This window comes from Cibotium barometz, chromosome 29, assembly GCF_041138505.1.
Source record: "Cibotium barometz isolate CiBa-2024 chromosome 29, ASM4113850v1, whole genome shotgun sequence".
NCBI classification, from domain to species: domain Eukaryota; kingdom Viridiplantae; phylum Streptophyta; class Polypodiopsida; order Cyatheales; family Cibotiaceae; genus Cibotium; species Cibotium barometz.
In genome coordinates this window covers 49,373,262-49,445,350 of record NC_141074.1, presented here as the reverse complement: position 1 = coordinate 49,445,350, position 72,089 = coordinate 49,373,262, and the positions used below count along the sequence as shown (strand labels likewise).

Below are 72,089 nucleotides of genomic sequence, written 5' to 3'. Positions count from 1 at the left end.
ACCGCCGTAGCGTACTTGCTGCAAGTACAGCCGCCCTTGCAGCCACCCCTCTCACACCCCCTCATTTGGCTCTTTTCAGATAAGCCAATTTTCCTCCATCCTCCTCTTGCCATGGACCAGTGTCCTTAACTCTTCTCCCCCCCGTGTGAATAGACTTACAGAGAGGCTTGCAGCAACCCCTCCCAGCCCTCTCCACGTTTTTGCCTTTGGCCTTAAGGACATCTCTCAATCCCCCCCCCATTTGCGTAGACTTTAGTAAGGGATTTTTGGCTCAAGCGAGGGTTCGTGCGCCATATTCTTTTGCTCATACGATGAGCAAACGAGCTCGGAATTCAGATCCGACTGAAGCGTTTCGATCGCAGCAGCGAGCTCTACAAGACGACGCCTAAGATGACCTCATCCCGGAGACGGCAAAATATTGCCTCAAGAGGCGCACGTAACAACGAGATGGAGGGAGATGCGCCCAATGCGGCTCCAGTCCTCCCTTTTCAAGTCCCTCAAGGAAACGGTGGCCAGGTTAGCTTGGTTAATTTTCAAAAGAAGAGAATTTTCCTTAAATTAGTATTAATGAATGGTGTCTTTTTCTTTTAAAACGAGGACATAAAAGTTATATGAAATTACAAATTATGTGATGTTGTTTTCGATAAATTGCGTTGAAATTGCTATCTTCATGAATTGTGAATGCTATACTTAGAAAATTGCATTGAAGTTGTTATCTTTGGAATTCAAGATTTCTTTTGGCTTCAACGCTAACTCCGTTCCGTGCTTGTGTAGCCGGGCGGCGTCATTAGCAAAGCCCGGGAATGGCCCAAGGTATCCCTCATACCTTTGGGAGAATAAGGATCGCCGATTGAGGCGAGAGATTATGAGGCTGCCTAGTTCTGAGGGCCCAAGCTAGTGCGGTAAATAAGCCCACCCTAGTGCGCAGACATCCCTCTGAGGGGCGGGAGGATCGAGCGATGGAGCCTGAGAGGGCGACAGGCCGGCTTGAGTCCTCGCCAGCGGCCGACGATGAGTTGTATGGTCCCGTAGGGTTTTGCCCAGCATGTAGAGGCTGGAAGGCCGAATTCTAGATCATCGGCAGAATAAGAATAAGAGAGCCGGATTGGCTTGTATGGAAATGGATTCATGTATAAACTTTTTATATAATTGCATCTTGTCTTTGGTATGATTGTATTGTGTAAGAAGGCTGTTATAACGAACCTTGTGAAGAAGGACCCTAATTAAGGAATATGCTTATTTATGTCAAACAGTGTGGTAGTATTAATTAGAAAACAAATTGATGCGTGAGTAGGGTGGAAAGTGGGAGGATGGAAGGCCCTGACGGCATCATCCTACGGATGGGTGGACCCGATTAGTCGGGTAGCTTTCCAACAAATTAAGTGAAAGCCCTACGTTAGATAGTTAGGTTCTTGGGCAACTCTATTCAAGAAGACTAGGCCAGCGGCTGTGCCTTGCATAAGATGAGGAAAAAAGCGTTGTCCCTAGAAATCAAGTCTAGTAGTTGCCCAATTTTTGATCAATTGCCCTATGGGTGATTTGATGTTTAGGAAATCACGCTCCCCCTGCGGGATAGAGCTAGGTCATACCTATAAATCGTATCCTTGAATCTCTACAGGGTCAAGGTGTCGATGAATAGGAAATTTTTCCCAAGATAAGACTTAGCGGACTATCTTAAGTGTTTCTCCCATTTTTAAAGGGAGGAACCTTACAATTGGTATCATAGCAAGTTTGGCTCCTAGAAATTGCAGTTTAAGGACTGTTTTGTAATAAATGTTTTACCTAACATAATTAGTAAAGACATCCTACTAAAACAAATAAATTAAATTGATGTTTGAATGATTGTAGGAAGAGGAAGATGCCTACTCCAAATTTCTAGTTTTCCAATGCATCTTCGAGACTGCTAGTCACTCCTCGAATTTCGAGTTCCGCGACACCATGGTGCAGATATTAGAGAAGATATCCCTCCCTCATTTCTCTCGTATTCAGAGAGGATGGGGTAGAGATTTCTGGAGTCGTGGGCCGAGATACTTCATCATCCGAGCAGATCAGATTGGGAACCTCACCACCGACCTTAAGCGGATTCGTTGGATTGAGAAGCTGAAGATGGTCCGCTTATTTTGGTTCGTCGGTACCCCCAGGGACGACACCTCGGTGACTATAGATAGGGTTCGCATACCTCAGGATCGTTGGGTGTATGACAAAGTGATGCAGGTCTTACCTGCTGATAGAGTAGCAGTGTTGGGACCCACCCCAATCCAGAGTTTACCACCCTTACCATCAGTTTTTAGAGTCTTAGAAACTACAGCGGAACCCCCATATTTCACATATGTGGACCGCTCTACCCTTATGTCACAGTGAAGCCTAGGGATTTCCCTTGATGTCAAATAAGACTAATTATATTAGTCTCAGATCTTTGTAATAAAACTTGTCCTTGTAAATATTTGGAAATAAAATAATTTCAATGGTTTTGCTCTCCAAAAATTAAGCGTTGTGCAAATATGAATCTTGTAATCTTAAAAATTGTTTTTACGATGATGGCCAGGATGACCACCCTCCACTTCCCAATGCGCTTTATACCAATACCCAGGAGAAGAAGCTCCTGCTCAAGCAAATGCAACCTCTCTAAGGTTCAAAGGTTGAGAAGGATGCTGAAGTCTGGATTGAGGCGATAGACGATTATTTCTCTGCTGTCGGTACTGGAGTAGCAAATCAGTCTATGCTCGCACGGTTTCGCCTCACTGGAGATGCTAAACTCTGGTGGAAACAGTGGTGCCGTGACAAGGAAGTCACCGAGCATTCTCAAACGTGGGAAGACATCAAGCAGGCAGTGAAGGAAAGATATCTTCCTCCATCCCATGAATCCATAAAGATGAATGAGTTCTTTAGTCTTAGACAGTGCAGCTTAACTCTTGAGGACTACTATTCCAAATTCATTACCCTTCGGAAGTATGCCCCAGCTATGACTACTTCCCAGCAAGTGGCTCGTTTCTGCCAAGGGATAAATGAACCCCTAGATTCCCGCCTTGAAGCAATGAGGCCAACCACTTTACAGGATGCTCTCATACGAGCAAAGCCCCTTGTGAAAGAAATGAAGGCTAACAAACCGAAGAATCAAAAGAGATCTTACCCTGAGGCAAACCTTAGAGATCAACCCTACAAGAAACCTCAACAGAATTTCACCTACTACAACAGAGGGCGACAAGGCAACTCTTTTGCCCCCCGCTCGTATGCTGCCTCTTCCAGAGAAGGCCCTCTGTGTTTTGAGTGCAATGAGCCGGGACACTTTAGAGCCAACTGTCCCAAGATGGCAACATCATTCCCCCAAGGTAACAGAGGAAATCAAGGCCGTGGAACCCCTACCCACCAAGGTGCAAGAGGCAGTGGTCGTGGCAGAGGCCGCGGAGGAACAGTTGCTAGAACTGCTTGTGTTATAAGTGAAGAACCAACCTTGGAAGAGGCTGAAGAACCAACCTTGGAAGAGGCTGAAGAAGAGCGCGCCACCGTCCATGCGGTAGTAGAACACCAAGGTCCGAATAAACAATTTGGTGTAATCCAAGCATCACGGTAAGCCATTTCAGCTTTTGATTGATTGTGGCAGTACCCATTCATTCCTTTCTCCTAGGTGCTTGCAAAAATTAAACTTGAGTCAAAAATCAGCTAGAAAAATGATTGTAGAGTTAGCCAGTGGGAAAGAAGTAGTATCTCGCCACTCTATAGGAAACCTTGATTTTGAGCTGGGTAATGAGCAAACTCATGGTCACTTTAGAGTCTTGCCACTAGGAATTTATGATGGAATCCTTGGGATGGATTGGTTAATTGCGAACAAAGCTAGCATTCATTGTAACCAGGGGAGTATCACTTTTGAAAATGAGCATGGCCAAGTAATATCTGTTCAGGGGATCACAGGAAAACCTAAGTCTAGGGTAGTCAAGGCAAAACATCTTCTCAAGGGAACACGTAAGGGTCAGCAAGTTTTCTTAGTCAAACTCAACAAAGTCTTTGAACCTAGTATGGAGACAAAACCCTCTTGGCTCCAAGAATTCTCTGACATCTTCCCTGACGAGCTTACAGGGTTACCGCCTCCTCGAGAAGTCGACCATGAAATCGAGGTGATCCCTGGAGCTCAACCCGTCTCAAAAACTCCCTATAAAATGTCCCTTCCTGAAGCCATTGAACTTAAGGAGCAACTTTCCCAACTCATTGAACAAGGATTTGTACGCCCCAGTAGCTCTCCGTGGGGAGCACCTGTTCTTTTCCAAAAAAAGAAGGACGGGACTCTCCGCCTCTGCATAGATTATCGAGGGCTAAATCAAGTCACTGTCAAGAATAAGTATCCTATCCCTCGCATCGATGAACTTCTTGACAGGCTTCATGGGGCCAAAGTCTTCTCAAAAATAGATTTGAGGTCTGGTTACTATCAGATCAAAGTCAAGGAAGCAGATATACCCAAAACAGCCTTTAATACCCGTTATGGCCACTATGAGTTTACTGTAATGTCATTCGGGTTAACCAATGCTCCTGCAACCTTCAACCGCCTAATGCAAGATATATTCCGCCCGTACTTGGATGAGTTTGTGCTTGTTTTCTTTGCTGACATCCTAATCTACTCCAAATCAATGGAAGAGCATGAGGAGCATGTGCGTAGAGTTCTGCAATTGCTGCGCAGACACAAACTCTATGCCAAGAAGAGCAAATGTACCTTCTTTACTCATCAAATTGAATATCTTGGATTCATCGTCTCCAAAGATGGCATCTCAGTAGACCCTGCCAAAGTCAAGGATATTCTAGAATGGCCACCCCCTAAATCAGTTTGTGAAGTTCGTGGGTTCTTGGGAATCACGGGTTGGTATAGGATTTTTATCAAAGATTATGCCTTGGTAGCTGCACCCTTGACAGATCTTCTTAAGAAGGATTGCAAAATAGTGTGGCTGCCAATCCATCAAAACAGCTTTGATCAGCTGAAAGTCATTATTACTTCTGCCCCAGTCTTAAAGCTTCCTGATTTCTCCAAGGAATTTGAAGTGATTACCGATGCTAGTAGTCTAGCACTTGGTGGTGTCTTAGGCCAAGAAGGAAGACCAGTCGCTTATACTTCCCGCAAGCTGAAGCAATATGAAGCAAACTATGCCACCCATGATTTGGAACTCTTAGCAGTTGTTCATTGCCTCAAATTATGGAGACATTATCTCTTGGGAGGCAAATTCCAGCTTGTAACTGACCACAAAAGTCTAAAGTGGATCTTCACCCAGCCTAACCTCAACATGCGGCAAAGGAGATGGATTGAAATTCTACAAGAATATGATTTCGACATCAAATTCCGCCCTGGGAAAGATAATGTGGTAGCTGATGCACTTAGCCGCAAATCTTTCTTGAATGCAATTTCAATGCCAAATAATCCCATACTGGTCAAGGTGGAAGAAGTCTCATCTCATGACCCAGATTATCAAAGGATGATAAAGTTAGTAGAAGAAGGGGGACATTCAGAGAAAGAGAAGAATCTAATCAAGGGATACTCCACTCATGAAGGAAGCCTCTACTTCAATCACAGGCTATGTATCCCTAAGGATCCTGCTTTAAAGAAACTAATCCTCCATGAAGCTCATGATAGCCCTGTTGCAGGACACCCAGGTTATGCAAAAACATTAAATGCGGTAAGAAGGAGCTTTCATTGGGCAGGCTTGAAAAATGATGTGCTTCGGTACTTGAAACAATGTCTCTCATGCCAAAGGATCAAGGCTGAAAGGGTCAAGATGCCTGGAAAGCTTCAACCCTTAGATATTCCCCAAATGAAGTGGGAGTGCATTAGTATGGATTTTGTCACAAGTCTCCCCACTGTTCAAGGAGGATATGACTCCATTCTAGTAGTAGTGGACTTACTTACCAAAGTAGCTCACCTTATACCAGCAAAAAAGACCTTCAAAGCTTCTGATGTTGCTCGAATATTCATCAAGGAAGTCCTCAAACTTCATGGTCTCCCAAAAAGGATAGTAAGTGATCGGGATTCTGACTTCACTTCAAAATTCTGGCAGTCTTTATTTCAAGCTCTGGGGACTCAACTTTGCTTTAGCACAGCTTATCACCCAGAGACCGATGGCCAGACTGAAAGAGTCAATCAAGTAATTGAAGACATTCTCAGAGCATACTGTGGACGGGAACCCAGAAGGTGGATTCAATACCTTCCTCTGGTAGAATTTGCCTACAATGCGTCTTATCATCAAAGCATAGGAATGTCACCATTCAAAGCACTCTATGGGCAAGAATGCTTGTCTCCTCTAAATTTCTCTGATCCGACCATAAGAGTTGAGGCATCCAGGAAAATGCTCGAAGAGATGGAGGAACAAACCAAAGCTATCCAAAGGGATATTAAAGCTGCCCAAGATCGACAAAAGCATTATGCTGACAACAAGAGGTCTGAAAGGATCTTCAAGGAAGGAGACAGTTCTTCTACGAGTGCGCCCCAAACGAAGTTCTCTATCACTTGGGAAATATAAGAAGCTCAGCCCTAGGTATTGTGGTCCTTATACAGTTATCAAGTGTCTAGGTAAAAGTGCCTATAAACTCCAACTTCCAGCCCATATCAAAGTCCATAATGTATTTCATGTAAGTTTGTTAAAGCCATATGTCCCCAGTCTCGATCATATTCTTGATGATGAACAAGTTGAAATCCCTACTCAAGGAGTCCTTGAATTACAGCCCAATAGGATGCATCATAGATTCTAGGGAAAGGCAACTCCGAAATAGAACTCTTGTAGAACATCTAGTTCAGTGGAAATATTACCCTGAAGAGGATGCAACTTGGGAAGATGAAGCTACACTCTTAAAGGATTATCCCCAATTCATGACGAGATGAGGACATCTCGATTTCTTTAAGGGGGGAAGGATGTAACGTACCCATCTTCACTAATAAAGAAATGTCCATGTAATTATGAGTTTTTATGGTATAAATATCAATAATTTTATTATTTGAGTCATTTCCACTTAGAATCTTCAAATTCTGAGCCCAAATTTGGAATCTGCGCGCGATTTTACCCTAATATAGGATTTTACAGCATCCAAACGGACACCGGATCAAGCCTATACGCTAATTTCAATTATTTTAGTTAGAAAACGGCGACCTTTAAACCTTAATAAATGCACAACCACACGTCCGATTGACGAACGGTCTGAACCCCTGCGACCAAGAGAACCTCCTGGACAAAAAAAAAAATTTGCCCCCCGAGGCGGTCCGGCACGCAAATCGAGGCGGGCGCCCCAAATTTGGGTACCTCGCCCCAAAAATTTGGTCCGTACACACTTACTAGGGCGCCCATACAATGGCCGCCCAAGAACCAAAGGACGGTCGCCCACTGTTTGGTCCACGTGTACCCTTGGGCGGACACCCAGTCCGGATAAGGTACATGCGTACCACTCCTTTCCCAGACAACCGTACCTTTCCGGTAGACCCATGCAGGCCACTGATCCATAGCCTTTGAAGGTACACCGTCCTTTCGTCCCTGCTTTGCGCAGCGCCCGCACCCTCACCCCTCAGCTATATAAACCCCCGGGGTGCTCCTCAGTCGGCACGCACTTCTGTGTAGCGTATGCCCTGTTGTGCCGCCGTCCGTAGCGCCGTAGCGTACTTGCTGCAAGTACAGCCGCCCTTGCAGCCACCCCTCTCACACCCCCTCATTTGGCTCTTTTCAGATAAGCCAATTTTCCTCCATCCTCCTCTTGCCATGGACCAGTGTCCTTAACTCTTCTCCTCCCCCCCCCCCCGTGTGAATAGACTTACAGAGAGGCTTGCAACAACCCCTCCCAGCCCTCTCCACGTTTTTGCCTTTGGCCTTAAGGACATCTCACAATCCCCCCCCCATTTGCGTAGACTTTAGTAAGGGATTTTTGGCTCAAGCGAGGGTTCGTGCGCCATATTCTTTTGCTCATACGGTGAGCAAACGAGCTCGGAATTCAGATCCGACTGAAGCGTTTCGATCGCAGCAGCGAGCTCTACAAGGCGACGCCTAAGATGGCCTCATCCCGGAGATGCAAAATATTACCTCAAGAGCCGCACGTAACAACGAGATGGAGGGAGATGCGCCCAATGCGGCTCCAGTCCTCCCTTTTCAAGTCCCTCAAGGAAACGGTGGCCAGGTTAGCTTGGTTAATTTTCAAAAGAAGAGAATTTTCCTTAAATTAGTATTAATGAATGGTGTCTTTTTCTTTTAAAACGAGGACATAAAAGTTATATGAAATTACAAATTATGTGATGTTGTTTTCGATAAATTGCGTTGAAATTGCTATCTTCATGAATTGTGAATGCTATACTTAGAAAATTGCATTGAAGTTGTTATCTTTGGAATTCAAGATTTCTTTTGGCTTCAACGCTAACTCCGTTCCGTGCTTGTGTAGCCGGGCGGCCTCATTAGCAAAGCCCGGGAATGGCCCAAGGTATCCCTCATACCTTTGGGAGAATAAGGATCGCCGATTGAGGCGAGAGATTATGAGGCTGCCTAGTTCTGAGGGCCCAGGCTAGTGCGGTAAATAAGCCCACCCTAGTGCACAGACATCCCTCTGAGGGGCGGGAGGATCGAGCGATGGAGCCTGAGAGGGCGACAGGCCGGCTTGAGTCCTCGCCAGCGGTCGATGATGAGGTGTATGGTCCCGTAGGATTTTGCCCAGCATGTAGAGGCTGGAAGGCCGAATTCTAGATCATCGGCAGAATAAGAATAAGAGAGCCGGATTGGCTTGTATGGAAATGGATTCATGTATAAACTTTTTATATAATTGCATCTTGTCTTTGGTATGATTGTATTGTGTAAGAAGGCTGTTATAACGAACCTTGTGAAGAAGGGCCCTAATTAAGGAATATGCTTATTTATGTCAAACAGTGTGGTAGTATTAATTAGAAAACAAATTGATGCGTGAGTAGGGTGGAAAGTGGGAGGATGGAATGCCCTGACGGCACCATCCTACGGATGGGTGGACCCGATTAGTCGGGTAGCTTTCCAATAAATTAAGTGAAAGCCCTACGTTAGATAGTTAGGTTCTTGGGCAACTCTATTCAAGAAGACTAGGCCAGCGGCTGTGCCTTGCATAAGATGAGGAAAAAAGCGTTGTCCCTAGAAATCAAGTCTAGTAGTTGCCCAATTTTTGATCAATTGCCCTATGGGTGATTTGATGTTTAGGAAATCACGCTCCCCCTGCGGGATAGAGCTAGGTCATACCTATAAATCGTATCCTTGAATCTCTACAGGGTCAAGGTGTCGATGAATAGGAAATTTTTCCCAAGATAAGACTTAGCGGACTATCTTAAGTGTTTCTCCCATTTTTAAAGGGAGGAACCTTACAGCAAGAACACATCAGAACATGCCTTCTACTCTAGTTCAGGTGTAGAGGTCGTGGTCGAGGCCAAGGTGGTGGCCGACAAGGAAATCAGAATTCTGGACAACAGTCCAATGATTCGAGCAGCAGCAGCAACAGCATCAATCATACATAGGTGGAAGAGGTTAGTTTAGAGGTAGGGGGAGCCAAAGAGGCCAAGGTGGTTGGTAAAGAAATCAAAATGCAAAGAGCATAGAGTGCTATTATTATGGCAAACTAGGGCACATGGCAAAGGACATCTATAAAAACCAGAATGACATTAAAAGTGGAAAGTTGCACCAAGGCAACTATGCATCATCTAGTAAACAGGGAGGTGATGACAGAAGTGAGCAAATCTTTGTGATGCAGCATATGCTTAGTTCCATAATAGGAGATGTGTCAGGATCTCAAGATACATGGTATGTGGATTCTCGCGCCTCTAACCACATGGCCAGTCATGCTGAGTGGTTTAGAGACATGCAAAAAATGCAAGACTGGGTGGCCGAAGGCTATGCGCAGACTTATGGCATTGACTATGAAGAGACATTCAACCCGATTGCAAGAATGGCAACCGTGAGAGCTATCATTACTATGGCTGCAGAGCAAAGGGTTGGTCTTTACATTAGATGGATGTAAATAATGCCTTCTTGCATGGTGATTTGTAAGAAGAAGTTTACATGCTGCAGCCACCAAGTTATGAGAGCGATGCACACCCAAATTTTGTGTGGAGGTTACGCAAAGCCTTGTATGGCTTGAAGCAGGCACCCAGAGCATGGATGACTTTTAGCTACGAGAGAAGGGGAACCCCCTTATAGCCTCCTGTCAGATATCAAGAATAAGAAGGCAGACATAACCTATGGCCAGCTGCTCCACCTCTGATAAGAAGACAATGACATAAGTTGGCCAATATCAGGAGAGTTAAAGCTAATGTAGTGTAACTGAGAAGATCATTAGTTTAAGAGGAAGGGGAAGGGGAAGAAGAATTTAAAGAGTACAAATGCATGTGATAGAGCTAGATTGATGGAGAGAAGGAGTCTTTGCAGTCACTCAAAGAAAGGAATGGAGGGAATTATTTGGGGGAGAAAGGTAGGCGTCGGCGGCGCCACAAGTTTGAAAACTTAATTTTCCCAGTGTCACTACTATAAGCGTCGTAAAAACAATGCCTAGTATCACTTATAGCATCTCTTATAGCGACACTAGGAAAATTCTAGAGAGAAAACCTATGCATATATCATTGACAGTAGTAGATTTAGTGCATGTATTCATATTCAGTTTTTTAATTACACACTTTTTGTGCCATGTACAGATGTCTTCTACTAGTTCGGATGGGTCACCATTAATTGGAGGTCTAGAGTGGTTACGAAGGAGAATCCCTTCATGTACAAGATGCAAGAATGTTTGTGTACATGAACGTCGAGTGACATTGGAGCATATTAGAAAATGGGGATCGTTTGAACCAATGCCAGCCAACATGATGATGCAAGCCAATTCCTTGGTTAGTATATAAACTTATGAGATGATATGTATACTCATGGTTTGCCATAGGTAATGTTGAGTGTCATTTTTTAATATGGTTCATTAGGATGACGAGGGCATGGACATTCGTGCAGAAGTACTACACAATATGCCTCATTATTCAGTCATTGGGGAGTAACTTGAGAAAGGAGTACAAGCGTCGTAAGGAGCACTTGGAAAGTGGAGCATGTTCAGTACATTGAAGACCCAGGATTTCCTTTGCATGAGATAAAGGAAGAGGATGTCATGGAGGAGATGATCACTCACTTTTTTCAAAGCGAGGGTGAGGAAGAGACACCTAACTTTGAAACACATGAAAGAGAGGATGTGTTACACAAGGAGGCTAACACACCATTATATGAGGGTGCAAAGTACTCAACTTTGCGGGCATGCTTGGAAATCCTCAACTTGCAAACAACATATGGATGGAGCGATAATAGTGTGAATAGCCTACTTTTCTACGATTATTAAAGAAAATGCTCCCAACAAACAATTTGATGCCCACCATAAGAAGAAGTGATGCTCGGAAAATACTTTCCAAGCTTGGTATGGATTACACTCAAATTATGCATGTCGTAATGAGATCCTAATTGGTGGTATATAATACAAATCGCTCCTCAATCTAAACGTATATTTCAAGATCAAGATGTTGAAGAAGAAATGCATGGTGGAGAATTAGTGGAAGATGCAACTAACAATCATTATGATAACTAATGAGGACCATGATGATAATACCTTTACATGATGGCATATGACAACCATGATAATAATACCTCTACATCTTCTTCAAGTAGTGAAATAGGACTTTGTATTGATATAGGAGCCATCAAAATGATGGATTTAGGGATAGATCAATTGGCATGCATGGATTTATTGCAAGATGGATTTGATGATGGTATTAATTAAATATATATCATTATAACATATGTACACATTGATCGGTTTGTAACGATTTGGTGATTTTGTTGTTTTATTTCAAAAATATTTAGATGCTTTCAAGATTTGTATATTTTAATTTATTTTAAGATTTTAATTCCACTCCATTCCACCATTCTGATTTTTTTCCAGCGTCGTTGTGTGAGTGGCGTTTTTACAATGCCGCTTAGTGACGTTTATCTACTAGTGCTGCTCAATGACGTTAGTAACGATGCTTATAGCAGGGTAACGTAAAACACCGCTAATGATTCCTTCACTTGTAGTACTTAAGAGCGCACGAGTGGGCAACACCATCACATTGTATCTATCTTAAAAATTTAAATTCTCTCCATTCTCTATTTAGCTATCTATCTTTTCGCTATGCTATGTTCTTTACCTCCTTGTTTGATAATTTCTAGTCCATCACCATCAAGAGCCAACTTTCTCTTCTCTAAGGCCCTTTCCCATATTGATCTCATGGACAAAGTGATAATGAATCTCATATGCTCCTTCTACACCACTCCCATATCCTATAGAATCCACCTTAGCCACAATGCCTCACATCATGCAAAGCATGTAGCTTTGTGCTCAACCTCTATTAACCTCTATCGATGAGAGTGCAACATTGGGCCATTTCTTATTTACTGATCTAAGAAATGCATCCCAAACTAAGAAAAAAATAAGTGCTTGGTGTTTGAATCACTTGCCCAATCTGAGTCACAAAAGCCACTGAGGGTCTTATCTGTAGCGTAGGTGATGGCATACTCCTGAGTATGGTAGCGCTTGGTGTTTGAATATTACCTACCCAATCTGAGTCACAAAAGCCATTAAGGGTCTTACCTATAGCACAGTTCCAATGATTCTCTCGTGGCTTGTTGGACAACTTGTTGAAAACACACAACAAAATTGATGTATGTGTGGTCTAGTATTACACAAGACGATAAGACTACCACAGCAACTAGTTTCTTGTATAAGGTCTCATCCACAAGGTCAAAGATGTCTTTATGATGGCAAACAACTTACTACCTTTATTGAAGGTAAGGGGATCTGAAGTGGATGGAAGCCATGAAAATAGAATACGACTCCATCCTAAAAAACCACACCTAGGACCTTATAGACCATCCTCAAAGGCACAAGGTTTACAAACCAAAATGCAAATCTAATGATACTTTGGAAAGGTGCAAGGTACAACTGGTTGCCAAAGGTTTTGCACAAGTGAAGGTTTTTACTTTCAATGAACTTTTGGTCTTACAACCAAGTTAACCATAATTCGCATTGTTCCTGCATTGGTAGTGCAAGGGGGATGGCATGTTCTCCAACTAAATGTAAAATCTACTTTCCTTAACGAGGACCTCAAGGAGGAGGTTATGGAACATCGACCTAGTTTCGTAGTTCCCAAAACTCTATGGGCTTATGAGCATGGTACTAGAGGATTGATGCTTGCTTGTGAGTATTGGTCTCTTATGCAGCCCTTCATGAGTACGAAAAGTATATGGTCATGTTCTCTATGTAGATAGCCTCATCTTAACAAGGGATCACTAGAAAAAGATCTCACAAAAATAACATATGCTTAATGTAGAGTTTGAGACCAAAAGTTGCTTGTACCACCTAGGGAATGGCTTACCTTTTTGTGGCACACCATGCTCTTGTTCTTCGTCTTCAAAATCCATGTCCATAGGAAATGGGGCGGTTGCCCTCCATCAAAATGCAAGGAAGCTCGTGCTGCATGTGGAGATTGTGTTGCTTGGTGTTATCCTTGTTTGCATGAAGAAGAAGAAGGAAGCTCCTTCTCCATCTGACATGGTTGTTGTTGGAATACCACACTACCACGACTCATTATGATCTTCTTTGCCTGAGGGTCATAGAGCTGATATCCCTTTGACTCCCTGGGTGTAATCCAAGAAGATGTATTTTTGGCTTTGACCATCCGATTTGGTTCTTTGAGCATCTAGAACATATACATAACATTCATACCTAAAAACTTTTAAGTGTGTGCCCCGAGTGAGAGACTCTGCCCTGCGCAAGAAGTGCTACTGCATGTAATGGAGTTGTCATCCATTTGATGACTTTTGTTGCATTGTTAATAATGTACATAGTCGTGTTAACTGCCTCAGCCCAAAAAGGATTCAAGTAGATTCTACCATTAAGCATACTCCTTGCCATCTCAACAATACCATGCCTCAGCCCAAAAAGGATTCAAGTAGATCCTAGTAGATTTTACCATTAAGCATACTCCTTGCCATCTCAACAATAGCATGATTCTTACACTCTATAACACCATTTTACTATGAAGTGTGAGGGGTAGTGAGTTGTCACTTTATGCCTCTTTCCTTACAGAAGCCCAAGAATTCATTAGACATGATTTCTCCTCCTTGGTCTGTTTAGAATTGATTCAATTTTATTCTTATCTCAATTTCAACCAATGCAAGCCATTCCTCAAACTTTCCAAAAACCTGAGACTAAATCTTGCTAATGTAATCATTTATCCAAAAAAAAAAGGAAAAACCTCCAAGTGGAATTATACTTATCTTTCCACGGAGATCATGTATGAACCAAAGAGGAGTATTAGACCTCTTGTGGAAAGGGTTTTCGGTGCTACTTACACATCATGCAAGCTTCACATACATCTTTGTTGTGAGACGCTGAGGTTTCCTGCGATGGAGGATATGGAAGACTTTTACGCGATTCTTGGTCTGCAGGCTGGGCTGGAAGGAGGGGCCGAAGCTTCTGCAGAGGCTATTCGCAAAGCCTATCGCGCCAAAGCACTCGTCTGCCATCCGGACAAGAGGCCCGACGATCCCCTTGCAGGTAAGCAGCTTTCTCTGCTTTTTCCGCTCCTCCTTTTCTCTGTCATTTCACCTTTCCAGGTTTTTATGGTAAGACCAACATCTCCATCTCTACAGCGGCCGAGTTTCACAGACTTCAGAAGGCTTACGATGTCCTGTCTGATGAAAAGGCTCGCAAAGCCTACGATGATTTGCTCAGCGTCAGAAAGGCTAGGCTGGAGAAGGAAAATAGGGCGGATTCTAAGAGAAGGAGGATGATGGAGGATTTAAAGAAGCGCGAGAATGCCTTTGAAGCTCAGCGCAAAGAAAAAGACGAAGAAGAAAGGGCCTTTAAGCGCCTGCAGGCAGAAATTGCACGGATCCGTGCTACCCGAGGCCAGAAGGGCATGTACCCTGACCCTCCCAAACCTGAAAATTCTAAAAAACCAGCCAAAGGTATGGATGCCTCGGATAAGGAGAAAATATTGAAGGTTTCATGGCTCTCTGTAGAAAGTGGTGGCAGTGACTACTCTGCAGTCAGGCTTAAGGACATCTTTGGGCAGTTTGGGCGGGTCGAAGACATCGTCATCCGACCAAAGAATGCCACAAAACAAAGCTCTGCTCTGGTGGTGATGAGCTCCAGAGCTGAAGTGGTAAGTGTGCAAGATGTCCTCCTTACTTTCGATCAAACTTTAGTGGTTTTCAGCATTTGTTTACACATGGTGTGGCATCCAACAGATTGCTGCCACGGAGCATCGATGTGGCGACCTTACAAACCCTTTGCTTGTCGTGCCTTTGGTGACTCATAGTGCTTCTTCTCCTGCTAACACCTTCGTGCTGCCTCCAACTGCCTCAGCAGCCACTACAGAGAGTGCAGCTCCTGGAGAGAGAAATTTGGGGAACATAGTTGGCACTGCATATCATGACTATGAAGATTCCATCCTCAAGAAGATGCGGAAGGTAAGTTTGCTTCAATTCAGTCGTCTTTTAATACCTTTTTCTCATGTTTAAGTAGAGGCCATCTTGCAACTTTAGCATGACAGTGCGTTGCTTGCCTGCATTCATGTTGCTTTTATTTTAGCATGAACTTTGGGCTAATAACATAGGCATTGCTATTTCTTTCCTAAAATGTAAGGCATCTGAGTGTTCTCGATATGCATAATTTACCCAACAGCTACCTTGTGTGTGTGTGTGTTCGTTCTCTCTTTAGCGAGTCTACCCTTTAGCTTTGGAGAACTGATAGAAACCTAACTTGATGCTTTGTTTATGAAGAATTTGTACGCTATCTTTTGGCATGACCTGAACGTACTCTTTGGATACAGCATCATAGTGTTAGAAGTCATCTCCTGTCTAGTTTTATACACCAGGGCCTTTGTTGTGGGTGTGCCCGCCCTTATGAGGTGTTTTCTCATTTTTCTCCACTCTCCGCATTTTTTCCCTATTTTTTCTGTGGCTTGGGAGGCAGCCCATGTGCTGGCCGACTGCTGCTGGAACTGGTCCACGACTCCATGTATGAGTTGGCCGACTGCTGACAAGCTGGTCGGCTGGCTATGGATGCTGGTCATGGAGTTTCAGGGCCAGTCGGCTGCCCTACAGTAGGCCGACTGCTGTTGGGGGGGGCCATATAAATAGGCCCCCAGTCCCCTTGCCAGATTTGTATCATACTCCGGGATCTTCTTGGGTATATAGAGCAGAGTTACACGCCTCTATCTCTCTCTCTCTCTTGTGCTGTATTTTTTTTGCATGCGTTTTTGCTCGTGTTACCAGATTTGGTCATCATCTCTGCTGCGTATTCTGACATGGTATCAGAGCCTAGGCTCTAGATAGTTCTTGGGATTTGTGTGAGCAAGAGGGGGACTGCTGTGTTGCTGATTGGTGGACTGTTTGGGACTGTTTGGGAAGAGGAGAAGCAAGAGGACGGCGGGCTGATTTGTTGGACAGCCACTTGCAGGTATTAGTTCTTCTTTGTTCCCACCCAGCCACCCTTTTCAGAGTACATCCCCGCAATGGCAGATCTGTTTGAGATGGCCGAGAGGCATGTGAAGATCCCGACACTCCCCACGTTCCCAGTGGACCGTCAGTTGGACGAGAACAACTACGGTATATGGAAGGTTATGATGGAATCTGTACTGGAGTCTTACGACCTCTCTGATTTCGTCGTTGTTGGGGTTCCATGGCCGGAAGTAGAAGAAGGGGAGTTACCGTCGATCCGAAAGGACTGGGAGGCTCAGACACAGATGTGGGATCGTGTCAACGCCAGGGTCCGTTCGTTTATCTTTCTCAACTGCACACCGCAGGTAATCAATCATGTAAAGCATATGACGCTGGCCAGAGGTATATGGCAGCATTTGGCCTCTCTTTACAACAGGGTATCGCCCATGAAGAGGATTTCCTTGGAAGTACAGATGCGGGTTATGAACCCTGCAAAGTCATTGACGATGCGGGAGCATATTAACAAGCTGCAAGCTCTTCAGCAGGAAGTTCTTCAGGCTGGGAAGGAGATATCGGCAGAGGACATGGCCATAACGTTGCTGTCACATTTGTCCTCTTCGTACTCAACATTTTACTCGTCTTTGATTACCAGTGGCAGGCTCAGCACCATCACGTGGGAGGAGCTTGTGCCCATGGTCATGGACTAGGAGAAACGATTCACGAACCCTCCTCAGGGTGGAGGTTCGGAGGCCTTAACTGGCCAATGGTCGAAAGGTCGTAACACGGGCAAAGGGAAGGCTTCGTCAGAGAAGTCGTCTGAGAAGAAGTCAGTTACTGACCGCGAGAAACTAAAGGCAGAGAGGACCTGTAATGATTGTGGCGAGAAAGGCCACTATTGGAGGCAGTGTCCCAAGCGGAAGACCGAGAATGGTGAAGATTCCTTAGCAGCCAATCATGAAGACTCTGGCTTTTGTGCACCTGGAGGTAGTGGACACCGATGTTTCATTTTCTTCAGGCAGGGAGGAGATTGGAGGATTCTCCGCACCGGATACTCGGGAGTGGATTCTAGATAGCGGTGCTTGCAGGCACATGACTCCTTCCCGTTCCGGTTTACAGGATCTCTGTAGGCTTTCTGGTCATATTCTTACGGGGGATACATCCACTATCCCAGTTCACAGTGAGGGCATGATGGAGATAGTTCTCGATGGCAGAGGGGGGAAGCATTCCTCCCAGGTGTTGTATGTTCCGTCCCTTGGTTTTCATTTGTTGTTAGTGCATCAGGTTTTCAAGACTGGCGTACGGGTGGAGTTTGATGAGCACTTTGTTGCTCTCCGGGACAAAGCAACAGGCCAAGTGGTTTGGGAAGGCGGAGTGGAGAATGGAGTTTACAAGCTTTCAGCACTCTCTCTCCCAGGTCCTCAGGTTTGTGATGAGTGGCAGTCTGGTAATGGCCACTTAAGGGTGGATACACTGCAGGTGCAGGCTTTCCGGGACCAGATGGTGGATAGCTTGCCAGTAGATGGCAGCAGTTGGTAGGAACTCTCCAGTACTGATGTTGGTAGTTCTTGTGTTCGTCAGTCAGAGAAAACTGAACGGGTAACTGATGCTCTGATGTCTCGTAGTATTCGGGACAAAGAACCTCCAGTAGATGAGGATGTTCTTTCCATGGGGACCTTTCGGAAAGCCAGGTAGGTGGCAGGTGATTACTTGCAGAAGAAGGTGGTTTCTCCAGGCTTTGTGGTTCTGGATTCAGAGAGGGTGGTTGATAGGTTTCAGAAGGCCTTGCGTGGTCTTCATCAGGTTTCCAGGACTTGTTTTTGGCATTTGCACTGTAACAGGTGTTGATCCTTGTGAGCAGTGTGATGCCTCTTTGACTCGGAAGCAGAATGGTTCATTGATCTGGTTGATGGACACCAGATTGGACGGGAGCTTCCTGATGAGGCAGTTGAGCTCATGGTTGCGGATGACTCTCTGGGAGGCAGGATTGCGTTTCCTGTGGTTTCTGCGGCATGCAAAGGATCATGGACTCTTTTACACAGGAGGGGGATTGTTGGATGGAGTCCGACGCCACGGTTGGAGTGACTCAGTTTGGGGAGGAGATCCGGACACGAGGAGATCTACTTCAGGCCCAGGAGCAGTTTTACGAAGTAGTAAGATATAGTCATCTTTTGCCTTGTCGCAGACAGAGGCAGAGTACCGGGTTGCTTGTGATGCTGCTTGTGAGGTGGTGAGGATGCAGAGGTTGCATTGCAGGTTTGGGCTTCCACTGGAGGAACCCATGGTCATCCAGAGGCACTTTGTTCGTGAACAGATCGTTGCTGATGACATCTTGCTAGAGTTCTGTTCGACGGAGGACAGTACGGTGGACCTCTTCACGAAGTCGCTATCTCAGGATTTGCTCAGGCGGCACCCCAGCTCCTTGTGGTTGGTTTCACAGTCAGGAGCTGAGAGGGGGTGTTAGAAGTCATCTCCTGTCTAGTTTTATACACCAGGGCCTTTGTTGTGGGTGTGCTCGCCCTTATGAGGTGTTTTCTCATTTTTGCCCACTCTCCGTATTTTTCCCCTATTTTTCCTATTTTTTCTGTGGCTTGGGAGGCAGCCCATGTGCTGGCCGACTGCTGGAACTGGTCCACGACTCCATGTATGAGTTGGCCGACTGCTGACAAGCTCGCCGACTGGCTATGTATGCTGGTCGTGGAGTTTCAGGGCTAGTCGGCTGCCCTACAGCAGGCCGACTGCTGTTGGGGGGCCATATAAATAGGCCCCCAGTCCCCTTGCCAGATTTGTATCATACTCCGGGATCTTCTTGTGTATATAGAGCAGAGTTACACGCCTCTCTCTCTCTCTCTCTCTTGTGCTGTATTTTTTCTGCATGCGTTTTTGCTCGTGTTCCCAGATCTGGTCATCATCTCCGCTGCGTATTCTGACACATAGTTACTCTTCTTTTACTGGGATATATTATGTAATGGTGTTTTTCTTTGTCTGTGAGATCAAGTTCTAGGCCAAGATATGGAAATCAATGCTGATGGTGATAATGCTGACAATGCACATTGATAAAGGCAGGTTGAGGAAAGTGTTTTGCCAAGTTGCAGGAGGACGATAAGATTGTTTGGCTAACATGCAATAGTAGACTCAGCCTGAAGTCCTCTAGTAGATCATGCAACTTTTAATCAAGATGCTTTGGCCAGAATGCAAAAGCAGGCTTAAGGCACAAGTTACGGTTAATCATCATACCATTCTGATTTTAAACAATCCTCAACCTCATTTTTGAAAACCTGCCTGAACTTGACGAGCAGAATTTACTCACAAGTATAACTGCTGTCAACGGCAAGATGCAATTGAAGAAAGTCAAGGTGACGATGGTCGGTATTCTTTTACAGACCAGTTTCAATGCTATGAGATAGCCCAAAGGTGGGTTTTTTTTTTGGGTTCTGGTCGCTTCCAGTTTCCGTATCCAAAAGGGTGCGTTTCCACTGTTTTACCCCTTGCCCTTTTGGTGGTTCCCCAACAACACTTGCCCTTTTCCCTACCCACTTACCTTTTTCCCTGCCAAACCCCATATTTCAAACCGATATTAGCTTTTGTTCTTTCTCCTCACCCATCTCTTCTCTCCTAGTTTCCCTTCATCTACCCTTCTTTTTTACATCTCAATGTGTTTTTTCCTCTTCTCCTTCCTCTGGTCACTGATGTGGCATTCCTTCTTTTTAGTGTGCTGTTTTGATTTTGGTTTCTATATTTGTTTCCCATGATTATGGTATTTATGTGAACTGCCATGGTATTTTTCCCATGACCAACCTTTTCTTGCCTCCCAACAGCGTTGCCCGACTTCAACGACGACTTCTCACAACTACTGCCACATCACAACTTATCAGCATAGTGAACTGCCTGTATCCACCACTGTTGAAACTTGAGTACTGCTCGCCTGGCCCGACTTCAACGCACTGCTATTGCCCACTTTGATAAGTACTGCCTTGCTACTGCGTGCCGCCCAGCTACCCTACCTGCCAACGCTGTCGCTTTTGTACTGCTGCCTGCCAAGTCGCCATCCGTGCTCTTTCATATCAACAAGAGAGAAAGAGAGTTGCAGCAACTTGATACCTGCAAAAAAGAATAAATAAATCAAAAGTTAGCTCTCCACATCAAATATCAAGCTAGCAACAGCAATAGCAGAGGCATAATAAAGATGTATGTATTTCATTGAAGAAATTAATCATCAGTCATATCCTTGAGTTGTTGGAATTAGGGTTAGGGTTGCAACAATACACACACACAAGATAGAGAAGCTTGAGAGCACATAAACTCACTAGTTAGAATAAACAAATGTGTGCTAGATACAAAAGATAAGTATACACCCCAAAATGAGTAGATAAGAGGGTGTACATACGCACGGGGAAAAAACCTCCTAGTGAGGGAAAAAGTACCCTGGTGGTCCTAAGTGTGTTCACACATATCACTATTGTTCACACATATCACTACCATATAATGCTACAAATCTCCCTTGGAGTGATGATGTGAACATGTATAGGGTATGGCCGATCAATCCTGAAAAGGCAGTAAGCTCAAAGCTTTACGAAAAGCTTCAAACTTTTCACGAGGAAGAGCTTTCGTGAATAAATATGCCATGTTGTCATGTGTAGGCACATAGACCAAGCTGATCTCTGCTTTAGAGAGTCTTTCCCTGACATAGTGGTAAAGCACCTCAACGTGCTTACTGCGAGAGTGAAACATGGGTTCCTCGCAACCGCTAATGTGCTCTGGCTGTTAATGAAAATCGTAGCGCTAGACGACTGTTTAATATCCAAATCAACCATAAGACGTCTGAGCCACACACACACTCAACTGGAGCTGTAAAAGCTGCCTTGTACTCAGCTTCACAGTTGGAAGTGGTCACTGTAGGCTGCTTCTTGCTGACCCATGATATACATGAATCACCAAGGCGAAAGAAAAACCCACTAGTGGACACTTGTGTGTCATAACATCCAGCCCAATTTGGATAAAACAGCCTGTAAATAGTGGAAAACTTGCTTAACAGCTTGCCAATGCTTCGTACTTGGGCTATGCATAAATCTGCTCAACTGTGAGACCGCATATTGTATATCTGGTCTCGTGTTGCATACATAAAGAAGGGACAGAAAACAACTCTTATTCCTTGTTCCAATATCTTCCACGATGCACGTGTGCCTCTTTGCCAGGCCTCTTTGTAAGTCTTGCTTTCTCAAATTTCAGCAATAGCCAATCATTCTCTTTAACATCCAATTGCCTTCTATGCTTGTCGGCAGCCTTTTTATGCTTGTCTTGTGACCTTGCAATGGCTGTCCGCACCTGAGCAAAAGCAATATCCAAGTCTCTTACATACTCATCAGCTGCAAATATCTCATCCTTTGTGCGAAGGATGGGTGGCAAAACCACCTTACCATAAACAATCTCAAACGGGGCCTTTCCCGTAGATGCATGCACCGTGTTGTTGTATGCAAATTCCACAAGCGGCAAGTACTTCTCCCAAGAAGACTTCTGATCCACCACATAACATTTCAAGAGATCCAACACGGCTGAATTTGCAGCCTCACTTTGCCCATCCGTTTGAGGGTGATAAGCTGATGAGAAGTCCAATTTGGTACCCATATTATCAAATAAGGCCCGCCAAAAGAGACTTGTAGTCCTGGGATCTCTATCCCCCACAATGGACTTCGGCATTCCATGATGTTTGAACACTTGTGCAAGATATATTTTAACCATATGCTCAGCTTTGATGGTCTTTTTGACCGGCAAGAAATGAGCTTGCTTGCTAAACCTGTCCACAATTGTCCAAATTGCATCATTACCCTGTTGGGTACGTGGCAAGTCCATAATGAAATCCATTGTAATACTTTCCCATGGCTGCGTGGGAATAGGCAATGGCTGAAGCAAACCTGGTGCCTTTTGCCTATCAAATTTGACCTTTTGACAGGTGATACATGCACGTACATGTGCCTCTATGTCCTTCCGCATACCTGGCCAAAAGAAATACCGCTCAATCATGTGCGTAGTAGACATTATGCCTCTATGACCAGCATATGGAGGAGCATGGCACTCATCCAAAACCTTTTGCCTCATGTCAGACACCACACATAGGCAATTATGTTTCATGAGATAACCCTCTTTGATCACAGATGAGGCATGTGTATGACCAGCCATCAAATCAGCCCAAATAGTGGCAAAATCAGCATCCGTATGATACAAATCACGCATGGTAGACAAGTCCCCATGAGAGGCAACCGAGATAGTTGCTACATACGGCTTTCGTGACAATGCATCGGCCACTACATTCTTCTTTCCCGGGGTGTGCAAGATCTGAAAATGAAACATAGAGAGGAAATTGGCCATCCTCATATGCTTCTCTGACAATTTAGTTTGAGTAAGAAAATATCTCAAACTCTGGTGATCTGTCTTCACATTGAAATCAGCCCCAAGAAGGTAATGTTTCCATATAGTAAGTGCATGAATTACAGCCAAGAGCTCTTTCTCATAAATGCCAAGAGATAGCTCTGCATCATGCAATCTACGACTCTCATAAGCCACGGCATGTCCCTCTTGATTAAGGACAGCCCCTATGCAATTTCCAGATGCATCACATTCCACACAAAAAGGCTTTTGCAAATCCGGAACGATCAACACTGGACCATGAGTAGTTGCATCTTTCAATGCGAGGAATGCATCTCTCTCTACATTAGTCCATTTGAACACGGCCTTCTTCTTTGTCAAATCATGCAAAGGAGAAGCAATCCATGCAAAGTGCCGAATGAACCTGCGGTAGTAAGAGCATAATCCAAGAAAACTACGGATCTCATGCACTGAACTCAATTCGGGCCAATTCCGAATTGCATCAATCTTTGCAGGATCCATCCGCACTCCATCTTTGGACACAATATGCCCAAGATAATGTATCTCTGACAAGAAGAACTCACTCTTCTTTGCATTTATGAAGAGTTTATGCTTATGGAGCTCTTCAAAAACAATAGCCAAATGAGCTTTATGCTCTTCTTCGGTCTTCGAGAAGACTAGTATGTCATCAAAGAAGACACCTGTAAATTTCCTGTGCCCACGGAATATGCGATCCTGTTGGGTTTTATGCTGTGTATGCACCCAGAGGAGTGCTAGTGATCATCAGTAGGTTACTGGGGCACTTTTTACTTCAGTTAGTGGAGGTTTTTTCCCCCAGTTTAGTTCAGTTTCACTTATATGCAGTTTATAAGTGTTTTGGTCCACCCGGCACATTTATGGCCGGACATGTGAACACTTATTCTTTAGGGGTCACTATCATGTGGCTTGTACTTTACTTTTCTATCATTGAGATATACAGCAGTCGTGTTCACTCCCTCTCTTTGGTTTCCACGCCTGATTGCTTTCTGTAAACCCTAACCCTAACCCTAACCCTGTTTGTCCTCAATTGGTATCAGAGCAGTTGAAGCTCTGCTTAGCACTGCCCGTACACTGCCAAGTCTATGCTGCATCTGCCCGTACAGCATATGTACATTCAATCTGTGCTGCCTGCATCGCCTTCAGAAGCTGTACCAGCCCGTACGGTCAAGCGAAGTCACCTTCATCTGTGCGCCGTCAGATAACCACTGCGCCTGCTGCCCGTATCTGGTCGCCTTCAGCCGGGTACTACAGTACGCCGCCTACAGTCACGACACGTAGCCTTCACGTCGCCTTCAGCCCGGTACCTGTGCGCCACCTGCAAGCGCCGCCTGCAGCCCCAGTCAGCGCTAATCAACCCGTGTACCTGTGCGCCACCTATAAGACGTCGCCTACAACTTCAGCGTACGTGTACCAGCCACCGACAGCGCCGAAAGTCACCTGCGCAGTCATACGCCTTCAGCGCTGACTGTACCTGCACAGTAAAGTGGTCGCCTTCAGACGGGTACTGCATCAGTCAAGCGCCGCCTGCGACTTGCTTCTGTACATTCAGCGCTATTTGTCACCTGCACAGAGAAACGTGCACTGTGTACTTTCAGTGCAGCATTCAGTGCTGTGTATTTGGGGACTGTACCTGCAGAAATAACACAACCTACACAGTCATTCGGTGGTAAGCATTAAAATTCAAATTTTGGGCATTTTTAATTTTCTCTGTGAAAATATACAGGCACAACAGGCAGTTTTTCTAGCAAGAAAATATACAGGTTTTTTGCACAGTTTGGGTGCAGCAAATTTGGACATTTTTGGGGCATTTTGGCATTGTGTACGCCATTTGCTGCTCTACTCAGTCATTGGTGCATTGAGCTGCACATTCAGAGGATTGAGAGTGCAGGCAGATTTGGGTGAACTGTATTCAGTGGAGTACAGTTGTTATCAGGGTTTTTGCTATTGGGTTTTTTGGTAAACAGGTACAACATTGTGCGTAAAGCATAATGGCAAATCAACAGCAAAGTGATGTATTCACATATTTATCTAAGGAAGACAAATTGGATGGCACGAACTACTCCTTGTGGAGTTTTATGTTGAAAAATGTGCTTGTGGCAAAAGGTCTTTGGGATTTTGTTAGTGGTGATGAACCACGTCCAGGTCCATTGGCTCCAGAGACTCCTCCCCAAGGAGGTGCTCGTGGACGAGGACAACAGGTACAGGCTCCAGGACAGCCATTGCCTGTTCAGAGAACTAATGCTCAAAAGACATGGGATGCCAGGGATGCACAAGCTTTGTCACTCATTGCATTGTCAGTTCAGAGGTCCATTATACCTCATATTCGTTCAGCTGGCACTTCACAGAATGCATGGGTGACTTTGGAGCAGATGTATGCTGCTCGTAATGAGGCTAGGATCTCATTTTTGAAAAGAGAACTTGAAAATCAGAAAATGAATGAAGGAGATGATATGTCTAGCCACTTAAACAAGCTGCAGGATTTGAGAGAGCAACTCATCAATGTGGATGAGATTATTCCTGAGACACAGCTTGTGTCCACCATCTTGCACTCTTTGCCAAGATCTTACTTGGCTTTCCATACCTCTTTGAACCTCAGCATGAGGAATGCTGTTGAACCCCTCAAGTATCAGGAACTTGTTGCTCTCTTACTACAAGAGGAGCAAATGAGGAAGAATATGAATATGAACACAAATGCTGAACAAGCATTTACTACAGGTCAAAAGGGGAAAGGGAAATCTCAGCCAAAGAGTGCAAATCAAAATTCAGGTGATGGTGGTTCTTCACAGGATACCAAGAAAGGTGATGGACAACCCAAGAAGAAGGGCAAATGTCATTACTGTAAGAAGCCAGGTCACTACATCACGGAATGTAGAAAGAGGATTGCCAAAGAGAAGGCAAAGGAAGCTGGGATGTCTGTTAATGATGCTCCTAAAGCTCCTCCAGAGACTGCTTCTTTTGTTGAGGACAGGGATTACTGTTTTTTTACATGCAGCTATGATGCCTCTTGGTCTTCACAGGCACTCAGCTTGACAGAGCATGCATGTACTTGGTATTTTGATAGTGGTGCCTCAAAGCATATCACATCTCGCAGGGATTTGTTTAGTCATGTTGGCCCTGCCCCTGTTGGCAAAACTGTTCAGTGTGCCAACAATGCTTCATATCCAGTGTGTGGCATTGGGGAGATTCAGCTTACAGCCATTGATGGCTCCATTCTCCGCCTTACAGATGCCTTATATGTACCAGGGATAAAGAAGAATTTGTTGTCCATTTCTTCTTTAGCACATTGTGGAATGCAAGTCCACTTTGATGATGATAAATGCATGGTCAGAGACAAAGCAAATGCCTTGACCTTGATGCTTACTGGTACATTATGTCATGGACTTTATGAATTGGAAGCATTTCAGCCAGTGGATCAGTCTGCTTATCATGCATTCACTCTTACTCCAGCTATGGTTGATGTGGAGTTATGGCATGCTCGCATGGGGCATGTAAATTTTGGTAGTCTTATGCTTATGCAGCGACATAATATGTTTACAGATCTACCTCTCATGGAGAAGCCTCCAGATCACATTTGTGAAGGATGTATTTTGGGAAAAATGCACAGGTTTTCCTTCCCACGTGATCAGGCTCTAAGAGCAACTGCAAAGTTGCAACTTATACACAGTGATCTTTGTGGTCCCATGCAGACGAAGTCATTAGGTGGTTGCTTTTATTTTGCAACATTTATTGATGACTTCTCTCGTATATGCTGGGTCTATCCTTGACACAGAAATCACAGGTATATGATGCATTTTTGGCCTTTGTAGCACTTGCTGAGACAGAGTCAGGATGCAAGGTGAAGACTCTCCGTTCTGACCGAGGGGGGGAATATATGTCACATGTGCTGAATTCCTTTCTTGGGAGTAGAGGTATAAAACATTAGTATACTACTCCTTACACTCCACAGCAGAATGGGGTTGCAGAAAGGAAGAATCGGTCACTCATGGAGATGGCCAGATGTATGCTAAAGGCAAAAAGACTACCACATATCTTTTGGGTGGAAGCAGTAATGTGTGCTTGTCATATTTTGAATCGATGTCCCACAAAGGCATTGGTTTCTATTACTCCTTTTGAGGTTTGGCATGGCCGCAAGCCTTCTGTATCGCATTTTCGTATCTTTGGGTGTCTTGCATATGCACACATACCCAAAGAGTTGAGGAGGAAGCTTGATGATAAAGCCACAAAATGCATTTTTGTTGGGTATAGTCGTGAGAGCAAGGGCTACAGGTTATATGACCCACTATCCAGGAAGATATTCATCAGTCGGGATGTGATTTTTGATGAAAAATCAGAAATATCCATGGCTGGTTATGAGGCAAATCAGGCTGAAAATGATGTGTTTGAAGGTCTACTACCCATGGAGTTTCATTCTACAGTTGGTGATCCAACTCATGAGGGTACTGGACAGCCAGCAAATGATGTAGGTGGTGCAGAAATTCAGCAGCCAAATGAGCCAAAAGCTGAACCAAATATGGGACAGCAGGCACCACAGGTCAGACATATACCTAGATGGTATTTGAGGACATTACAGGATAGCCATTTAGAGGGTCCTCTTGCTGGTCGTACTCGTAGGGAGACAAGGACCAATGAGCATGCACACATCATCGATTTGAATCTGGTTATGGCAGCCAGTTTACAAGATTATGATGAGCCTGATTCATTTGTGGATGCACGAGATAATGTGCATTGGAACAAAGCCATGCAGGATGAGATTGATTCTATTAAAAAGAATCAAACATGGGATTTGGTTGATCTGCCCAAAGGCAAGAAAGCCATTGGTACTAAATGGGTCTATAAGTTGAAAAGACATGCAGATGGATCCATTGACAGGTACAAAGCCCGTCTAGTTGCAAAGGGCTATGCACAGAAGAAGGGCATTGATTATGAGGAGACATTTGCTCCTACATCCCGTATGTCGACACTTAGGTGTGTCATTGCATTGGCTGCACATCGTGGTTGGGTTGTTCACCAGTTGGACATAAAGACTGCATTCCTACATGGGGACCTCGAGGAGGAAGTTTATGTATTTCAGCCCATGGGATTTGCAGAACATGGTCATGAGGGGAAAGTATGCAGGCTGAAAAAGGCCTTGTATGGTTTGAAACAAGCTCCACGAGCTTGGTATGCAAAAATAGATGCTTTTCTACTCACTCAGGGATTTGTGAACAGTCCATCAGAGGCCACTTTGTATGTGAAGAAAGAAGAGACAGATCTGCTGGTCATCAGTCTTTATGTGGATGATCTCTTGCTCATGGGATCAAATGATGACAAAATTGCAGCTTTTAAGGAGATACTGCAACAGACATTTGACATGTCTGACTTGGGCCTTGTACATTACTATTTGGGCATACAGTTTGTGCAGGATAACAGAGGCATTGGGTTGTTGCAATCACGTTATGTTGCTAAACTTCTGGAGAAGTTTAAATTTCAGGATTGCAAGCCTATTAGTACTCCTATGGAGCCTGGGATGAAACTGTCACTACAAGATGACAGTGTTTCCTTTGATGCCACTACATATGCTCAGGCTGTTGGGTGCCTCATATACTTGTGTAATACAAGGCCAGATATTCAGTATGCAGTCTCTCAGTTGAGTAGATTCATGCACAGCCCACGGTTGTCACATTGGCAAGCTGTGAAGCGTGTATTCCGTTATTTGCAGGGTACCTCGTCTCTTGGTTTGCTTTATCCTGAGGGGGGTGACATGCAGTTACACGCTTACAGTGATTCAGATTGGGCTGGTGATTTTGATACCAGACATTCCACTAGTGGGAATTGTTTCTTCCTTGGCGCTTCATGCATTTCTTGGCTAAGCAAGAAACAGACCACAGTGGCCACTTCATCTTGTGAGGCAGAATACAGAGTAGCCTACACTACTACTGTTGAGTGTGTTTGGCTGCGTCGTCTTATGACTGATATGGATATTTCAGTGGAGGAGCCTACACCTATCTATACTGATAGTCAGAGTGCCATTGCTGTGGCCAGGAATCCTGTGTTTCATGCTCGCACGAAACACATTGAGATTCACTATCATTTTGTTCGGGAGAGACTCCAGGCAGGAGATATCAGTCTGATCTACTGTCCTACAGATCAGAATGTGGCAGACATCTTCACCAAGGCATTACCACGTCCGAAATTTGAAGCATTCCGCAATGCTTTGAATTTGTTTCCTTTTGGTGGATGATGTACAGTGATCACATATCACTCCAGGGGGGTTTGTTGGGTTTTATGCTGTGTATGCACCCAGAGGAGTGCTAGTGATCATCAGTAGGTTACTGGGGCACTTTTTACTTCAGTTAGTGGAGGTTTTTTCCCCCAGTTTAGTTCAGTTTCACTTATATGCAGTTTATAAGTATTTTGGTCCACCCGGCACATTTATGGCCGGACATGTGAACACTTATCCTTTAGGGGTCACTATCATGTGGCTTGTACTTTACTTTTCTATCATTGAGATATACAGCAGTCGTGTTCACTCCCTCTCTTTGGTTTCCACGCCTGATTGCTTTCTGTAAACCCTAACCCTAACCCTGTTTGTCTTCAGATCCATCATTCTATTGAATGTAGCCAGGGCATTTGTAAGACCAAAAGGCATAACAAGATACACATAAAGCCCAAATGCTGTCCTGAAAGCAGTTTTGTGTACATCCTGAGGCACTACACGCACTTGATGATATCCACTCTTGAGATCAATTCGGCTAAAGGATGCCGATCCATCCAACTTGTCAAGGATGTCGTCTATGCGTGGAATCGGAAACCGATTCTTGATGGTAAGCTTATTCAAAGCTCTATAATCCACACACATACGAAAGGATCCATCCTTCTTTTGAACCAAGAGGACGGGTGAACAATATGGAGAAGAGCTTGGTTGAACCAAACCCTTCTCAAGAAGCTCATTCACTTGCTTCATGATCTCCTCTTTTTGGGATGCACTTACACGATAGGCTGGCCTATTAGGTGGTGAGCTACCCGGCACAAGATCAATGCGATGATCTTCCGGTCGTACAGGTGGTAACTCATTTGGTAACTCATCAGCAAAACAATCATTGTGCTCTTGCAAAAATTTCAGCCTATCATTACTAAGAGTGTTTACATGTACATTATTTTTCTCAACATGATCTCGTACAAAAATCAAGTACGCAAAAACACTCTTTTTCATTGCTTTCTTAATTTGTACATGAGATACAAGGGGAATGGTATCACCCTCTTCACCAGCATCAATTACATGTTCTCGGCCTTTATGCATGATCCTGTTAGTCTTGTAAGCCTTGCACGGATCAATACGTGTATGCCAAGGCTTTCCAAGCAATACATCACAGCCATTCAAAGGCGCCACAAGAAAATCCTCATGATCCACATAGCCTTGAATGTGTATGCGCAACTTGCCAAAAATAGGCATGACCTGCACTTCTCTACCAACAAAGGCAGCCCCTGCTTCAATTTGAGGATCCATGTCCTCCACTTCAATACCCAAAGCAGCTGCCATCTGAGTGGATATGAAATTCTCCGATGCACAATCATCAAACATGAACAAAGCAGGTTGATCTTTGAGCTGTCCCCAAGCTTTACATACAACCCTATCTTTGCTATCATGTGAAGTGTTGCCCTGCACATCCGGAACCATATGCACATTAGGCTTCGGTACATTAGCATTTTCAGGTTTGTTCTTCTTATTTGGGCATGCTCTTGCCATGTGCTCAGTGCTGCCACAAGTAAAGCATTTGCCTTCACGCATATATTGCTCCTTCTTCTCAACACTAAGACCAAAGTTTGATGGCTTATAAGGGCGCTTGTTAGCAAACTTATTTTCAGCTTTTGGACCTGATTTGGCTTGGTTTTGGTCCCTTTTAGGTGGCTGTCCATCATTTTGCAGGTTTTGGACAGCCCTCTCTTTGCCTTGAAATGAGGGTTTAGCCTTATTGGATCGACTCAATTTGAGTTCCAATTGCTCGGTGGCGGTGGCGGCTGCGATTAATTGGTGTAAGGTATGACCAGGATACATTTGTAATCCCGCTTTGTACACGGGTTGCAATCCCGATTGAAACCTTCTCTTCCTTTCCGCCTCGGTGACATGCATAAATGGAGACACCTCCAAGAGCACTTTCCAAAACTTTTGTACATATGCATTTACCGATTCCCCCTCATTTTGCTTTACCCAATCCCACTTCATTGTTATCTCATTCAATGCATTGGGAGGCAAGAATTGAGCATAGAACCTCTCCTTGAACTCTTCCCATGATCTAACAGGATTCGGTGAGAGCTTCTCCGTGAGCCACCAATGGGCAGCAGTGCCTTTCATGAACATGCTTACATGCCGGATCATGGATTTCTCATCACTGAAAGCAATATCAAACTGGGCAATAAAAGCAAGTGCCTTTGATGCATCATATTCTCCATGATATGTGTCAAACTTCACAGATTTGTCTCCGGCTTTGAAGTCACGAGACTTTGATGCATGTGTGTGCATCTCAACATGTTTTCCCCCATGTTTGTCCATTGGGACAGTCCCTGTAATTGGCATCATTTTTGGACCAAAAGGTGATGCATAAGGCATAGATACATGTGCCCTGTAAGCATGAGGCATGGCTGGCCCCTCAACATGCATTGATACATTTTCAGCCATAGCTTCTCCCTCACGAGCACACTCGAAGGCATGAGTGGCATGAGAGATACGCGGAATACCTGCACCAACAGAAAATTGCAGCCCATGTTGCATGTGTTGTGCATGTACATTTTCAGCCGGCAATGGCATTTGACATACATTTTGACCACTGCCATAAACATTGTATCCTTCACGGGCTACATGAGATATTCCTGCATGGCGTGAAGTCACTGATTGTTCCTCTCCTATAGCATGGAGATTCATCCTCTTAGACATAACTTCTTGTTCGGGCACTTGTGGGGATTCCAAGACATGTGGGATGGTTGCCTTTTCTGCATAGGCATCCTCGGTATGAGCCAAGTATGCACGTGCTGCATCCCTCGGTTGCATGTGTAACTCTTGAGCAATCATTGCCATTGCATGATCCATATAAGATTCAGCTTTCATGTGGAGTCGTAGACCATAGTAAGTGCCCTACAGTTCATGATCCTATATAATAAACCGAGTTGCCGCCAGCATCAAATGGAAAACCACGAATGTCGATGCACAAATAACAGCAACATCAAAAGGTCCTCATAGCCTTCTGGATCAAATGGAAAACTCCATGGACCAACTCCCAAGCTATAAAACATGATGCCGCTTGGGTCGAAAAGATGATGTAGCCATGTATCCTTAATCATTACACAATCTCCTGGGTTGGAAGTCCCAACTACCAGTGATCCATATACACACATGCATAACCACATGTACTGAAGGAAAGCTCCATCCAACAAATTACCAAAATGATGATCCACATGACCTCCTGGATCAAATGGAACTCCATGAAAGTCACCATCCAATGTCGATGTCTCATAGTCATGGAAATCACAATGGCATCTGCAATGAACAATAAAGTGGCCACCAATCTTACTAGGTTCCAAGGGAAAGCTTAAACGCCCATTCTTGGTCACCAAGTAACCATAAATGCAAAAGTGCCCTGTCCCATGATAAAAAAACATGTATCTCAAATGACATGTGACGCATCCGAAAGTGAATGCCTCGGCTTTATAAACCATAGGATCATGATGACATCCTGTCATGTGCACAGTGTGTATCTACCGCGTGCTACACGCACACAAGACTAGCTTCGAGGTTTGGGGAAGCTTGAAGCTAGGCAGGCTGATTGGCGAGCTAAGTTAGGGATAGACTAACGGGCGGGCACCCAAGTATGGACGGGCGGGCGCCCAAGTGTGGACGCTCGATGACCGGCCAAGAGCCTATAAAAGGGTGGCCAAGGTTAGTCATTAGTCACATAGAGTCTCGCGTGTCTTTGTGAGAGCTCTATGGTCAGGAGCCTGGATCTAATGCAGCTTTGTGGCGGTATGGGACGTCATGAGGTAGAGATTGGTCAATACGTCCAACTAGTTAGCTCAGCTCGTGGCTCGGTGGGGACAGCCAAGACTTGTGGGCTTGCCCACGGCTGTCAAGGTTGGGAGGTGAGTTAGGCCTGCACCCCCGTCATGTTTGTTTGGTTTGTTTGTAGGTTTCGAGTCTTGTACCAGGAGCGTTCTACGAGGAGATCTTATGGGGATTTGACAGTGGTATTAGAGCAAGCCTCGTGAATGAGCAAGTCGGTAGGTAGAGAAAAAGAGGTCGAAGAAAAGGTATGAGCTCGAGACGCTTGTTGTTTTTCTGAGAATACTGTTGTTTTTTCAATTTCAGCATGTTGCTTTTGCATCATAGGAACCCGTGGTGAAGGGTTGGTCTTGTATGGGTTGTTTGCTTTGCAAAGAAGAAGGCTAGATATGCTTCAACTGTATGAACAGTTTGAAGAGAGAGAAAAGTAGAAAAAGCCTGTCGATTGTTGTTCGTAAAAGAGAGAGAGAGAGAGAGGGAGAAGTGACGTCAGGGTGTTGTAGCGCAGCCCTGAAGCTTTTGTACGCAACCAAGGCGGATGGCCATCTGTACGCCCCCAGGTATGTGTGCAGGCGCAAGCAGGCGACTGCTTTTGTACGGATGCAAAAGATTGCTTTTGTGCAGGCCGGTTGGATACATAGGTGGCAACACCAAGCACAAGCAGGCACAGGCACCCAGGTGGATGTGCAGGCGGCCATGTACGCCAAGCATGTGGTTACAGCCAGGCACATACGCGCAGGTGCCAGCCGAGTACAGGAGGCCTAGATTCGTGCGCAGGTGGCAGTTATGCAGGCGCACGTAAGCAGGCGGGTACACACGCACGGGCGGCAGCTCATCGTTGTCATGTAGGCGTACGTGTGGCAGATAAGCGGGCGCAGCAGAAAACGCGAAAAGCAGGCGCAAGTTTTTATATATATAGATATATATTTTTTAAAGGATAAAAAAAACCTACGCTACCTTGCTTTCGTTTTTTTTGCTGAACCTTAGAAAGGGTTTTTAAAAACCCATACTTTGCTTTATAAGTGTTTTTTTAAAAGAAAACAGAATATATATATATATATATATATATGTATGTATGTATGTATGTATGTATGTATGTATGTGCGTGTGTGTGTGTGTATGTATAAAATTTAAAAAAAAACCACAAAATCAAAAGCTAAGTTAGCTTTTGGGGACGCCTATAAATTTCCCTTAAGCGGGCTTCTTGCCACATATCTCTCAAGCTCTCAAGCTGTAACGCTCTCTAGCACTCTTCTTGTGCAAGATAAATATTTCCTCTCACCTTATCCTCTTCAAGATGTCGACCCAAGAATCCGAGTTGGAGTCCATTCTCGAACGTGAAGACCTGTCGGCTACGGAAGCCATCGATGTCGATCTTTTCGACGATTATGTTTCAAAATCAGATTTCCAAGAGTTTAAAGTTGCTCTCAAAGCTTCTTCCTCGGAACATCAAGCACAAATCGCCGTGCAGATGTAGGCTTTACAGTACTCCATCTCTTTGTTGATCACTACTCTATCTACTCTTTCGGGTATGGATACCTTGGCATCTGCTTTAGGCTCCAATACTACTCCGGAACAGTTTGGGGGCAAGCAAAAGCAGCGTACCAAGGAGATAGTGGACACTTGGCTACATAAGTGGCAAGTCCATTTTCAGTTTCATCCATATGACGATGGAAAAAAGATCCAATTAGTAGCATGTTTGCTCTCAAGTAAAGCTTTGCTTTGGTAGAAAGAACTCAACCCTAAATCAACGACTTGGACACAGTTCGAAGACGTCTTCAAGAAAGAATTCCTCAAGAAAGAGGATGACTATGATGTTGTTGCCCAGTTTACTACTTTGACCATGACCTCGCAGAACCTCACTTATGAGGTCTATCTCCAGAAATTTAGGGACTTGCAGATGAAAGCTACGAAGATGAATTCCACAACTCTTTTGGGTTTCTTCGTAGCCGGTTTACCCGACTCATACCGTTTACAGGTTAAAAACAACAAATGCAAAACTTCGGACGAAGCCATTCATTCCGCTAATATCTACGATGATACAATGGTCTCTTCCAAGTCTAAACCCATTACCGAGCAGGGCAACAAGCACAAAAGGAAGTTCTGCGCACCGATGATTGGCACGACAGAAGGAAAGTCTTCGGACCAACCTTCGAAGAATTCAACTTCGACCCCAGCAAAGAAGAAACGTCTCCTTAAGGCTTTGAAGCTCAAGAAGGAGGGTCGTTGCTTCATCTGCGAAGAAAAAGGATATATGCGTAACGAGTGTCCGAAGCAAAAGGGTGCAAAGACCAACGTAGGACCCAAGCCAAAGGCAGCTAACCAGTTGTCTTTGACAAGTACGTCAGTTACTTTTCTGCATCTGTCCAGCATCAAACTACCTGCGTTTCTGTCCAGCAACATCAGATCCTCTGCGTTTCTGTCCAGCAGCCTCAGAACACCTGCGTTTTCAGTTCAGCAGCTTCCCTACAGGTCTGCGTTTCTGTCCACAGCAGTTTCCAGCCCTGAATCAACAGTTTGCAGCAGTTTCCAGCCCTGAATCAACAGTTTGCATCAGTGTCCAGCCTTCTGTGCATCATCCATACATGCAGCAGTCATCTGGTGAAGGTAACACAGCATTCATAAGTGTTTTCAGCATTCTAACATCGTGTAGAACAGTCCACCTTCTTCTTCTCTCAGCCTCAGGTGTGCAGCCCTTCCTCATGCCCTTGGGAAGAGTGCATAGGCTCGAGATCAGGTCATCGAGGTGTTTCTACAGCAGTGTACAAATCAGCCACTCTGCGATCCTCCGAGATCTTGCATTTGGCTTATCTACAGTCCACAGTCATTCTCTCTAAAGAAATAAAGCAAATACTATCTCGTTATCGGGATAGGGGGCCCTTCAGTGGGTAATTCGGGACCCAATCTGGTGTACAATTATCATATCTCTCTCTCTCATCTTTTTAAAGTTTGAAGTATTGAAATGGATTGCGAAACTCACGAAACTCAGGATACAGAAGACGGTGTGAGCATTTGTGTGACAGGATCTTCCAATACAAAGACTTCCGCTGCATATCACACCAAAGAGGTGCGTGATTATTGTATCAAGACTCGAGTAACGAACATGTCACAGATGATAGAGAATGCTATGACAGCTAATGCGTTACTCACTGGAGGTTCATCTGGGTTTAAAGGAAGTAAGAACTTGAGCAAGAAAGCTGAAAAATCTGAGCATACTTCTCGTGATGCTAAAGGGTCTTCAGAGACGCGGTATAAGAAGTTGCCAATGCCCAAGAGAACTTCTGAGGAAAGACAGGCTTTGAGAGATGCTCGAAAATGTTTTTACATATGTCATTTAATTGTCCCAAGAGAAAGTCCCAAAAGGACTCTGACAATAAAGGAGAGCCCAAGTCAAAGAAACCAAAACCTTCTGGAGGGTTAGTTCCTGATCTTGTTGGGGAACAGCCAGGTGGTGAAGAGACAGAGTTGTGCAGGGCATGGGGCAAAGTGAGAGATCAAAATGCCTTGATATTCTTTGACAGAGGTGCTAGAGCCAACTTTATTTCACCGGATTTGGCTGGCCGATTGGGATTCGTGCAGAGAAGATGGGGCCGTTATATGAGGCTAACATGGCTTGTCCAGGGTATGCAGAACCCGTCACTCCTGTCATTGGGAAGCTTCGGTTGCATTTGCAGGGTTATGTGGACAGCGAAGAGTTTTTCATCATGCCTCTGGATGGCTGTGATGTTTTGTTGGGTATGCCATGGTGCCACAGAGTACATGCGATGGTGGACACATACAATAGGAAGATCACTCTGACTCATAGAGGGAAAGAACATGTTTTGGATGTAAAACTTAAAGGGGAATTTGTTCCTATTGTATCAGCTTCGGCAATTTCATCAGTAATGAAAAAGCACCTTTCTGTGTACTTGATTTATGTAAAGGATGCACAAGATGATGAGTCTAAGTCTAATTTGTCTATGTTAGATAAGGACAGGACTGATTTCTTATGTGGGTTCCAAGATTGTTTTTCCGAGTCATTGCCAGAGGAACTTCCTCCTCAGAGGCCAGAAGATCATGCCATTGATCTAATTCCTGGTAGTACTCCACCAAATAGATCGCCGTACCGTGTTAGTGCAGCCCAACAGGAAGAAATTATGAGTCAGGTGCAGGAACTTTTGAATAAAGGGTTGATACAGCCTAGCTCATCACCCTTTTGCTCACATGTACTCTTAGTGCAAAAGAAGGATGGTTCTTGGCGCATGTGTACACACACACACACACACACACATACACGCATACATGTACACATGTTACATGCATACATGCACACATGCTTGCACACGTCATGATCAGCTATTTGCCTTAGATCCATCGGCACCCATGGTTATGCTCACCTCCCAGCTCTCACATGTACTGCACTCCGCAGTCGCGAGGAGTTTCCCATACCACATACAGACAGGACGGCCACCTACATCTGGGAGCATGCCCCAGAACCGATGGTATGATGATGAGTGCAGAAACCTTTACCGCAGTCTCCGAGTGCAGAGGGCTCGCGGGGAGATCACCCAGAGGCAGGCAGGCAAGAGGATGCATACTCTCACCCGCCGTAAGCGGCGAGCTTATGAGGAAGCTCAGTACTGGGACACATATCACATGCTCATGGGCAGAGATGATGCTGCTGCTGCTTGGAGGAGACTCAGAGAGCCCCGTCATCCCACACCTATTGTCGATCCTCAGACCTGCCAGACATATGCAGAGAGACTTTATGATGTGCCTGCACAGCCCCCTATACCACAGCCCACAGAGCCATGCTCCACAGTCTCCACCTTCTTCACCCCACCTATGGTTAGGAGGGCCATATGCCGACTCCAACATGGACGGGCGACAAATCATACAGGATTACAGGGAGAGCATCTCATCTATGCTATTGATACATTAACACCATTTCTTGCTCATCTCTTCAACAGAGCTCTGTCAGAGGGGTTTCCGGCTGAGTGGACGATGCACACTATTGTGCCGATCCATAAAGCGGGAGATGTACTAGACCCCGGGAACTACAGGACCATCATGATTGGCCATATATTGGCCAAATTATACGGGGCAGTTTTGGAGGCAGAGCTGAGCACTCATGCAGAGGTTGGGGGATTGAGAGCAGCAGGCCAGGCAGGCTTCCGTCGAGCCTTCTCGACCATCGACCACATTTTTACATTGAGGTGCCTGATTGATCAGGCCAAGGCACGGAGGCAACGGCCCTATTGGTGCTTTGTGGATTTCCGCAAGGCATTTGATATTGTGCCCAAAGAGCGCCTCTTTCGGCGACTACAGACACTAGGCATACCTTCAGACATGATGTGGGGCATATACAGGCTATATGAGCAGGTCTTTGGGAGAGTCCGATCCCCAGGAGGCTTGTGCGACACAGTTGCTAGCACCATTGGTGTGAAGCAGGGGTGCCCGCTCTCCCCCACGCTCTTTGGGCTCTATATTGATGAGGTGGTCGATTACATCACACAGGGAGGAGGCTCTGGGGTTGAGCTATCAGGTATTACTGTCCATGTTATGCTTTATGCTGATGACATCGTCTTGGTATCCGACACGCAGGTTGGGCTTCAAAGACACCTTGTGGCTCTTGATGACTTTTGCGCACAGCAGGGGCTCACAGTGAACCTTGGGAAAACCAAGGTTATGATCTTCCACACTTCCCTGCAGTCAGGAGCCACACTACTCTCACATTAGCAGGAGGGCGGGTCGAGGTGGTGAGCTCTTATGTTTACCTTGGCATCACATTTACTAGCTCAGCTGGACGCTTCTCCATGGCTCAGGCAGTCCGAGACAGAGTGACCCGGGGGTATGCAGCTCTTGCTGGCCTTGAGGGTCAGTGTCATCAGGCACATTTTCAGGAACCCCGCACGAAGGGGTGGCTCTTTGATACATTAGTGACACCAGCCTTGATGTATGCAGCAGCGGTTTGGGCACCAGGGCTTGCAGCCTCCACATGGGTACAGCTGGAGAGACCACAGATCTTGATGCTCTCGAGGATGATACGCAGCAAACCATCCGTCCCGCACGACATTGTTCGAGCTGAGTTTGCTGCACCACCTATGGTAGTGGAGGCATTGTTCCAGACGATATCCTTTATATACAGGTTGAGGGAGATGCCCACGGAGAGATTATCCGGCTGAGCTTTTGAGGCATCGAGACAGCTGGCCGAGGCTGGACACACTGGATCTTGGTATGCACAGATGCTACAGTGGTTCTCACATCATGGGATAGACATTGAGCGGTTGCCACCTTTTCAGTATGATCAGTCTGCTCCACGGGGTTACCTCTCTCTCAATGAGAGGAACAGAGTGATGAGACAGGACATATAGCAGCACTACATACAGGAGACATGGACAGCACCAGAGAGCCCACTTCCACCGAAGATGCTGTATTACAGAGACCACTTTATGAGCATCTCAGGGGATGGGTTTATACATCGACCGCGGTACATGGATGTATACATGCCACACAGCTCTCGCGTTGCTATTGGACAGCTACGAGTCTCATCACATCAGCTAGAGATAGAGGCTGGGAGAGCGGCACGGGTTCCCAAAGCTGAGCGGATATGCAAATTGTGCCGCGAGGAGGTGGAGACTGAGGATCATTTTGTATGTAGATGTAGAGCCCACCAGGGGGTCAGAGATAGATATGCAGGATTGTTTGAGGAGCACTCTTTACTACATCAGTTGATGGAGGCCTCGGACCAGCGACAGCTTGGCAAACTACTACTAGAGCTTCATAGTTCTCGAGAGAGACTCCTCCAGACACCCGCTCCCACTAGGGGTGGGAGACAGTGCCAGCTCACAGATTTCTTCCAGAGAGCTATGCCAGTGCCAGCTGATGTACCACGTGGGGTGACCGCACAGAGAGCAGAGGAATTGAGAGCCAGGAGGAGACCTAGACAGACTGGACATAGAGCACCCCGACTCCGTCACCGAGAGATAGCAATAAGACACCAAATGGAGACACAGGAAAGGCTAGCTCGCTTTCATTCAGACTCAGGGTACATGTTCATGCCATTCACAGCCTCAGCATCGGCGATGTATGATATCTTATATCCCTCTTATGGCACTGGATGGAGTTAGACATAGATCTGCATAGCATGCTTGTACTACCCCTTCAGCATATAGAGATGCATCTTGCCTTAGCACTCCATCCACATCCCCACCCCCCTTATATTGTTTGTATATGGGCTCCACCGATTCATGATGATTCACAGTTGTATCCAGACACATGCACACTTTTTCTTTTGTTTCTTTTCTTCCGATGACCGGAAGAACACAGTTGTATTATTTTTTGTCTCATAGGCCGACTTTGGCCTCTCGTAGATGTTAATATATCTTTCTTTCTTTCTTTCTTTCTTTCTCTCTCTCTCTCCCCCCTCCTTTCGATGCAAGCACAGGAGGAGCCCCCTTGCCTTTGCTTAAACTGTGCACCCCAACCTCCTTGCATTTGCTTTAACTGTGCGCCAAGAAGGATCATTTTCGAGCCTTGCAAATGTCCCCTTGATCCTAAATACCACCTTACTCTCGCAGATGCTATTCGCCATAGAGCCTTAAAATGCAAATGCATGAATTTAGTTTCTGTCCCTGAGTGGCTTTGTTCGAAACAGCTTCAATCGGAGCAAAACCACAGGCTTAGAAGGAGAAGAGCCCCTCTTTTTCGCTAACTTCTAATTTCAACCATGTTCTCTTCTTCTTCTTCTGTGGTCCCCCTTATCACGCCCTTCAAGCCTAAAGCACCTCATGCTCCCGAGCCATTGTGGAAGTAGATTGAGAATGCAACATTCGAAAAGGGAGGCAGCAAGAAATGGGAATGTTCTTTTTGCAAAACAAATTTTGCAGGCTCCTATCCTCGAGTACGGGCCCATTTACTCGGCATCAAGAACCAAGGCATCCAAGTGTGCTGCAAGGTGTCGACTGAAAATCGAGCAAACATGACTCGAGAAGACCATGAGAGCGCTATCAAGAAGCAAAAGACTGGCAACAATCTAGTCAACAAGAAGCCTACAATGCAACCGTCCGTGGAAGGTATGTTCAAGAATGCATCTTGAGAGGAAGTAGATGAGGCCGTTGCTCGATGCTTTTATGCATGTGGTATGCCGTTTGTTTATGCACGGTCTCCTTATTTTCATGACATGGTGGGTGCAATAGCGTCTTTTGGTAAGGGTTACAAAGCCCCAAACTATGAGAAGCTTCGCACCACACTCTTGGACAAGGAAAAAGACAGGGTTTGCAGTCGTCTCTCGGGGGTAGAGTCTACATGGCCACACTTTGGGTGCTCCATTGTGTCTGATGGATGGACAGACACAGCAAAGAGGGCCTTGATTAATTTTATTGTCTCCAGTGCTCGAGGTGTGGTATTCAAGAGATCCATCGATACATCCGGGAGCCAAAAAACAGGGGAGTTTATTGCAGAAGCTCTTTTGGACATCATTAGGGAGGTCGGTGTGGACAATGTGGTGCAAGTAATTACGAATAGTGCTGCCAATTGCAAGCTTGCAGGTCACTTGGTGGAGCAAGCATATCCCCATATTTTTTGGACACCATCTGCAACTCATTGCTTGAATCTTCTACTGAAGGACTTGGTCCTAATCGAGTGGATGGATCGAGCTATCACCCAAGGCAAAGAAGTCCAGCAGTTCATTTCGAATCATGATGCAACAAGGGCCATGTTCAGCAAACACTCCAAGCTCAAGCTTATTAGGCCAGGTGATACTCGATTTGCTTCAAACTTCATGATGTTGCAGAGATTGGTGAAGGTGAAGAGTCCCTTGGAAGCAGCTAGTCACAAGGGAGGAGTGGGATGCATGGAAGAGAAACAACGAGTATGCTTTGCACATAGAGATGCAACTCTTGTCTACTCCTTTTTGGGAGGACATAGAGAAGTATGTCAAGGTCTTGTGGCCGGTCATGGCAATGCTTCGTATGGTGGATAGAGATGAACCGGTCATGGGTACAGTTTATGAGGGCATTGATCAGATGCTAGAGAAAATCAAGGAGATATTGAAAGAATACATAGACGGCAACGACGAGTACGAGGAGATTCGGGTACTTGCACAAGAGCGTTGGGAAATGCTTCATTCTCCTCTTCATGCAACAGCTTATGTCCTCAACCCAATGTGGTTTATGAAGCGACCATACAAGGACAAGGATGTGATGAAAGGGTGGAGAAAGACGTTGGATAGGGTGGGCAAAGATGAAGATGAGAAGACAGAGTACAAAGCACAATTGTCACAGTACATTGGACTACAGGGGGGATTTTGCAGAGTCTTCAGCTTTAGCGGACATGCAAAAGCTTTCTCCTATTGCATGGTGGGAGAACTATGGTAGAGAGATTGGCTATTCGTGTCTTATCTCAAGTATCTAGCGCTTCAGCATGTGAGAGAAATTGGTCCACCTATGGCTTCATACATTCCATGAAGCGGAACCGGCTAGGTATACGAAGGCAGATGACTTGGTCTATGTGCACAGTAATCTTAGGCTCATATCACGGAAAGAGCCCTCTTATTCTTCAGGTCCATGCCAGGCATGGGATGTATTAGAGGAGGATTCTATATATGAGTGTTTTGAGGATCAGTTTGAAGATGAAGGTGTACTTCCCATGTAAACAATTTCTATCTTGTAGAATGATTGATTAATGAAATTCAGCCATGATGGTCTTCCATTGTTCTGCTTTGTTTTTCATCTTTTAATAGTGCTTACCGGTCAATAATTGAATTTGTACATGTACTTTAATTTTTTTGTAAAAAGATATATTTGTACTTCTGTTTTTTTAACCTTAAACTTGAGCCTACCCCCGACGTTTCCTAGTAATTGAAGTTGGCATTTCCAAACGTTTCCCGGGTCTTGTCGTTTCCTACCAGGAAACGTTTCTTGCAACCCAGGGGACGTGTGATCGCCTATGAGAGTAGAATATTGCAAGATGCCGAGAAGCATTTACAGGTTTATGAGAAAGAGATGTTGGCTGTAATTCACGCTCTTTCTACATGGAAACACTACTTGCTTGGGACTGATTTCACTGTGCAGAGAGATCATCATGACCTTGCGTTATTTCCTCACGCAAACTAAGCTTTCAGAGAAGCATATGCGTCGGGCAAACTTTTTGTCTATGTTTCACTTTCAGATTGTGCATGTGGAAGGCAAAAAGAATGTAGTGGCAGATGCTTTGTCACGCAAGCCACAGGTCTCCGCAGTTTCACTTGCTTATCATCATGAGCTTGATGAAATGAAAGAGCAGTATGCCCATGATGAGGACTTTGAAAGGTTGTATGATCATATGTCTGAGGGTCAGCGGCATGAGCACTATACTCTCAGAGATGGGTTTTTATTGATGCATGGCAGATTGTGTGTTACCTGTTCATTCCGACTCAAGGTTATGATTGAAAGTCATGCTCCACCGTATGCAGGTCATAGAGGTATTGACGCCACGGTAAAAGCAGTGGAGACTTTCTTTTATTGGCCAACCTTGAGAAGAGATGTTGATGCCTTTGTTAGGCAATGCATCGTATGTCAAAAGGTAAAGTTTGACCGTCAAAAGACACCTGGGTTATTACAACCTTTACCTATTCTAGATAGACCTTGGGAGAGCATTGCCATGGATTTTATATTTGATCTTCCACGGACACAAACGGGCAATGATGGCATTTGGACTATCATATGCAGGTTCAGTAAGCAGGCTCATTTCATTCCCGTGCGTAAGACGATCAAAGTGGATCATATGGTGAAGTTGTTCATGGCAAACATCTTCAAGTATCATGGCTTTCCTACGTCTATCATTAGTGACCGTGATCCACGGATGACGAGTTTGTTCTGGAGAGGGTTGTTTGGCAACATGGGTACAACTCTCAAGTTTTCATCGTCATTTTTTTTTCCGAGAAAAGATCCTTTCATTAGTTATATAATAAAAAACGCCCGTAGGGCTACAACAGATCTCTCCTGCTCATAAGAGAAACAGAGCAGTGAATACAGCATGGCAGCCCGGGAGACTCTCCCTATGTGCTGCAAAATACAAGCATCAGTACAAAGGACTGAGAGGCTAAATCATACAATAGGGGGAGGGAAGAGCCAAACAGGTGGCCTGTAGTGCCAACGGGGGGATCCCGTGTGTAAGGTGTAGAAGGGGCCACAACGCCAAGTGGTGTGAAAGGCCTGGCGCCGCAAGATCGCCTCATCCGAGTCTCCCCGGATGCGGTCGTACTGTCCTCGCAGGGTGTGGATCAACTCCTGCCAAATCCCCCGTACAGTCTCTGCTGGTGGCTCCAATCTCCCCTCAAAGGCCGTAAAGCACCGGGCCCTCCAGGTGAACCAGATGGTGAGGCTGCTGAGGAGCTCCCATCGTAAATCCCGCTCCTGTGTCCAGCTGGCGGACGAGAAATCCGGTGCCGGAACCAGGCGAGGCTGGCCCCTAATAAATCTGATGGCCTGACTGCCTTGCTCCGTCTCATAGCCCATAGCAGGCCCTGACGAAGTCGACCAAGCAGCGGCACCCCACGTAAACATACCCTCTGGAGAGAGGGGAGCCAGAATACGCAGCATCCGCAGCCAGATCTGCTGCGCCTGAGGGCAATCCCAAAGGCAGTGTCTCTGTGTCTCCATAGGGTGGCCGCATCGGACGCAGGCTGCCGGAAGACCGCTGTAAACAAGCCAAGTGCCAACTGCTGAGCCCCTGTGGGCGACCAGCCACTGAAAAGTCGAGATCCTGCGGGCCTGTCGACTAGCCCGGAGCCGAGCCCAAAAATCCTCCAGGAACTCTTGTGAGAGCCCCTGTAGCCGCCAATGCCCCGCTGCCGCTGGAGAGACCGTCCTCCTCGCCGTCAAAATATGCCGCCCCAGCTGAACAATATACTGGAAAAAGGTAATCTCTGTGGCCTCGAGGGATGCATAAGGATCGTGCCACTCGTACTCCCCGAGGTCCCACTGTAGCCGGGCCAAGGGGCGCGCTGCATATGCCCATATGCGCCAATCCGGGAGCACATCAACAGGATCGGGGTCTATATGCCACTTCCGAGAAGCGGCAGCCACTACCCGAATCCTCTGAAAGGTGCACTCTGCAACCAAAGGCGACTCCACCTCCACTCGCTGGAGTCTGCCCTCATCCTGAATCTCATAGTAGAGGCAACTGCCATCCTCAGTGCAAGCTCTGACAGCAATCAGGATCTCCAACTGTGTAAAGGCTCCCATCCACCGTGGGGTCACTGGCTCGAGAGGCGTGAACCACTCCTCTGTGAGTGCCTCCTGAATATCATCTCTCATAATCAACCCCCCTCTGAAGTGACTCAGCCTCTCCACCTGGATCTCCTCTGGGAGACTGCAGAAGGCCTACCAGTCTCCAAAACTATGAGCTGGGCTTGCCGCTAGAGGCCCCCAGGCTAAACGAGGCCGAGAACCCAGCATATGACCCTGCTCTGTGCGAACCGCTGGGTTCCAGATGAGCGGCTGTCTGGCCCGCTCCTCAACACAAGAAGGAGGTCGCTGAGAGAGCCCCGGTCTCAGCAGCTCCCAAGCTCTCAGGATACTCAAAGCAAATCTGTCCTCCCATCCTCTACTGAGGCCTGTCCTCCTCATCTCTATGAAGATCCAGCGAATCTCTGGTGCCCAAGTGCCCCCTGCTGGGGGCGCCCAAGCCTGCAGCCGCTGCAAGAGGAACTCTTTCCAAGGCTCTGCGCCTGGAAGCAGCCCCCGAACAATAAGCTTCCCCAATAAGGCTCTGCTCTGATCGACTGGATCTATAATGCCCAAACCTCCCTGAGCCAGCGGAAGTGTAATAACTGCCCATGCAACCTTTGCCCGAGCTGGCTGACCATCCCGCCCAGACCACAGAAAGTTCCTGATCAGCCTCTGTACCTGGCTGATGCAAGAGCTCGAGAAGATCCAGCAAGACAAAATGTACCACATGGTCGCTAACAGCACCTGATTTGCCACCACCACCCTCCCAGCCAAGGATAGTCGAGCTGTACTCCAATACAAAAGCTTCTTCCGAATGCTCAGAAGAAGCGGGGCAATCTGCTGCTCAGGTGACAAATCTAGGCCAATCTGGCATCCCAAATACCGCACTGCTGTGCCTGGAGGAATCCATCTAAAACCGGGGTCCGGGCTCCATGCCGGAGTGGGAGCACTACTGATCCAAAAGGCCACTGTCTTGCGCCAATTGATCAATGCTCCCGAAGCTGCACTAAAAACCTGGAGCGACTGCTCTGCCCGAAGGAGATTGGCCTCTTGGCCATGCAAAAATAAGCTCGTGTCGTCTGCAAACTCAGCATCAAGCAAGTCCTCCCCCCGGATTGGGAGCTGAAGTCCTCTCAAACCAACCTCCTCTGCCGTCAAATACATGCTCATAGCCTCCGCAAAGAAGAGAAAAAGAAAGGGGGCGAGGGGACACCCCTGACGGACTGATCTGGTCAGCTCAAAACTCGACCCCCGTCCTCCTGCAATCAACACCTGGCTGCGAGCTGTGGAATACAGAGCCGCCACCCCTCTGATCCATCCTGGCTCAAAGCCCAGGCGAAGCATAGTGCCCTCTAAGAAACCCCAATCAACTCTATCGTATGCCTTCTCAAAATCGAGAAGCATCACGACCAAGTCCTCGCCAAGAAATCTAGCTCTGGCCGTCGCCTCCCAGAAAGTAAAGATGTTGTCAAGGATACTGCGCTCCTTGACAAATCCTGTCTGAGTAGCATGAATCAACTCCCCCAGGAAGGGCTGGATCCTCAAACTCTAGGCCTTTGCTAAGACCTTGTAGATAGTATTGAGGATCGTAATAGGCCTCCAATGCCGAATATCATCTGATACTCCCTCCCCCTTGGGGATAAGATAAATCAAGCCCTCTGAAAAGCTCTGCGGCATCACCCCAGTGTCCAAAACATGCTGAAAGCCCCTGCGGAGGCTTGGCCCCAAAAGGTCCCAATAGCGCATAAAAAAGGCCGGCGTCAGTCCGTCCTCCCCTGGGCAACTATGTCGCGGCAGGACCCTCAAAGGCCTCGGCAAGCTCAATCTCTGAAAGAGGCGCACCAAGAACTGAACGCATACGATCTGTGACCCTCCTCTGCACATGGGCCCACACAGTCTGTCTGCAAGCATCTCTGCCCTCAGTGGCTGGCTCCGCTGAAAGCAGGTCTCTATAAAATGCAGTGGCAATGGCTCTGATCTCCCCGGGCTCAGTAGCTACCGAACCATCCGGTCTACCAAGCTGGTGGACTCCTGCCCGAGCATGGCGGGGTCCAGTGATCTCAAAAAACTCACCAGTCACTCTATCACCAAGCTGCGTCCACTGAGAGGCCTGACGACGATAGTAAAACTCATGTCTCTGCTCCTCTGCCTCTCTAACCTCCTGGCGTGCCTGGCTCAGCTGGGACGCCAACCACTCACATGCCGGCTGCTGCTCCTGGAGGCGCTGTAAAGAGGCAAGGCTGCGTCTCAGCCAATGCTCCCTCTCGCGAATCTCTCCCAGCCGTGTCAAAGCTACAGCGTGCAGAAAAGAGCTAAGCTCGATGAGTCCCTGGGCACACTGGCCTGCTGCATCCTGGTCAGAGCACTGACTATCATGCCAGATCCTCTCAATGTCCTCAGCGAGACTAGGATCTGTAAGTACCCTCTCTGGGATCCTCAACTGCAAGCTGGGCTCCCGTGTCCTCTCCTCCCATGTCAGGATAACTGGCGCATGATCTGAAAATGAGGTGCCAGCGAGAATGCCGACGGAGCCCCCTCGCTCCCCTGACCAGTCGCCCACATAAAAGCGATCAATCCGTGATAGATTAGTCCCTCCCTCGGCGATCCGACCGAGAGAAACTAAGACTGTCCTGAGAACAGGAGAAGGTCCCATGCTGCCATGCATCAGTGATCCTCAGTGTCATGCAAAACCGGTCCCAAGCTGCAAGCTCCGTGCCGTGCACTGTAACATGACTCCTCCCACCCTATTGGCCGGGTCCTCAAGCATGTTGAAGTCTCCCCCGACACACCAATGTGCGGCCTCTGGCAATGCATCCGTAACCTGGGTCCAGAACTCTGCTCTGGCACTAGCATGATTAGGCGCATAGACGTTGAGCACGCCCAATAGCTCATCATGCATCCTCAGAATGACATACTGTGCTCTACCAGGCACAATGATCCCTCGATCCACAATGGCCTGCCGCCATACATCTGCAATGACCATGCAAACGCCGCCCTGTCCACCCAAAGGACCAAACCCTGCAGACCAAAAGGTATCCCATCTACCAGGCATCACCGAACCATATCTCCGGATCCTACTCTCACCCAAGTGGTGCTCCTGCATCATCAAAATATCAATGCTGCCACCAACCAGGCATCTCTGAAGCTCCTGCCTCAAGCAACCTCGATAGCGTATAAAATGTGCTCCGCCCAGGCCCTGTACATTCCATGAGATGATCCTCATGGATGACCTGCTGAGGTAGATGCTGTCTCAGCCGTGCGGCGGGCCTTCGCAAGCGGCTTGGATGGAGAGTAGTCCCCATCCGAGCGGCTGCGAATCTGCCCACCCGGTGTACTGCAAGAATCCCGGATCAGGCGCCAGTGGCTGTGGCCCATGGCTACTGCCTCTCGCTCTGACAGAGCAACCTCGTGTATACATACATATCCAGGGTCGCGTGCTAAGTCTGCCACTATACGCACGACCAAATGACGAATCCCTGAGGCATCCACACTCCCGGGATCCAAGAAAAAATGAGCCAACTCCCAGAGCCGGCCTATCACATCTGTCACCTCCAGGTCGCTCACATGATGAGAAAACTCAACTGCCTGAGTCTTCAAAGTGCTAATAGCGAGCTCTAGAGTCCACTCCCGGTCGCAAGGGCCACAGAGAGGGAACGAGAAGGCCACTGCTGAATCAAGTGCCTCCTCCCCGCGGGCCGGAGGTATCACTACATGAACTCGGATGGGAGCTGGCTCATGGGGGCCCTCTGCTCCAAAAAGCCGAGTGAAGGTGTAACCGAAAGCCTCCGATCGCTGTCTAACATCGAGGCGACTTAGCCGACTGCGGATAGATGATATCCGTGAAGCCCGGATCGGCATGGTGGGTCTCCTCTGTGGTGCTCGAGCGAGGTCGGTGCTCAGTGCCCTCCGGTTGCGGGCGAGCGCCAGGGGACTGCCAGGGTCTCCCGGGAAGGCGAGGCGGGTGGGGGAGGAGGGGGGGGGCGAGGGGGGCGGAGAGGGAGCCGCTGCCGAGACCGGAGTGGGCGGAGGCGAAGGTGGAAGCGAGGCAGTGGGAGGGGATGGGGGTGGGGGTGGGGGGGGTGAAGGAGGGGGTGCTGGCATCTCCTGGTCCTCAGTCGCTGCAGGGGTCTCCTCCTGGAGGGGAGCAAAGCTGTTCCTCACGGGAACCCAGTGAGGCTGAGACTGTGGCTGCTGCTGCAACGGTCTCTGTGCGTGCTGCTGTGACTGTCTCCCTCGGTGGCGCCCTTGTCCAGGCTGCCACTCCGAGGTCTCTGTGGCCTGGGCAGGTGTCCCGGAGGCAGCCTGCCGTGCCGCATCTGTGGGCGGGCCATCAGGGGCCTGCTGCTGTGGTGAGGGTTGAGGTCTCCTGCGAGGGCAAGCCTTGGCCAGATGGCCGACCTGCCTGCATATGAAGCACTGGTTCGGGAGCCCCGAGAACTCCACTCTCTGATCAATCCATCCCCCCCCATATCCTAGGTAGCTGAATGACCTTAGGAAGGGAGGAGATGTCAGACACCAAAACTCTGACGGAGGGTAGCCCAGCTGCTCTGGCCACCACTGAAGCTGCTGTGGGGCCAGTCTCGAGTACCGAGCCCACCAATGCTCCTAGCCGAGAGAGAAGCGGAAGATACTCCCGGCGGAGTCCAGGGAAGCAAACTGTAACATGAAAAAGGCGCTCTCCCTGCTCAGCCGCTGCTGGATCAAAGCCATGCTGCCAAGGCCCGAGCATCCCTGATGTCAAGGGGACTCATGGCAAGGACCTTGGCCACACTCTGGGCGGTCTCGAACTCGATCTGATAATGTCCCTGGCCCAGAAGCTGTACGTCCAGGATCTTGCCCACATCTGCAAGAAGGCGGGCCTGGAGAAGATCCCGGATCTCCCCTCTGTTGGGGCGAGTGCCGACTATACGGCAGATGGTGGAATGGGCCTGAAGGCGTTCCACCTCTGCGGTGAGGCTCGCTTCCTCTTCCGGCGAAAGAGAAAGCCTGATGGGGGTGTCCTCGGGGGCGGGCGAGGGGGCTGCGGATGAGTCACTCTGAGGCGAGGCGGGAGGAGTCTCCATCAGAGAGGCGGAAGACCGGAGGAAAAAAGAAAAGCAAAACCCCATGGGGGGCGGAAAACAGCACGAGAGGGAGGGGGGGGGTTATTTAAAAAAAAACCGGGGGGGGGGGGGGGGGGGGGCAGCTGCGCGAATGAGGCGGGGAGGAGAAAGCGAGGCGGGGAGGAGATAGCTGCGCGAATGAGGCGGGGAGGAGAATGCTGGCGGAGGGGGGTCAGGGCGAAGCAGAGGAGAGATGGGCGCGAAGCAGGGGATGGGGCGAGAAGACGAGGAGGCGAGGTGGGAGGGGGCGAGAAGGCGAGGAGGGAGCGTAGCAGCGAGGGATGGGGCGCAGCAGCGAAGAAGGCGAAGGGGGGGAGGAGAGACGGGCGGCGGGCAGAGCAACAAGGGGGAGGGGTGCAGGAACTACACCAGAGGGGGGGGGGGGGGGGGGGCAAGAGCAAGCGCAATGGCGGGGGGGGGGGGGGGGGGGGCGCTGGTGTGCAGGTCGCGCAGGCAGGGATGGGGCGTAGCTTCAGCGAGCAGCGTCAGTCCACCCCATGACTCTCACTTATATCAGTCTATGAGAAATCAACCCCACCTGGACTTAAACGAGTTTTCATCGTCATTTCATCCACAAACAGATGGTCAGTCGGAAGAGGCTAACTCTACAGTGTTAGATCTTCTTAAATGTTATGTGTCAGAGCACAAGCAACAATTGGAAAAGTATCTTCCTTTGGTGGAGTTTGCATATAACAACACTGTTCATACCTCGACAGGCTAGGCGCCTTTTGAGATTGTGGAAGGAGGGAAGAAGGTACCACCCATTTTGTATACAAAGGATAAGATTTTTGAGGCTGATCTGTATGTGGAGAGTATGGATGAAGCTTATCGGAGAGTTAAGTTGACACTCCAGAAAACTCAGCAGAAGCAAAAGAAAGCCGCAGACTGTCACAGACGTGCTTTAGTTTGCATTGGGTGATTGGGTTCTTTTGCGCTTTGAAAAGGCTAGACTCAAGAAGATGAAGGGTAAAGAGCGCTTATTCCCTAAGTTGAGCATGCGTTATTATGGGCCTTTTCAGGTATTGGAAAAGATTGGTGAGGTAGCCTATCGTTTGAAGCTACCAGATCACTGGAAGATTCACAATGCTTTTCACGTGAGTCTCCTTAGACCTTTCCGTGGGGATGTGCCTGAGGATGTTTCAGATGAGGCTCAGCCGGAAGTTGAGGAACTTGATGAGGTTCTTATTCCAGAGCAGATACTGGCACATAAGGAAAGAAAGGTACGAGGTAAAGTTTCCCGTCGCTATCTTGTGAAGTTCAAGAACTATTCACCGATGGATGCAAAGTGGATGGAGGAAGGTGACTTAACAGATTCACCTCAGGTTTTGCAGCTTTATCTCGATGCCTTTGAGTTAGAGCCGACTCTTGTTGTGGCTCATTCAGGTTCAGCAGAGCATGGGTCTGGAGCATTACCTGATGCTCAAGAGGGGGGTAGCACCTCCACTCCCTTGAAAGTTGATACAGACAGGCTCAGATGACATCTAGAGGTCGCTTGGTGCAGTTTTTATCTCACCCGAAGGTACTGATGGCTGACAGTACATCTGTTTATGGGACTTCTATAATATACGTGTACTAGTCACATGGAATGTTGTGGTTGTGTATGGTTCACAGTGGTATACAACTTGGACTACTACTACGCCATTGGTTTACAGTGAATGTTGATACATGTGCATGGCTTAGAGAGATTGGTACGCTGATCTTGCCATATTGTATATTTCACTTTGGATATTTTGGTGTATCACCAAAATGCAATCGAGGACGCTTGCCATTTTTCAAGAGGGGGGTATGTCATGACCCTGTGAAAATGGAACAGCACAAGTGTGGGCATGGTGGTTGCTAAGCAAAAATATTAAAAGATTCACATTTGGGGTGCCCGGACAAATGAGAATGATGTGTGGACACTTCAGATGTGAAGGGGGACAAAAACATTAATGTTTTTAATGTTTTTTGGAGAGAGGCCACTCCACTTTTGGAGTTGCATGCTTCTCTCACTTCTCTCTCTCTCTCTAGCTTTTGGGGAGTCGTGCAAGAAAGAAGCGTGTAGGGGAGAGGAAGCAAGGTCGACTGCTGTTTTGCTGTGTTTGTTGGAGTTTTCTGTGCAAAACAGGCTGTACAGTCCAGCCGTACAGCTTTGTACGGACAGCAGGTACTGTGTACGGCTGTTGTTTGCAGGTCAGGCGGCTGTTTTCTCTGCTGCTGCAGGTTCTTCTACTGGTACAGGCGGCGCTGACAGGCTGAGTAGGTACAGGTCGTGGATTCTGACAGAGGCTGTGCTGCAAGTACAGTTGTACGGACAGCAAGTACAGGCAGCTGTACGACTGCTGACAGGCGACTGGCTGCAGGTACAGAACTGTACCAGGTGGTACAGTCGGGTACAGACGCCGGTTTCAGGCAGTGCAGGCAGGTACAGTTGCCACGTGGACTGCTGGTATAGGCTGTACGGACCAGTACAGTGCTGAATTTCTGGTTTGTACAGACAGGTGCAGCACTTCCTTGCAGGGTGTAAACCGGCCTTCAGAAAGCAAAGGGCGGTGAAACAAACACTCGCACATAAAACACTTCAACGCCATTGAGGACCTAGAAAAGGAAAACAAACAGGGGGAGCTAGAGTGCTCTTGCAAATAGTACACGGACACCGATTGGCCCCAAATCGCAGTGGCGCCCCTTGCGGTATTTCTTTAATTGAATATAAGAGCTTTGATTACAATATAAGGCTGGTAATTCAGTCGTCCCAGTAGAACTCCTGAAGCCTGCAAAGAACGTGCATCTGGCTTCTTGTCCACACGGCATCCACAAATAAATCCAGCCATTGTTCACATCGAAAGACTCTTCTCACATTGAGTCTGCATACAGAAGCTTTCTCCCATGATCAAGGCTGCCACAACCATCCATAGCCTCTCACACTATGAACAGCATCACACCCTGACACATCCAGTGCTCCTGCATCACAACACAGACTCGCAAACTGTCTCTCAAAAGAGTATCACAGCACATCATACCATACAGTCGACACACATGTACAAACCCTCTCTACCATCCAAGGGTACTATCCATCTCTGTCATGGAATCCCTGTCCCCTGTCTTATCAGTAGCAAGGCTGTACCAAACATGTGTCCACTCCTGTACCTTCTGCCTGCATGTGACCTATCTCCTGGAGAAACCCAAATAACATGTTTCCTCGAGAAAACCTACGACCTGTTTCCACATGAAACCCTTAGGCCTGTTTCCCTTTGAAACTTCTGTCCTGTTTCCACACATCTAGTCACCTGTTCCCTCATGAAACATCTGGCAACATAGAGATGCCCATAACTGTAGGTCCCACTGTTCCTTTCTAGCAAGAGAAAACAATGTGCTCCATGAGCACGCAGCCATGCGAGCTTGCATCACTCCCATGCCAAGAAACATAACCAAAAGACCTGTGCCTGCAGCCAAAGACCCAAGCACATAGCTGAATTTGCAGCCAAGCAAAAACAGCCCATAAACTGTCCCAAAACAGTCCTGAACCCAAAGCAAAGAGAAGCTGAAAGTTCCATCAGATGAACGCCATCGACATGATGTCTATGTTCATGGAAAACTAATCCTTGCCTTCTGTAAGAACACGGCGTTCTCCAAAAAGCACACACATGGCCTAGCTTTTTATGCGCTGCCTGCATCCTGGTGATGCGCCGCCTGCAACAGTACTCAACCTGCAGCCACCTGTACGAAAAAGTGTGCAGCTGCCACCTGAATTCAGCTGTCGTACAGCCTCCGTACTGGACTGTACCTGCTGTCCGTACAGGCTTGCAGTTACTGTTCCAGCCGCCAGCCCAAGACCTGCACAGTAGGCGCCAGAATCTGCACAACCAAAATCTGCAACATGGACTGTACCTGCAGACAGCCGCCTGACCTGCCACGTGGACTGTACCTGCACAGCAGCCGTACACTGTACCTGCAGTCCAGCCCTTCCATGCGCAGCCAACATGCATCTTCAGGCGACCAGCCCTCCTCAGCGAAAAAGCACATGCGCCTGCTGTAGGGATAGGCGCCTCTTTTGCCTGCTAGCCCTCCTTTTACCCAAAAAGCACACGTGGCCCCAAATATAGCATAAGGGCCACGTTTCTTTAATGAAGGGCTTAATAAATGATTTTTAAAGGTTTTTGAACCTTTTAAGCTAAAATCTCTTTGCCCCCTTTCACACATGGGGTTATCCACACATGGGCTTCCATCTTCACTCCCACCTGATGCCATTCACACTGTCCACCATGTCCCCGTGCACATCTGCATCTTGTCCAGAGAAAAACACAGGGTCATGACATACCCCCCTCTTGAAAAATGGCAAGCGTCCTCGATTGCACTCAATGGCACAGTAAAGCATCTCGTGAGCAAAGATACCCCATATGGCAAAAACAATGGCCTTCCAATGCATCTGGATGATAGAACAATCATCCTGCACAATAAGCCACACTGTCCTCTTGCTTGTTCCTTCAGAACCTACAGCAAAAGTCTAAAACCAAATGGAAACACGTTACCTGTGCTAGCCAAAAACAAAACCATGCATCATTCTACATATGACACACATATGCATGACACACATGCATTCGCAAACAATATGCTCCTCAAAATGCTCTACCTACTCCAAAGTAACAGTCGAAGGGCTGCTCGCAAGCCTTACGCCCATGGGCATCCCGCAGGACCCACGACTGAAGGTAAAACATGAGCATATGCAAGCACTCAATGCATCCAAACACTACATCCACTAAGCACTTTCCCACATATGTCTCATGGCCATCCCGCAGAGCATAAGGGCCACGTTTCTTTAATGAAGGGCTTAATAAATGATTTTTAAAGGTTTTTGAACCTTTTAAGCTAAAATCTCTTTGCCCCCTTTCACACATGGGGTTATCCACACATGGGCTTCCATCTTCACTCCCACCTGATGCCATTCACACTGTCCACCATGTCCCCGTGCACATCTGCATCTTGTCCAGAGAAAAACACAGGGTCATGACACAGGGAGAGCTTTTCCAAAGCTTGGTTGGTGCAATAGTCAAGTGGTTGCAGGGGAAAGAGTACAGACAGTCGTTGTCAAGTGCAGACTGGTACGAATTGTTCCACAGGTGCAGAACCACGTGCTGACTTGGTAAGCTCTGAACTTGTTCATCTGTCTTTCTTTCCATTGGCTTATGTCTACTGCAGAGTTATGCTATCTGGCCCCTTGTGAGAGGAGGGGTATGGCAAATTGAAAAGGGTGGAAACAGAGATTGGACAGTGAATGTATGTTTGTGCTGAGTTGTTGAATCATGTGCATGAGATATGCCATATATATGCTCAAGGCTGTCCTGCTGAATGGTCTTCGCTGATCAGAGGGGAGCACAGAGTGTTGCTTTGAGACACAGATCTGTGTGTGTGAATTCTCTGTGCTAAGAGGTATTGTGGGCTACCAGAAATACCGCAAGGGGCGCCAAGCTTTGGGGCCAACAGGTGTCGTTCTATTTTCAGTTTTGTTGCACTCTAGCTCTAATCACATTTGTTTTTTTATCTGGACTACAAGTGGAAGGGTGACTGCTAGTCTACCGCACTTTGGTTTCTACCAGAGACCGGTTTCAGTTGTTGGTAGCAGCCTCACATGCAAGATTTGCGTAGGGAACCTCATGATTCTATGCTTGAAATGTAGCTTTTGCTCTCCTCTTCCATAGTTCTAAGTTATGGCAAGCTCAAAGCTCATGATGGAAGCTCCATAGCTCTCAAAGATCAAGCACAAAGAGGGAGAAGATCAAAAACGTTTTGATTAGCAAAAGTATCAAGATTAATGACTTTCCTATATTTGGTGCTATAGATTAAAAAATTTGGTGCGGTACTCCCAAATTTTACTCAATAGTAAGTCCAAAGCCCAAAAGCTTTAGGAATTAACCATAGAAATGGGATTTTTACCACTCAAGATCACCATAGCCATCTTCTTGATCAAGAAAACAAGAAAATCAAGAAAATGCAAATAATGATGACAAATGGTGGGAAATAGAAAAAAAAACAATGGATCAAACAAGAGCTATGATACCACTACAAGATAGTGGCCCACTCAATACTTGGAGACCGGGCCGGGCTTTCCGAGAAAAGGGTTGCCAGGGATGGATGGATGACAGAGGGACTCCGGGAATAGAGTGGGTCATCCAAGAACAGGTTGGAATCCTGTCATCAAGTTTAGCAGAGGGGGATGTCATGTGCATGGATATGCCATGGACATTCTCAGAGATTACCTAGAAGAGGGCAGCCAGAAAAAGACTGTAAGAACCAGGATGATGGAGCACAGAGCACTTTTGGCAATATGGACTTGGAGATAGGTGGAAGGAGGTCCTGTCAGATACACAAGAGGACAGTCGGCTGAACCTGATCAGGAGGCGGCGGCTGCACTTCAGGAGACTAGGCGCATGAAGAGGCCCTGTCGGGCAGTATATTGGGTATTTAATGAACTGTCAACTGGCCGACCAGCAATCGGCCAGTTTGCCAAGTCCTGTTGAAGACCTATAAATAGGCATAAAGGCTCATCATCTTATTCATTCAGTCCTTTAGGGATTGGATCCTTAGGGCCCAGATTTAGGACCAGATTTTGGGTGTTTATCACCTTTTGTTTGAGGCAGCCTAGGGCTGTAGAAGAGTACCCTTTTTGTACTATATGAATATACTGAATTTTCAGCATCTCTCTCTCTACTCTCTCTCCATATTTGCGTTTTGCATCAGCATGTTTCCAAGAGTGTTTAGGGCTGAAAGAAGACTCCCAGAGCTTCTGCGTGTTACAGGAGTAGACAACAAGGGGGTAGGTCACCATCCTAGCATCTCAAGAAGGAGAAGCTACCATGAAAGCTTACGCTAGGCAAGAAGATGAGATATCAAAAGTGTACAATATCCTAGGGCTGGTGTCTTTTATAGTCTCAAGCATAAGGCTTATGCAGTAAACATAAGGATTTTGCATCTATGCATTATGGCTTCATATACATGAAGCCTTTATGTATAAGGGCTTATTGCATGAAGCCTTATGCATAGAGGCTTTATGTATAAGGGCTCTATGCCCTTATCCTCAAAGCGTTATGCATAAGGGCTTATTGTATGAAGCCTTATGCATAGAGGCTTTATGCATAAAGCCTCTATACATAAAGCTTTGAGGCTTAAGCATTAAGCCTCTATGCATAAGGCTTAAGCATCTTTTATATTTGATATATTCAAATATTCTAGATTTTCTAGTGATCTTGACATTTATTAAGATGGCCCGATTGTTTAAAAATATTCGATTTCTTTGCGTTCTTTATTCATAGTAATTATTTAAAGTACTTAAGAATTCAGTATACCAAAAATGATTTAAAGGCCCCCATATGCCGTACACAACATATGTGCAAATGCCCCTAAGTTCCAAGTGCCTAGGCCCATTCCCCATATGTATGTGCTCACTAAAATCTCTTCATTACAAAAGTCTTCATCCGAGTTGTGATTAGTTGGTTTGTGTGTGTGTGTGTGGGGATGTGCGTGCGGTCTTTAGTGCTGGCTTTCATCATGGGCGAGTCTTCCCTTCACTTGAGGAGAAGTGATAGAAAGTCAGTTTGATGATTTGTCTATGAATATTTGCTACTACGGGAACATATCTTTACACATGAACTTGCACTACTCGTGGGCGTCAAATGATGTGAGTGGTGCATGCAGTCTTAAGCTATGCATGATGGAGATGATGATTTGAAGTTTTGTGAGTAGATTTTCATGGAGTCAAGATTGCACTTTGGACTTTGTTTAATTTTGTGAACTTTCCATTGGTATATATTCTCTGGAGTTGGCCCATCAAATTTATAACTCTGCTTTGAAGGGGGCATATATGGATTCTGCCTGAAGTTTATTCATACACTACACTTTTTTTCCCCTAATTGATTGAGACTAAGTAGTCTGACATGGAAAAGAGGGAATAAATTGCTTTTCATTTTATTACATGTAGCCCAAGTCATTTGGTGATCTTTTGTGGTAAGTCTGAAAATTGTTGTGTTTTGAAAATGATTTTGGCAATGCTTTACTTTGGCAGAAAGCTGAACAGTTGAAATCGAGTGTATGAGGAATACTGATAGTGAATTCAATTCCCAAGTCAGAGCTGAGCACATATTTTTTAGCAACAAGAGGGTGAGAGTTTCCTCTCTATCCCTGTAGTGCTGTTGAAGCTCAAAAATGTTTTACTATCTAGAAAGGAGCTTGCTTCGTTATGAGAAATACAACCTGATGCAATATGTGCCAATGGCTTTCAGGCAATGTTAACTCCAACTTCTGCTTAATATGATAAGCGTTCTTGAATTTGTATCACCTCGTGTGCATTTGCTTCAGAACGTGGATCAAACTGGTGCTCCAAAGAAAGCAAGAAGGGTTGTAGTTTCTATTTTGGAGGCGATGCTACAGGAGCTGCTTTGTCTATCCCAGTACGGTTGATCTAGTATATGCTTTTCAATAAGCATCATGGACTAATTTGGATGTTGCAGAGAATCCAGTACTTGTGGAGAAAGTGCAACTACTTACATACTTGGTCTTGCTTTCAAACAATTCTATTGACAACCCTTATGCAGCAGGCTATATGCTTTGTGCATGCACATGGCATTGAATACCTAGATTGCATACTGTGGTGACTATGCCATGTCCCCTATGTTGTTTGTTACTATAATCAATTTTTAATGTCTTGTAATCGAAGCTTTCACAGGTAGGTGCTCTCACAATATCTTCTCAAGGACTCGTGGCTTTGCATGGACTGGAAAATCTCAAGTTTTGAACTTTGCTATTGAATGATGAGAGTGTTGGATGTTTGATTTCCTCAAGTCACCCATGAAGCGTTCTCACGCCAATATGGCGTTTTTAGGTCCCAAGAGATTGCAAACATTTCTCATAGCATGGTAAAGTTTGTCAAGGTCAATTGCGTGAGTTTTTAAACAATACTTTCAGAAATTTGTTTACCAGGGTGGTTGTAGTGCAAGCTATTATGCTGGAGTTATTAAAGCATAACCTTTGAAACAAGAATTTTCCTTGGTCCCGCAACTATGGGGGTTATGGTGGAAGCTATCATGTCTGAGTCATTAAAGCAATCTTTGAGACATATTATTGTTGTTGTACCCCCAAGCTTTGTCCAAAGTTAGACGTCTTCAAACCTAGAAAATGTACACGCAGACACGTTTGTGCACATGTATAATGTCTTGCCATTGCGAGTGCTCTATTTGTAACGCCTAGCAAGCTCTCTTTTGGATGGATGTGTGTATTATAGTCATACTGTTTCCAAGTTGTCACTCATTAAGCTCTACTCACAAGGTGGCTTCACCCAAGGTCTCTTCACGAATTACTACTGAATTCATAGGTCTAGTTGGCCTCCATAGCTCTTTTTTGATTGAGCTCACAGGTTGACCCAAAGCTGTCTTTGTGAATTAGTGCTTATGAAATCAGAGGTCTGGTTGATCTCCATAACTCACAGCGGCTTTTTGATGTATATTAACTATGTCCACGTTAAACCTCAATTGCTGGGATGGTTTTTACGCCATTAAGTGATATAAACATGATCATACTTGATCGTTTGTCTTGCATGAAAATACATGCTTTGCAGGTTTGGTTTGCTAGTTTGTTCTTGTTATAATCTCGCTATCAAAATATATAAGCATGATTGCGTTCATGACTCCAATTAGAGAATGGCCGTTTTACCCAATATAAACCCATAATTTTAATGGTCAAATTTTCCCTTCTTTCTCAAAGAGCCCATTTGACGCATGGATTGACAACCCATTGCTCTACCAATTGAGCTAATCCGAAACAAGAATGGGCGTATTACTAGCCTTGCAACCCTTTTTTCTCTATAAGGGGGTGATGGGGTTGTGAAGGGCTCAAAGTGAATAGAGATTGGAAGCTAGCTAAATGAATGGTGCATCTATATACGTCAATTTTTTTACTAGGCCATACTATAGGGGTCCAGTACCGAAATATTTTTGTTTGTGGTTGGCGCCTCTCACCAACCAAATAACATGGCACTTTTCTAGTACAAGGAGTGGAAGCTGAGAAATAGCTTTGCGCTTTATCCTAGCATCTATTTTAGAAAATATGTATCTGATCAAGTGTAGCAATCAAGGTCATGTAATGACCAATACACCGATGCTTTTTTCACACCATGGTGAAGTGGAAGATAAGGAAGAGCACAATTTGTTGCTTCACAAGGATTGATGAATGATGGTATAGTTGTAGAAATCAAAGCCAAAGTTTTTGAGATGAGTAGAAAAAAATATTTTGAATTCACACCATGTTGAATCTTGATCCTTGCCTTTTCTAATACTTTTGCTCACTTGGCCAGGGAGAAGGTGCTTGATGATATTCATGTCGTGTAATCTAGGAATCTTTTTCTTGCATGATGGCGTGGGGCCTATGAGACCAAAGATGCCTTGGAATTGATAGTTTGAAATTGTCATGGAACTTTTTGGTTAGACATTTTTCGCATCCTAGAGGAGTCCCAAGTGGGCAGGCCCTCTCCATCCTACGTGCCAGCATGCGCCCCCAATGTAGAGCACCAAGGATCTCCACCACACAAACACATCCGTGAGATTCTCTAATGACATGCCCTCACCATAGCCACACATGTAGATGGAAGCAACTTCAAAGCAGGTTTTAAGAAGACTAACCCGGAGTAAGGCATGTCTTCCGAGATCACAAACTGTAATGTTCCCTTAGGGTTTCTCACAACTCCAAGCCAAAAGATGAAGCCTATAGAACTGTTCGAAGAAAAGGGAAGACATTGGACATAACATGTTATGGGTTTGAAATAGCCATCCCTCCATTTATACCCTTGGGCATTGGGCACCCATGTGTGAACACACTCCTCCACACACAACTTGAGATGTTTGTACCCCTTAGTCTCCTCTATGGTGCAAACTAGTGGTCCCTAGCCTAGGGCTATAACTCAAGGACCGTGTCTTTCTTTGGTAACTTGCCTTTGACAAGCATCCACATCGATGCCTTGCCAATGGCAATGCACAAACCATATGGCTTAACAAGGATAAGAGCATACTACTTTTCTTTAGTCTTGATCCTGGGATCCTTACCAAAGATACCATGATCATACGTAGCATATGCCTAAATTCGTTAGGCTTTGAGTTTATATCTTTATGTTCATTACCAAAAGATAATGTTGAGAACCTATGTAACTCCTATTTTTCTTAGCCAATTAACCATATGTCCTTCAACTACTCTGCCATGTTTTTATGCCGTCATGTTTCTTGAGGCATAGTTAGATGTCCTTGCCAACCTTGATAATTTATATGTAATAAGAATATTCAAATGTGAATTAAGGTTTTCAAGGATCTATCTTTATCTAAATTTTACACAAATAAGTATGAATGTTTTGGAAAATTTGAAAATCTACTTGATGACCTTTGAATTCTTCGAAAGAAATATAGAAGGCTAGCCAATCCAAAACGTACACCATGGACAATCAATAAGTGGTGTGGTGCATCCACGTTCATAGTCCTAGCAATTTGATGTGGACACTCTTTGTATATGAAACTTAATTGGGTATAAAAATAGAAAGTTATATTGTCTTGCAAGAAAGTTGCTATGGTGTTAGAAGGTCTCAAGTAGAATTATTATATACATTGCAAGGAATCATGCTAGAAGATTGGAAATAATTTTATACGAGAAAAGTTTCACTACAATTTATCTAGTATCATTTTGACAACACTAAATCAAAAGGGAGGTGTTTTTAGCGAGGAGATTTTGGGCTTATAGTAGCATGTTTAAGTCGAGAGCTTACTTTAGCCTTGAAAAAGCATGCGTCATTGGGTCTTGCCCATGTGGGTGCGCTAGCTCGTCCATTGCGTCCTCACTTCGTTGTCACATCGGAATGCTCCTTAGACAGAGCTCTCAATGCTTAGATGGAGGCAAGAAGAGAGGATCCTTCGTGATGGTGCTCTTCCATAAAAAGCAGGAAAAGAAGAAGCTAATCCAAGAGGGAAGCCTACAATCAAACGTGCTCATGCATATATCCATCAAGCAAGCATGAATTCAAAAGCATACAAGGAGCAAGAAGAGGAAAAAAGGAGAGCTCATAAGTAAACTATTGCAAGGGAATGATTGTGTATTGCTTATTATCAAAAATAGGCGAGGGTGTAGAAACATTTACATATCCAGGACAAAAGCCTAGATGCCACCGTAGCCATTGACTTTGCTAGTATGCTTGATTGAGCTACATCTTTTCAGTTCCAGCTTGTGAGTTAGTGTTGCGATGTGGTGCATACACAGATGTTGTGGGGTCATGGTGATCTTTTTGAGTACAGAGGTTGCTTGGTGGTGCCAAAAAATTTGTGCTGAGTTTGGGGTTTGGTGCCATGGGCACCTCGATGGAAACAAGGATAGGTAGGGCCAGTGCACATGGGCAAGGTGTTGCCTCTTGCTACTCATGGTCCAAGAGCTCTTCCAAATTTTCTGAAGGTGGTGTCGGTGTAGCATTATATGGCAGTGATGTGTGTGCACACACTTAGGACCGCCGAGGCACTTTTTCCCTCACTAGGAAGTTTTTTCCCCCGTGCGTATGTACACCCTCTTATCTACTCATTTTAGGATGTGTACTTATCTTTTGTATCTAGCACACATTTCTTCATTCTAATCTACTGAGTTTGTGTGCTGCTTCTCTATCTTGTGTGTGTGCATTGTTGCAACCCTAACCCTAATTCAAACAATTGCTATCAGAGCTAGCTTCCTTGACACGATCTAGTAGTCTGCCTCCCTCCTCACAATCATGTTTTTCTGTCTCTGATTGAGATACCCTCTTAGGAGAAGAAGGTATATACTATAGTGTGGTGTATACGAAGTATACAAAGTTTTTGGGATCCGCAACGTTATTCGGGCACGTTTTGGGCTCCGCAAGGTTTCTGTAGACGTTTTGGAGAGGCGTCATTTTGGATTGGTTTTGCTCGATTGTGGGTGTTTGGGTTGTGTAGTGGCGGCAAAGATTTGGTGTGCAGCAGCATCTACATTGTCCTTCAACAACATCGACCATCATACTTTCGCCCCAGTAACTCTCTATTCTCTACTCTGTGTTATTTTTCATACACTTTGCAAGTGATTCAGTTAGCTGGCAACCATCTAGGGTTGCATTCATCAGTGAATACTGAGTACTTGTAGTGTGTTGAAAGATTTTGCATTTTATAGACAGTCATGTGGCTGGCAATAGTGATGTATTCAACATATTGTTTGCTGAGGACAAACTTGATGGGACTAACTACCCATTATGGTCCTATATGATGAGGCATGTATTGGTTGCCAAAGGCCTTTGGAATGTGGTTAGTGGTAGTGAAACTTGTCCTGTTTCACAACTACCAGTGCAACCAGGTGCTGTAGGTACATTTGTAGAATCTGATATAGATGTAACTCCTCCACATGCACCACCAATACCGTCCACTGCTGCTCAAATGAGATGGGATGGAAGAGATGCACATGCATATGCATTGCTTACACTTTCTATGAAGTGAAGCATTATTCCTCATATTCTTTCATGTAAGACTTCGAAACAAGCATGGGATGCACTTGCTGCATTATACCAGGTGCGCAATGAAGTATGTGTTGCATATCTGGGCAAACAATTGGAGTTTGAGCACATGAATGAGGAAGATTCAATGGACAATCTCTTGACCAGGATCAAAGATTTTAAGGAGCAGCTCGTTAGTGTGGATGGGATATATACTGATAGCACATTGGTGCCCACAGTTCTCAATGCATTGCCAGATTCTTATCAGAGTTTTGCTTCTAAATCCAAATTCCCTTACATTTGATGAGCTAGTTTCAGTACTCTTGCAAGAAGAACAATCTAGGCAAAACAGATATGTTATGTGAATTGGTGACCAAGCTTTTGTTGCCAGTCAGAAAGGCAAAGGTAAAGCTTCTTCGCATGGTGGCTTTAAGCCAAAATCAGAATCCTCAGGTGAGAAAGAAGGTGATAAGCCTTAAAAGAAGGGCAAGTGTCACTATTTAGTAGGAAACCAGGACACTACATAAATGAGTGTAAGAAAAGGCTAGAGAAGGAGAAAAAGAAAGAATCGGGCATGGATGTGGTGCTGATGCATCTGCACTAAGTGCAGAGAAGAAGGAATCTGCAAGTTTTGCTCAAGATGATTGGGCATGGATTGTACATTGCAGTTATGACCCTTCTGTTCATTATGTATGCATGTTAGTGGTAGAATCAGATGCTTAGTGCTTTGACAGTGGTGCTCGTAAGCACATTACTTCACAAAAAAAAGGTTCTCATCTCTGGAATCTGTCCCAAGTATAGGAACCGTCACATGTGAAAATGGGGGTGCATTTACTCTTTCTAAAGTTTTATATTTGCCAGGCATTAAGAAGAACTTGCTATTAGTTTCAGCCTTAGCCTTGTCACGCTTGATGGTGAAATTTGTGGATGATAGATGTATAGTTCAGGATAGAAATGATGGTTATTCTATCATTGCCTCAGGTACCTTGTTTCATGGCCTATACAAGATGGATGCATTTGAGAAGTTGCAGCATGGTGCTTGCTTAGTCTCTATGACTCGTGCTATGAGTGATGCAGAATTATGGCATGCACGATTTGGCCATCTGAATTATGGAAGTTTGTTACACCTTCAAAGGCATGATATGGTATCTGAGTTGCCAACTCTTGAGACCCTTACTAGACATGTATGTGAGGGGTGAATTCTTGGTAAAATGCATCGGGCATCATTTCCAAAGGATGGATCTATGAGAACTATTAAGAAATTACAACTTATACATCGTGATGTATGTGGTCCTATGAGGACGCCATCTATTGGGGGATATATGTGAGAACTGTTAAGAAATTACGGCTTATACGTAGTGATGTATGTGATCCTATGAGGACACCATCTATTGGGGGATATCTCTACTTTGTCACTTTTATTTGATGATTACTCTAGATATAGCTAGATGTATCCATTAAAGCAAAAGTCAGAGGTTTTTATATGCTTTAGGCACTTTGTATCCATGGCTGAAAATGCATGTGAATGTAAAGTTATCACCCTTCGTTCAGATCGAGGGGGGGAGTATATGTCCAAGGAATTTCATGCATATATGGCTGACAAAGGCATAAGGCATCAAAGTACAGTGCCGTACACACCTCAGCAAAATGGTGTGGCTGAGAGGAAGAACAGGTCTCTCATGGAGATGGCACGATGTATGGTGAAAGCCCAAGATTTATCTCATGGTTTTTGGTTAGAGGCAACTATGTGCGCAAACTATGTGTTGAACAAATGCCCTATCAAGGCCTTGCAGTCTTAAACTCCTTATGAAGCTTGGCATGGTAGGAAGCCTTCTGTGGCTCATTTGTGTGTTTTTGGTTGTCTTGCTTATACTCTTGTGCCTGAGCAACAACGCAATAGTAAGCTTGATGATAAGGCAGTTAAATGCATGTTTTAGGAGTACAGTATAGAAATCAAGGGATATAGACTCTACCATCCGACCTAAAAGCAGATTTTGGTAAGTAGAGATGTTGTTTTTGTCAAAAACACAGTTTAGCCCATGCTCTCATGCAAAAAACAGCAGAATGTATGCTCACAGGACATGTTTGATTCGCTACCTTTGTTTAATGGAGGGCAATCATATGATATATCAAAATAGACATGCCTCATTTGTCATAAAATGCAATTAAATTGTTGCTAGTCACAATCATCTTGGGATATGTTGCCATATATATAGGCAGTGATGTGTGTGAACACACTTAGGACCGCCGAGGCACTTTTCCCCTCTTTAGGAGGTTTTTTTTCCCCCAGCTTGTATATACGCCCATCATTCTAGGGCTAACTTATCTTTGTACATTGACACAATCTAATACACTGTGTTGTGTGCATTCTTGCTTCTTCTTCTCCAAGCTTTGTGTGCTTTCCTGCAACCCTAATTCCAACAATTGGTATTAGAGCAGGCATCGACTCCCAGGGCTACGCCGCTAGCACCCTCCGACTCACGTTCTCCAATTGAGGTGAGCTTTCACGAGCGCTTGCAGGTCCCTATACTCTGCAAATCAACTCGTAGGGCTTCACGTTCTCCGAAATCGCATCTGAGGTCGTTTCGGGCTCCGTTTTTGCATTGCAAGTTTTGTACAAGTATTTTTGTCATTTTGTGCAGAAATTTCGACAGTGCAATTTTTTACGAAACAGGCATACGTATTCTATTATGAACCGTGCTACATAGCATGAGTTGTTCTCTGTTCAGTCTTTGCTTCATTACAGGTAGCTTTTGTATCAGTTTCAGTTAGTGGTGGCCATGGCTGATAACAACAATGATGTGTTTCGCATGTTATCCGCTGATGACAAATTGGACGGAGACAGCAACTACCCACTTTGGGCATACATGATGCAGCATGTTTTGGTTGCAAAAGGGGTATGGAATATTGTGCAGGGTATGGATGTACGTCCAAGTTCTGTGGATGTACGGCCAAGTTCTGTGGATGTAGGATCTGTTGAGGATGTTGCAGGTTCTAGCAGCTCTACTGTTACTGCTGTTTTACCCACTGCTGAACAAGCTCGTTGGGATGGTAAAGATGCATAGGCTCATGCCTTGATTGCACTTTCTATCAAACGTAACATCACTCCACATATTCGTTCAGCTAAAACAGCAAAACAGGCTTGGGATATTCTACCTGGTTTGTATGCAGGTCGTAACGAGGCAAAAATCTCTTACCTGCATAAAGAGCTAGAATCGAAGATTATGCAAGAAGATGATGACATGAATGTTTTTCTTGCTGAGATTAAAGATCTCAAGGAACAATTGATTTCTGTAGGTGAGATTATTCCTGATCATTCTCTTGTGCAGACTGTTCTTGATGCTTTACCTGAGTCATATCAGACTTTTGCTTCCATGTGGAGACTTATTACTGAGGGGACAGACCTGATGTTGTCAAGTATGATACTTTAGTCAACAAGCTTTTGCAAGAAGCGCAGTCCAGGCAAAACAGGGCTAGACAGCGTGCAGTTGATCAGGCATTTGTTACCGCCCACCAACAGAGAGGAAGGGGTAAGGTAGTACCTTCCACTGTTTCTTCTCCTATTAGTAGGTCTATAACTTCTTCTCCTTCCACAGGTAGCAACAATAGGTCTGAGAAGACTCTTGATAAAGGCAAAAAAAGATCAGGTGCAACTATTGTAAGGTAACTAATCATGTCATTAAGAATTACCCTAAGTTAAAGGCTAAAGAGGCAAAGAAGAAAGAGTCAAATGCAGCCACAATAGCGAATGCTTCTACAAATGCAGATTCTGCAAATGTTTTGTAGGATACAGAATGGGCATTTAGCGTGTATTTGCCACTATGACCCATCTAGACATGATGTATGTTTGGCAGTTTCTGTTGACTCTGATGTATGGTATTTTGACAGTAGTGCTACAAAGCACATTACCTCGCATCGTGATATGTTCACTTGTCTTGAGGCTGTCCCTAATGGGAATACTGTCATATGTGCCAATAATGCTTCTTACCCAGTGAAGGGCGTTGGTAAAATTATACTTACTGCTGCAAATGGCAGCGCTTTCACACTTTCAGATGCTTGTATGTGCCAGGGATAAAGAAGAATCTATTGTCTGTCTCTGCGCTTGCTAGACTTGGACTTGTAGTCAAATTTGTGGATGACAGATGTACTGTTTATGATTTGACTTCTGGTGATAGAATTATTGCATCTGGCACCTTGTTTCATGAGCTGAATAGGCTCAATTCTTATGACAAGTGTGTGGAAGATTCAGCAACTACAGTTTCTGATGAAAAGGTAGTTTCACATGCAAAACTATGGCATGCTCATTTTGGTCATTTGAACTTTGCTAGTTTGCTGCGTTTGCAGAAATTTGATATGGTTGCTTCATTGCCCCCTCTTGAGGCACCATTGAAATATGTTTGTGAAGGCTGTATTTTGGGCAAAATGCAGCGTTCTGCGTTTCCAAAGGATGGTTCCGTGTGGGCCACTCGCAAATTGCAACTTGTACATAGTGATGTATGTGGGCCTATGCAAACTCCGTCATTTGGTAAACACTTGTACTTCGTGACTTTCATTGATGATTACTCAAGGCATGCATGGGTATATCCACTGAAGGCAAAGTCCGAAGTGTTTTTGTGCTTCAAACAATTTTTGCTTATGGTTGAAAATGTATCCAATTGTACTGTGGGCACCCTCCGTTGTTCTGATCGAGGGGGGGAGTACATGTCTAAAGAGTTTGATGCATTTCTGGCTAGTCGTGGGATAAAACACCAATGTACAGTGCCGTATACCCCTCAGCAAAATGGTATTGCTGAGAGGAAAAACATGTCACTTATGGAGATGGCACGATGTATGGTCAAGAGCCAAGCTTTGCCACATGCGTTTTGGCTTAAGGCTGTCATGTGTGCTGTATATGTACTCAACAGGTGTCCCACTAAGGCCTTGCAGTCTATTACTCCATACGAAGCTTGGCATGGCAGGAAGCCTTCTATTGGTACTTGCGTGTCTTTGGTTGCTTGGCCTATGCTTTAGTGCCTGTGCAACAACGTAGAAAATTGGATGATAAGGCTATCAAATGCATTTTTGTTGGTTACAGTGCTAAGAGCAAGGGTTACAGATTGTATCATCCGCAGTCAAAGCGTATCTTGATTAGTCGAGATATTGTTTTTGTGGAAGATACTGTGCAGCCTTTGTTATAATGTACCAAAGAGACAGGTGTGAGCTCACGCGATGTATTTGATACGTTGTTGCCTCTGTTTACAGGTGGGAATTCAAATGTGAGTCCAAATGAGGCAAATATTCAGCCTATGCAGATTTCAAACGACATCATAGATCAGCCTATTTCTGATGCAGATTTACAGGATGTAATTTATGAGGATAGGGCTAAAAATGAGCAAGCTAGAGGTATGCCTAAATGGCTGGTGCAAACATTGCGTGATAGTAAAATTGATGCAGCTATGTCTAGTCGTACTCGTTCAGGATTTCAGCATGCCTCTTATGCATCAGATTGTTATGCTTTGGCTTTCTGCCTATATATATGGCAACAATATTGGCACGTCTCTAGGCTCACATGTCAACATTCATGCCTCTAGACTCGTATCTCTAGGCTAATGTGTCTAGGCTCATGTATGCAATTTCACATATCCAAGCTCATGTTTACAGGTTCACATCTGCAGGCTCATGTCTCTAGGCTCACATGTCCACGTTCATTCCTATAGACTTGCATCTCTAGGCTAATGTGTACAAGCTCATGTATGCACGTTCACATGTCCAGGCTCAAGCCTTTTTTTTTGTAGGAACTTGGCTCACGTCCTTCTTTGGTATGAAATAGGCCTATCTGGGGCACCTAAATCTAGGAACAGGGCCTATGATAGGATTGGTGCACACTTACTAGATACTTAACTCCCTAATGAAGGTCAAGAATTTTCCTTAGAATTTGTAGGTGGTACAGATTTTATGACAAGAATATCTTCTAACAACATGGGATAGGTGTGTCTGTACAGGTTTTTATGATTGTAATGATTGTATTAGGTATAGGTTCACGTATCCAGATTCATGGCTTACATCTCCAAGCTCACGTTTTCAGGCTCATGTCCGTATCTTCACATGTTTAGATTCATGACTTATGTCTTCAAGCTCACAATTCACATCTTCAAGCTCATGGCTCACGTGTCCAAGCTTATGTCAGAAGGATCACGTTTCTAGGTTTATGTCTTTTTGTGCAGGCCTATGGGCTCACGTCCCCTACCCAAGAGCTGGTTTGGTCTAGTTTTTGATGTTTTGTGATTTTTGGACTTGATGCGATGAGATTAAGGGTTCTAACTCTAGTTAATAGTTGTAATGCAATTAATTAAGTGTTTTTTGGTCGTTTTTAGATGATTTTTCATGCTTCTACTCTACCAATTCAACATGCATGAACAAATTATGAAAATTTATGAAATGCATGAATAAAAATTGATAATTTCACTCTAATCCAACTAATGCAGCTCAATGATCATGTTTTGCACTCCTAATTATAATTGCTAAGCTGGTTCTTGGATCAAAGCAATGAAATCTATGCCTCTCTTGGGCTTTAATTTCATGTGCATCACCAAAAAACTAGGGTTTTGCCCTACAATAGATGCAATAGAATGCTCTAATGAAAAATAAACTCCAAATCAAAATCAAACACAACAAGAAAACACATCTACTGCTTAAAAATTGTATGTTTTTCACAGTGTAACCTCCTAAATTAGCATTGGGTAATATTGGGTGATCCTAATAGCTTGGAATAGACAAAAAAATGGAGCGATGCCAAATATGGTCAGAGTCAAGAGGTTACCTTAATCAACACTAGGTAACATTAGGTGATCCCAATAGCTTGAAATGGAAAATAAAGAGGAGCGATGCCAAATATGATCAAGTCAAGAGGTTGCCTTAGCCAACACTAGGTAATATTAGGTGATCCCAATAGCTTGAAATGGAAAATAAAATGGAGCGATGCCAAATATGATCAAGTCAAGAGGTTGCCTTAGCCTGGCGAAGCATGTGTCATTGGGTCTTGCCTTAGAGCCACAATATACAACTTCTCATGTGGGTACACTAGCTCATCCACATCACATTGGCGTCACTCCATTGTCACACCACCAGAATAGATGGAGGCAAGAAGGCAAGATACTATGTGATGGTTCTCTCTCTAAAAACGCAGGGGAAGAAGAAGCTAATTAAAGAGGGAAGCCTACAATTAAACCTACTCAAGCATGTATCCATCACGTAAGCATGAATTCAAAAGTATACAAGCAAGCAAGAAGAGGGAAGAAAGAGAGATAATAAGTAAACTATTTTAAGGGAATGATTGTGTATTTCTTATTGTCAAAAACAACTTATGTACAAGTGACTAGTTTTCACACAAGGCCCTCTCAATGCCTAGATGGAGGCAAGAAGGCAAGATCCTATGTGATGGTTCTCTCTCTCAAAAAGCAAGGAAAGAAGAAGCTAATTAAAGAGGGAAGCCTACAATCAAACCTACTCAAGCATGTATCCATCACGTAAGCATGAATTCAAAAGTGTACAAGAAAGCAAGAAGAGGGAAGAAAGAGAGATAATAAGTAAACCGTTTTAAGGGAATGGTTGTGTATTTCTTATTGTCAAAAAAGACTTGTGTACAAGTGACTAGTTTTCACACAAGGCCCACCAAACTTAAAAATGGTCCAACCTCTATGTACACTAAGTCCGTAGACTTTCCCTATTTGACATTAAGCTCGTGATAAGGCTGCTTTGTATGTTCCAGTGCTGTCTTACAAAAGATAAGGGCTTGTTTATATGGGTAAGATGGCAAAGTAACTTATGGTAGGAGGTCGGGTGGGTGAAACCATGTTAGCCAATGGAGTGGTTGCATAATATCACAATAGAGTGGGTTGAGCTAGCAAAAAATGACAATAGAAAAAAGCCAAATTCAGGTGAAGAAATTTAGTTATGGGGAAAGGAATCATGCTAGAAGAATTTTATACAAGTAATCTAGTACCATTTTGACAACAACACTAAATCAAAAGGGATGTGTTTTTAGTGTGGAGATTTTGGGCTTAGAGTGCACAATAGAGTGGGTTAAGTTAGCAAAAATTGACAATAGAAAAAAATAAAATTTTAGGTGAATAAATTCAGTTATGGCTAAATTGTGACCATCTTATCTTCATGAATACAAGAGGATAAAATGGCACATTAGCATGAATCCATTATAGTAGCATTACAAAAATCCTTTATGGAAAAAAATCCATATTGGGATGCAATGTTCAACAAGATCATTACAACAAGCCAATTTTGGGAAATAATTGCTATGCACATTCAACAAGGTGTTATATTTTGGTCTACTTATCCTCATGGCAAGTAGAGTTGGGTAGAGTTAGAATCTTGAGTTCTTGTAGCTTTGATCTCAATGATCACTTGTCTACAACAATGCCGAAT

The 72,089-nt window shown here is 45.4% G+C and overlaps 1 protein-coding gene and 1 pseudogene across 2 annotated transcripts; both read left to right on the top strand.

Moving 5' to 3' along the window:
* Nucleotides 1-14,347: 14,347 nt before the first annotated feature.
* Nucleotides 14,348-58,988, top strand: LOC147622303 (pre-mRNA-splicing factor cwf23-like). Of its 2 annotated transcripts, none has more exons than XM_086823405.1 (5): nucleotides 14,348-14,577; nucleotides 14,673-15,187; nucleotides 15,273-15,494; nucleotides 58,224-58,318; nucleotides 58,441-58,988. In XM_086823405.1, the coding sequence occupies exons 1-4, from the start codon at nucleotides 14,427-14,429 to the stop codon at nucleotides 58,251-58,253; spliced, it is 918 nt and encodes a 305-aa protein (XP_086679531.1). In that variant the 5' UTR covers nucleotides 14,348-14,426; the 3' UTR covers nucleotides 58,254-58,318; nucleotides 58,441-58,988. The 2 variants fall into 2 exon arrangements, with proteins under 2 accessions (XP_086679531.1, XP_086679532.1); XM_086823406.1 differs by having other exon boundaries at nucleotides 58,517-58,651.
* LOC147622304 (uncharacterized) lies at nucleotides 40,874-42,374 on the top strand (annotated as a pseudogene).
* Nucleotides 58,989-72,089: the final 13,101 nt, after the last annotated feature.

Bases quoted from the DNA above. Each gene is read 5' to 3' on its own strand.
- LOC147622303 (XM_086823405.1), top strand. From the start codon at position 14,427: ATGGAGGATATGGAAGACTTTTACGCGATTCTTGGTCTGCAGGCTGGG. The intron at 14,578-14,672 runs GTAAGCAGCTTT...CCATCTCTACAG, and splicing joins GCCCGACGATCCCCTTGCAG to CGGCCGAGTTTCACAGACTT. The intron at 15,188-15,272 runs GTAAGTGTGCAA...GGCATCCAACAG, and splicing joins TGAGCTCCAGAGCTGAAGTG to ATTGCTGCCACGGAGCATCG.